At 39.7% G+C, this 68804-nt stretch overlaps 9 protein-coding genes across 10 annotated transcripts in view; 3 read left to right on the forward strand and 6 right to left on the reverse strand.

Moving 5' to 3' along the window:
* Positions 1–463: 463 nt before the first annotated feature.
* Positions 464–6236, reverse strand: scamp5a (secretory carrier membrane protein 5a). The gene is made up of 7 exons (XM_071896685.2): positions 6104–6236; positions 5124–5205; positions 4764–4883; positions 3659–3815; positions 3468–3569; positions 2253–2370; positions 464–1727 (listed from the first exon to the last, which is right to left on the reverse strand). Exons 2-7 carry the CDS (start codon positions 5128–5130, stop codon positions 1533–1535), a joined length of 699 nt encoding a protein of 232 aa, XP_071752786.1. The 5' UTR covers positions 5131–5205; positions 6104–6236; the 3' UTR covers positions 464–1532.
* A 1583-nt stretch (positions 6237–7819) lies between these two features.
* parp16 (poly (ADP-ribose) polymerase family, member 16) lies at positions 7820–12523 on the forward strand. Of its 2 annotated transcripts, none has more exons than XM_071896696.2 (7): positions 7820–7892; positions 8490–8686; positions 8936–9073; positions 9173–9379; positions 9679–9850; positions 9970–10114; positions 10855–12523. In XM_071896696.2, the coding sequence occupies exons 2-7, from the start codon at positions 8498–8500 to the stop codon at positions 10988–10990; spliced, it is 987 nt and encodes a 328-aa protein (XP_071752797.1). In that variant the 5' UTR covers positions 7820–7892; positions 8490–8497; the 3' UTR covers positions 10991–12523. The 2 variants fall into 2 exon arrangements, with proteins under 2 accessions (XP_071752797.1, XP_078139264.1); XM_078283138.1 differs by having other exon boundaries at positions 10978–12523.
* A 1882-nt stretch (positions 12524–14405) lies between these two features.
* On the reverse strand, positions 14406–16061 carry LOC139909503 (uncharacterized). The gene is made up of 4 exons (XM_071896618.1): positions 15731–16061; positions 14980–15067; positions 14696–14891; positions 14406–14465 (listed from the first exon to the last, which is right to left on the reverse strand). The coding sequence occupies exons 1-4, from the start codon at positions 16059–16061 to the stop codon at positions 14406–14408; spliced, it is 675 nt and encodes a 224-aa protein (XP_071752719.1).
* Positions 16062–16629: 568 nt separating this feature from the next.
* Positions 16630–23513, reverse strand: eif3ja (eukaryotic translation initiation factor 3, subunit Ja). The gene is made up of 8 exons (XM_071896666.2): positions 23473–23513; positions 23295–23383; positions 22205–22256; positions 21661–21752; positions 20393–20510; positions 19548–19709; positions 19280–19353; positions 16630–18948 (listed from the first exon to the last, which is right to left on the reverse strand). Exons 1-8 carry the CDS (start codon positions 23492–23494, stop codon positions 18814–18816), a joined length of 744 nt encoding a protein of 247 aa, XP_071752767.1. The 5' UTR covers positions 23495–23513; the 3' UTR covers positions 16630–18813.
* A 940-nt stretch (positions 23514–24453) lies between these two features.
* Positions 24454–36231, reverse strand: ctdspl2a (CTD (carboxy-terminal domain, RNA polymerase II, polypeptide A) small phosphatase like 2a). The gene is made up of 13 exons (XM_071896671.2): positions 36064–36231; positions 32190–32401; positions 31027–31162; positions 30456–30602; positions 29761–29988; positions 28965–29058; positions 28351–28462; positions 28174–28260; positions 28020–28082; positions 27841–27920; positions 26162–26288; positions 25958–26053; positions 24454–25669 (listed from the first exon to the last, which is right to left on the reverse strand). The coding sequence occupies exons 2-13, from the start codon at positions 32376–32378 to the stop codon at positions 25604–25606; spliced, it is 1425 nt and encodes a 474-aa protein (XP_071752772.1). The 5' UTR covers positions 32379–32401; positions 36064–36231; the 3' UTR covers positions 24454–25603.
* Positions 36232–36717: 486 nt separating this feature from the next.
* On the reverse strand, positions 36718–41721 carry sqor (sulfide quinone oxidoreductase). The gene is made up of 10 exons (XM_071896688.2): positions 41597–41721; positions 41001–41210; positions 40599–40769; positions 40337–40390; positions 40020–40214; positions 39686–39895; positions 39293–39476; positions 38541–38608; positions 38211–38389; positions 36718–38086 (listed from the first exon to the last, which is right to left on the reverse strand). Exons 2-10 carry the CDS (start codon positions 41196–41198, stop codon positions 38029–38031), a joined length of 1317 nt encoding a protein of 438 aa, XP_071752789.1. The 5' UTR covers positions 41199–41210; positions 41597–41721; the 3' UTR covers positions 36718–38028.
* A 3981-nt stretch (positions 41722–45702) lies between these two features.
* Positions 45703–57692, forward strand: atp8b4 (ATPase phospholipid transporting 8B4). The gene is made up of 27 exons (XM_071896610.2): positions 45703–45733; positions 47555–47613; positions 47712–47825; positions 47946–48044; positions 48150–48211; positions 48370–48442; positions 48729–48799; positions 49091–49170; positions 49598–49756; positions 49930–50018; positions 50269–50465; positions 50919–51127; positions 51723–51766; positions 51860–52025; positions 52189–52377; positions 52794–52909; positions 53341–53505; positions 53587–53698; positions 53812–53917; positions 54278–54419; positions 54880–55063; positions 55643–55866; positions 55972–56055; positions 56536–56781; positions 56905–57043; positions 57138–57268; positions 57366–57692. Exons 1-27 carry the CDS (start codon positions 45703–45705, stop codon positions 57690–57692), a joined length of 3618 nt encoding a protein of 1205 aa, XP_071752711.2.
* Positions 57693–59862: 2170 nt separating this feature from the next.
* galk2 (galactokinase 2) lies at positions 59863–63874 on the reverse strand. The gene is made up of 10 exons (XM_071896687.2): positions 63650–63874; positions 63438–63526; positions 63045–63168; positions 62801–62894; positions 62484–62630; positions 62287–62385; positions 61924–62076; positions 61573–61783; positions 61201–61402; positions 59863–60303 (listed from the first exon to the last, which is right to left on the reverse strand). The coding sequence occupies exons 1-10, from the start codon at positions 63697–63699 to the stop codon at positions 60096–60098; spliced, it is 1377 nt and encodes a 458-aa protein (XP_071752788.2). The 5' UTR covers positions 63700–63874; the 3' UTR covers positions 59863–60095.
* A 1616-nt stretch (positions 63875–65490) lies between these two features.
* The window catches only part of cep152 (centrosomal protein 152), a 15453-nt gene continuing 12139 nt past the window's right edge, over positions 65491–68804 (forward strand). Inside the window, 6 exon segments of the mRNA XM_078283082.1 lie at positions 65491–65621; positions 65788–65905; positions 67669–67778; positions 67923–67989; positions 68085–68414; positions 68800–68804. The exon segment at positions 68800–68804 is cut by the window's right edge and continues 158 nt beyond it. Coding sequence (XP_078139208.1) covers positions 65819–65905; positions 67669–67778; positions 67923–67989; positions 68085–68414; positions 68800–68804 — 599 coding nt within the window. The 5' untranslated portion in view covers positions 65491–65621; positions 65788–65818.

Consider the following 68804-nt stretch of genomic DNA (forward strand, 5'->3'; position numbering starts at 1 on the left):
TTCATACAATGCTATGACCACCTACAACATTGAATATTATTAGTATTAGTATTATTATTCATGTCCTACTGCCTCTCTGACAGAAGTATTTTGGTATTCTTTACCTTTTAGCCTGTACAACATCGACTTGGAATGTTTTATCCAATGAACTGCGATCCTCAATACTGTATGTGCTTCACTTTAAGATGTAATAGTTCTTCAGCTGATGGCAGCAGCGTAACATGGCCGCTCTGAACACATAACCAGTGCATAATGACAAACCAAACGCCCCTAATGGTTGATGACGGTGGTAATAGGAGACAAAGCCCACAGTGTTTTTATTTCAGGGCTTTACAGGTGGGATCCAACACAAACTCTCCCACCTTTCCTGAGAATGTAAGAAATGCTAAATAAAATTGAAAGGCTTGCTGACAGGGCAACTTCTCGTCGATACAAAAATCATGTATCCAGAATATCAACTGTAATAGTTTTGAAAGCATCATGCTTTCTATGTTTAGGATTTAAAAGTTTTAACTCTAGAAATTCAACTGTGCTCAATAGTCCAAGTACCTGCCTGATAATATAAAGCGAGATACTGCTTTGAACAAATGGTGTTATTTGATATATTTTTTACACATCTTCACTACACATCCATTTTTTCCTTTTTTATATTTTCAAATGCTGATTAAAATTTTTTGATTTTTGACCAATTTACACCTTTTTACCAAGAAAAATAGGAACAAAGTTTACATACAAAGTAAGAAAACTTAAAAGTTCAACTTCTTGGCCAACATTAAAGGGATAACGAACTCCAAAACACATACTTGTGATTTTGACTTTACCCTAGCCTTCGTGGGAAATCATTTCTCTTTCAAATTTTCTTGCAATTTTGTATTAAAGACTTTTCCCACTGTGAATTGTGGCCGACTTTTACAAAAGGGACCTCTGACAAAACTGTAAAATCGTCACGTTTATAAGCATCCATGTACAGTACGATCGATTGTATTTTTAGGGGCATTGTGCCTTCAAGGCTAAATGAAAGTAAACATTCTGTGACACTACAGCAATTACTTTAAAAAAAGAACAAAGGTAAGTAAAAGCTTTTTTTAAAGTGTGACACATAGAGGCCGAGAATTCAATTTTACGCACTGTGTTGACCCAGATCAATCTAGCTGAATGAACTGATGAACCACAGGGGATTGGTTTTATCTATATTATGTGTCTTTGTCGGAAAGCAACACACACTTACATTGACCAGGTAACTGTTAACAGCGTGAGTGGTAAAAAAAACTAATGTGCATCCTTTTGGTGGCTTCAACAGCTTTTTAATAACCAGCTGTTCATGTACATGTTAACTTACTTAAATTCTACACTCCTACGTATGTCAAAATTCGGTAAAAGTACCTTTCCACCAAAACAATACATTGCTCTACATTTGTCTTTTAGAATTCAGCTTGTACAGTGTTACGATGAAGGGCACCTAATTCTGAATTGTGTTCTTAATTGATCCCTTTTTGTGTCTCCCACTTCCCTGCCTCGCCCCCTCCTCCGCCCTACATGGGGTCGTCGTAGTTGTAGGTGGGAGCTGCTGAGTACTGGTTCTGCTGCTGCTGCATGGCTCCCTGGGCGGCTCCCATGGCCGCCTGCTGCGCCGCCTGCTGGACGTGGGGGTTCTTCCAGGCCCCGGTGGTCCACTCCTCCTGGGCCTTCCCCAGGCTGCCGCCGCTGCCACGGTAGAAGTTATGAACCTGTACAAGTAAAAAAGACGGCGTATGAAAGTCACAAGCCATTTAAACCATCAGTATTGTGTTGTAGAGTTTGTTATAGAGTCTTTGGTCACACTTTAGTCCAATATTTAGCTCTTATCACACTCCCCAACCTACAATAGTGGGTAACAATAGCGTGAAAAGCAGTCTATAGATATCTATCTATGTCTATGTCTGGGTTAGGGTTAATAAGGCCGGGGTTAAGGTTAGAAATAATAATAATACCTTTTATTTGTATAGCAAAACAGGATCAGGGCTAGAGTTACCATAGTCTATAGAGATGAAGCAAATAGGGTAAGTGACACTTTGTTGAACACCTACTTTTTGTCACCTGATAGTAGAGTATCAACATTGGACTATGCAAATAAAGTGTTACCAAGCCATAAAGTCTTTTTAACAAACAAACCAACAAAATGCCCTCTGTTGCTTCTGTGCAAGCTAGACAACTGGTTGGGTATGTTTCAGTTAACAGACTTTACTATGAAGAAGTATTAATTTTCACAGCACCTTTGTGAGGGCGATGAAGGAGAGCACGGCTACAGCAGTAAACATGATGGTGGGAATCAGCATGACCACAGCTGAGCCGATGTTGGTGCTGAAGAAGGTGATGGTAGCCAGCCAGCCGCTGATGGGAAGAAACAAAGAGATTAGAATTAGGTTAGATTAGGATTCACTGCAGATTTACCGTTACAATTCAGGATTAGACACTTAATTCTTAGTTATATTCCTGACTGTCCAACTTCCCTGTGTAATTTTATTCTCTACCCACTCCACACTCACGCATATTGAAGGGCATTTCACTCACAATTCATCTGAACTCTATTTTGTCCACCCATTTGAAATTGATTCTATCAGAAACTGTTTTGCTTTAATTCATTAAATACTATTCATCTTGTTTGATATGAATTCTATAAAAGCCTTATTCACTCTATTAAAACAACTTATGAAATTGAAAACTATATATTCCCAACAAGATCTACATGTGAGGCTTTTGGTCATGCTATTTTTCCATCTGTGTATTTTCAATGAATTTTAACACAGCTAGAGTTGCATGTCCAATGACATCACTCTGAGGACTTTTTTCCCACACTTCCCACACTCACTTGAACATCAAATTCAAGGATTTTTCAATGACTCACAAGGTCCTGTTTGGTGAAATTCAAGGACTCGACATTGGGATGTTTTGGGGTAAGAATTAGACATCATACAGATTCATTTTTTACTGCTGATCTTGTCAAGTCAAGAAATGCTGATGAAATACTGATGAATTTGGATGCAATGTTTGATTTAAAAAATCAAGTGCTTTCAAGCTCCTCCATTCATTTTCAAAAACATTTTTTATAAATGTACATTTTTTAACATGTTTTATTTTTCTCAAATCCACAAACTTTCAAGGATTTCCGAGGCCCGTGTGAACACTGTGCCCATACTTGGCCTTCTGTGAGTACAGCACAGGATCACCTCCCTTCAGATTTTGATTGGACACTGTTCTGTAAATCACTTGCAGATTGATGGCATCACTACTGGCACCCTTTGAAAGTGGACCAGTACTAACTTTGGTTAGGGGAACATAGAGGAAATCCTGCTGTACAGTGGACTGTACTGGGGATGACATGGTACACCAAGGTGGTGGACAAAACATATTAGGTATTTGTATTTCATATTACACATAGCCTAGTGGATATTTGTGCTTCATAATAACAATCTGCTCTGAGCTCTTACCACACTCCCCAACCTGGGATGCCAACTGTCTGGATAATACTGATCACAACCTGGGCCATGAAGACGAAGAAGAAAGCCATAAAGTTGAAAGAGCTGTCGGTCCTGCAAGAGAGGAAAGCCCACTCAGTATCAGACATGATCTGATTCAGCAGAAACAAATGCAGTGTAGCCGCAGAGCGTAACCGACTCACTTGAAGGCCTTGTAGATGGGCCTGAACCAGCACACATAGGAGCAGGGGGTGAAGAGGATGAGCCACAGGATGGCCATGCCAAAGTTGGTGGCTCCGCCCCCGCCACACATCCAGGCCAGACAGCCAATTAGATTAACCGCCAATGTGGCACTATTCACTGTCAACATCACAGAGAGGGAGCAGGGATGACAAACATGAGTAGAGCAAAACCAGAAGACTGAACACATAAACTTCTACGGCTAAATCTGTGCAGACAAACAGCATTTTCCATAATTTAATATAAACTAATCACTATTAATCTCAATAGCTAATCAAGATCTAAATTAAATTCTAGACTAAAGCTACAATAATTAATTGTAGATTAGAGCTACAATCTATTTAGCACACGCAACATACATTGTCTACTCTACAAAAACCAAACATGAGTAAACTAATCAATTATTTCTACTGTGTTTTGTTTTTTTTAGACAAGACTTACATTTAAGTTTTCAAATGGCAGAACCTATGTGATGATGAAAAAGATATCATACTCATAAATATTACAGTAACACTTCTGTCATCTACTGTTATCACATAGTTCAGGAAAAGAACATTATTATGGTCATTAATATGGTAAAAATTCAAATAACAGGTTACACAAAATTGCCCACACCCTAAAATGTATTCTATTATAAAAGTAGCCTTTCACTCTGAACTCTGAGTTTGTGTTACCTTAAGTAACATTTCGGTGCTCAAAACAAAGAGCAAATAGCAACTGTGTTAGACAAAGTTAGACACGATATTGCAAAATACACACAAGAATACATCAGAATGGAAAAAACATATTTGTCTGGCTTGGTGCCAGGACTTGAGACAGTAAACCTTGCCATACCGGACTGTCTTTTGTGTTTGGCAAGCATAATATTTTGGGTAAAACAAAGTGACACCACATGACACAACAGAAGCAGAGGAGGGGGTTAACAGTTTATGTCACGATGCAAGCAATTTAAATGCTGAAACTGAAGTTGTTGTTAGCAATATTAAGAACTGACTGTATTGCAAGCCAACAGCCAACACCTACAGCCTGTGCTGCAGACGCTGCCTCGTCCCTAAACATCACACTCACATATCCATAAGTAATAGAGCCTCTTGCACATGGTGCGACGCTGGTCTGGGATCTCATTGAAGTCCTGGTAGAAACACGGCTTCAGAGGGATGAATCGAGGCAGGGGAGGGAAGTTGTTTTCTAGGATACAAACACACAGTTCCACATGCCTCAGATGAAACTACTAACAAACCTAATTCATAAAAAAATCTGATCTGAAAGACAGATGAATAAAGGTGCAGACTTTGATGACTAAGCTTTATAGTGGCCTTGATTTTGCATAAATAGCCAATTTCGCCCATATTCTTCACAATCAAATGCACCTTGTGGTTGAATGGAAACAGGACCAGGCCTATATTTTTGGCTATAGATGTAGCTTACCTGCCATGGTGACCACTCAGTTTGTTCCTCCACTTGCAAATAGACGCACAGACTTCAATCTCAACTTGCCTTGAAGATGAAACTGCAAAGAGTAGAGCTTGTATCAGTATCTCAGTCAGTAATGTGCACAATCACCCCAGTCATTCCTTTACATGATCTCCTTGTAGCCAGCTCGCCATAATCGTCCACAGGCCTTCCTATCGATCAGCAGCGCATACACACAATATACTGTCCTTAATTGCAATAACAGAGCTTTTATCCCCATAGGCTTTGACTGGAGGCGGCACCCAGCCCTTACAGAAGGCTACATCCACCCAAATTTAGCAGCCCTTAACATAGAAAAGCAGCATTCATTACAGTGACGGGGAAAAAATGTTTTGTCACATCATTTTTGACCATGCATCCAAGCTGTGTAGGAAATACTGTGGCCTTGCCGCGACCAAGAGCAGATTCCTCAAATATTTTCAAAACCAAAAACAGGCGTAGCATAATGAATATACAGACTGGCGCTATATAGGCCTGTATCTTCAGTTCATTAGCCTGCCATACCATCCTCAACACATTTAGCTGTTTGTAAACCACACATTAATGCATGATGGCAGAGGTGGAGAGCAGCTATGAAGGGCATCTTTTTTGCCAGTAAAATGAAGCAATCAAGAGATCTCCATAAGCGCGACAGACGGATCGCGGTTGTTTTTATTCATTATGACCCAAATGCTGCTTTATGTGTGTTTTGTTCCCGCGGATGGCCGTGATGCTGCAAGAGGATCCAGCACATCGTGATCGCTGTCAATGGAGAAGCGTCCTTCAGCCTACGACACGGTGATGCTGCTTCATCTGGACGCTCGGCAGGTCAAGCCCTTGCTTATTTTCAACGAGGTAACCTGCTTCGAACCCAATCCAATCTATTTTTTGCAATTAATCGCCTCGTTCAGCTGAATAGGAATGAATGGAAAATTGCAATGATTTAAACGCCTTACCTCCCCTTAATCCGAGAATGCTCCTAGATTTCCTCTGTTCGTTTTAATTGCATTCTATGAACTAATCTGTGTTAAATATATCTGTGAAAACAACCACATCTATCTGACATCGGATAAATCTGTATTCCTGCACCGAGGGTTTGGGAGTAAAGACAGTCACGTGACGTCAGGTCCTTCTTTACGCACATACCCCTCCGCTGGTTTACCCGCCCGTGTAGGACCGGGTGGAGGAAACTGGATTTGTTGCTGGCCTCCTTGGCCTAAACCGACCAACGAGAAAACAGACACATTTTCACTAAACTCCGCCCTTTCCTGCCCGTCTGATGCTCTCCACAGTGCTGAAAAGTCACGGCTGCTTCTATTAAACCTCCTTGGAGCCAGTAAGTTGAAGGCATTACACAATCCTCAGCATTTGATTTGATTGGTTGCGTGTTACTATTAATGATACTATATAAACGTCACAGCAAAACTATGATATATGTGATATCCTATAGGAATAGATACCATAGGAGACACAGAAATACCATAAAGTAGAATAAAATCACTAAAAATCACTATTGAGTGCCACAGACACACTATAAACCCCTGTAGGATTATTATGGGAACATTATAGGGATATAAAAGGAGATAATAAATATAATTTAAGTAAAATAAGAACGTTATCAAGTATTACAGTATGATAAAATCTCTTACAGTATGATATAAACTCACAATTGAATACTATAGACATACAGTATGATAGCCCCTATAGGAATATTATAGGGACATTATAGTGATTATTCATTAGGGAGGATCAGGGTGATTAAATAGATTTGTTGCTGGCCTAAACCAACCAAAAAGAAAATAGCTAGCCTACATTTTTCTGAACTCCATCCGTGTCTGCCTCACTGATGCTGTCCGCGGTGCTGAAAAGACAGGGCTTCCTCTTTCACTGCAAAAAATATCCAGAACAAGTCAGTTCAATGTATCAAATCAGGGTGGGGCAAGATGCCCACTTTAATAGTGTCCATTTTCTGTTAAAAATAAATATAATTTGAATATCAATATCATATGTACACAAGAAGCATACTTAAGTAAACACATTTAGAGGACAATTAAATCAGAACAGTCTACAACTTTGTTACTGTGATACAAAACATACAATTTTGTAAAGGGTAGTGGGGGAAGATGATGTTATTCAAAGATGAACAGGACTGTTACCTTCTAGAAATGATACAAAATTGCATTTGGCTTCATCTAGTGGTCATGAGTTGAATTACAGAGGGATGCTTCTCACCTCGGGTTACCCTAAGAGTGATCTGCCTTATTCTGTCTTGTTTCAATATTCTGTCCTGTTTCAAGATATTGATACTTGTTTCCAGAGATTGAGATTGATGATTGAGTTTGGAGATTGATGGCAGGTAAGGGAAGTAGCCTACGTTGTCTACTAGTGACGAATGCTGCCTTCAAGTGCTGCTCGTAACATGTGTCATTTTGGGCCTAACTCTTGGTTCATTACTTTGGCCGGAAAGAATAACAATACGGACCCTGTAAAAAGGTTATTGATACTTTAATTATTTTGTATTTATTTATAATTATTTTTATTTTTTTTACACAGCGTCCATGCTCCCCAGCCCCTGAACGTCTCATCTCGGCAGCTCAGGTGGTAACTTTCCCAGTCGTATTTACCCATTTTGTTCATGTGCGGCCAAGCATAGTTCCAGTATTTGCGACAGCACTTGAAGGCAGCGCAGTATCCGGAGCTAACCTAGCTCTTCCTTGAATGCTATGACTCGAGCAAAGACATAAGGTAACGCCAAATATGAAACATGTAATTGTAAAATAGGTTTAAAGGGCTGTACTGCCAAGTATTTCAGGCTCCCACTGCAGACAGCGCTGCCTTTGTCATCGGCAGTCGTCGATAACTTAATGTTAGCAGCCGGCTAACTTCACTTGTTGTAGCTCAGCTAGCTAACGTGAACGTTACCCCAGGCTCGGTAAACATAAGAGTTACCTTAAAAATACAAGGATTTCGCAATAGCTTCCACAAAATTGTCAGCCGTTTCCACGCAGGCAAATTACTGTATTGGCTTTTCGTCGGGGCAGTGTCACTTTTGTTTTGGCGTTGAACATGCGTGTTGTGTGCTTATTAGTATAACTTAGTAAGGAGGATGTAACTGTTAGCTAAATGGACACATGAGCTAAGCTAACTTTAACTGTTGGGTCCCCTTTACTACAGAACTGCTAATGTTGTTGCATGTTTGTGACAGACGTCTCTGAGTCACACGTGAACCCATTCAGTTGTAGCCCTCGTACATTGTCATGTGGTATTTGGCGTTCTGTAAACAACTCATTTTTTGTCTGTGCACTGTTCACCAGTGTGTTATCTTATCACATTTGTTTGCAGTGTTGGGAATGCAGCCACCTCTTCCACCTGACGCGGTCAGAGAGCTGGTGTGCTCCTGTCTCCACAGGGATCCAGTAGCTGCTGACCTGCGCTGCAGCCTGTTTGTGGCAGCTGCACAGAGCTACAAGAGGGACTCTTTGCTGAGACCCTTCCCACCTAGATACATAAGTGGTGAAAATAAGGATTTTGAGGAGCTGGTGAGATATTTTTTTTAAATTACGACTTTGCATCTTAGTTTCTGTGGGCATGGCCCACAGAAACATCTTAAAACTTACATCTCCAAGCGCAAGACAGGAATTTGTCATGGTGACTTTAGTGGAGAAACATGAAATTACTTGCGTATAAGAACAACAGGGCCAAAGGGACAGGGTAAGACATACTGCGGACATGTGTGCGCCCTGTTGCTTTGGCATTGTGATGAAAAATGACAGTGTTTTGTCCTCCAGTTGACAGATGTGAGCTCCTTGCCTGGTGTGAGAGAGTTGGTGAGGCTGAGACCTGGGGAGGGAGAGCATCATCTGGCTCTCGCACATTGGGTTCTTTCTTCAAAAAGCTTTGCTGTGAAGACGCTGCAGAAAGAGGAGGTAGATTACTGCACCTGTAATTAAACAGACCGCAGATTACACCCAGTCTCTTTTACCGTTTAATGTTTTGTTTACACTTGTTTCTCTGCTCTCTTACAGTATGCCAAACTCTGTGACCTGACAGAAAATGAAGGGATTTCTACACCTGTCCCAGACTTCCTGTTTGAGCTGGAGTACTGTGACCAGATGAATGCCAGGTTTGAGAAGATGCGGGCGGGCAGAGACCTCTTCTACGCTTTCCATGGGAGCCGCCTGGAGAACTTTCACTCTATCATTCACAATGGGCTACACTGTCACCTCAACAAGGTTGGTGCAGTTGTCCCAGGTTCACCTGCCCTGTAACAATAATAGGCCTTTTCATCCATTGTGAAAATATTGAAGTACTCACTCATAGACCTGTATTATTTAATGTTCTCCCTGAAATCTCATACAGATGTTTACTGTTGAGACTGTCCAGGAAATAGCCTAATCCAATTATTTCTGTGATGATTCAGGACTGTATGATAAGGACCTGAGTGGAAAAAAAAGAAATATGCAATTGTTTTTGACTGACATGGAAAATGACTTCTAGTCAATCTGACTTGTCTTTTGTGTGGCGCTTGCAGACTTCGGTGTTTGGAGAGGGGACCTACCTCACCAGCGACCTCAGCATGGCTGTCCTGTACAGCCCCCACAGCAGCGGCTGGCGGGAAAGTCTCCTGGGTCCGCTGCTAAGCTGTGTTGCCTTGTGCGAAGTCATTGATCACCCAGATGTTAAGTGTCAGGTGAAGAAGAAAGGTATGTTCGCTATATATATATATATATATATATATAGTGAAAAAATGTGAATCCCATAACACTGATGTAATTGGCTGTACCTTTTGAAACCACCCACTAATTTCCTGAACTTATTTCAGACTCTGAAATCATCGATCGTAAGCGCTCAAGGGCAAAGAACAGTGAAGGAGGGGAAGTACCGCAGAAGTACTTTATCGTCACCAACAATCAGCTGGTGCGAGTCAAGTACCTGCTTGTGTACTCTCAGAGAAGGCACCTGTCCAGGTAAGGAATACCTGGGAGGGGTGTTGTTGCACAAATCACCGGGGGCAAGATGTATAAAAGATGCATACACACAAAATGTATGCATACGCCATTTTCCACATGAATATTGGACTTCATAAAAAAGGATGTGCCGAGAGAATGTGTGTGTCTTCACGCTTCACAGCATTCGCAGACAGACTTTTATGAGTCAGTTGAGCTGAGTGTGATGTGGAGAAGTGGTGAGAAGTGGGACAGCTTTAATCTTTTCACGACACCTTGTTAAAACTGCTTTGATTTCTGACATGTTACATGTGGCTTGTAACACTGGATTTTAATATTTAAGTAATTCTCCAATACCGATATCCTATTTTAGCCTGGAATTAGCCTGATATTCAACGTACCAGTGCATCCCCAGTTTTTCCTATAGTAACCTTTTGGTGTTTGACATTTCATATTTGAGGGCAATGTCTTTATAATGTTATCACTGGACATGGTGTGCTGCCTCAAAATGACAAAGCAATGTAAACAACTTGATTATAGTAGAAATATTTTACTTTTTAACATGCATAGGCCTATATCTTATGACTCCCAACATAAGGAATCCATAGTCGCCACCTCTGTTTGCTTATTTGAAACTGTAACTCAGTGGCTAAAACATCTTTTTTAAGTAAAGAATTGTTTTGCTAGAAAGAGTGCCATAAGTGAGCTTTGGCTGGCCTTCTTTTTGTAACAAGGCTGTTTTTTGTCTTGTGTTGCTTCAGACATTCCCGCGGCACCTCCTGGCTTGTCAGACACCACTTTGCTCTCATGATGAGCCTCTACCTTCTGCTGCTCATATTCATCGGTGCCTTTAACTCCACCACCTTCTTATCCTTTTGGAACAGACTATTCCGGTGACAGGACAGATGGCTGGGATGTTTATCCACAGTGCCTTCCTGATCAGAGACGGACTGAAAACTTTGGCAAAGATGATATTTTATGCACCTTAATACAGTTTTCTCTCGACTATCATTTTTCTTTTATTTGTACAGATAGTTATCATTACCACTTTTCCAAGGTAACATATCTTTCCAAATTGGTATGGGGATCCTATTGTGTGTTCATGTTTTTTTTTTAATGTGTTATCAGTCCGTTCTGGGCCAAAAGCATTTTCAAAATGTTATGCAACGGTTCAGCTGTAATTTGTATGGTTTGGTAAACATCCTGTTTTGTCCCGTTTAAGCTCTTTTTTCCCCTGTTTGTTCTTTCCAACCCAAGGGGAAAAGATGCTGGGCATTTAAAAAAACATTTTGTTTGAATAATTGGACAGCTAGACTACTTGAGACAAGCCTTAAAGGGTAACTTAGGTATTTTTCAACCTGGACCCTATTTCCCCATCTTTTTGTGTCTAAGTGACTAAAGGGGACAACAATTTTTGAAATTGGTCCAGTATTGAGCGAGATCGCATCAGCCGGCAGCCGCGAAACGAGTTGCAATGTAATCTGACGGGGCAAATCGCACCGTCAATGTTCGTCCACTAAAAGTGTTTGTTTTTGCCACTGACAGGCTCAGGTTGTTATTATAAGTGTCTGACAACGTTATGGAAAGGACCTTACAGACCGGATCAAGCGAAAGGTAAAGAAAAACGTTTCATTTCTCTGTAAGGTCCTTTCCATAATGTTGTCAGACACTTATAATAAAAATCGGAGCCCGTCAGTGGCAAAAACAAACACTTTTAGTGGACGTACATTGACGGTGCGATTTGCCCCGTCGGATTACATTGCAGCTCGTTTCGCGGCTGCCGGCTGACGCGATCTCGCTCAATACTGGACCAATTTCAAAAATTGTTGTCCCCATTAGTTACTTAGACACAAAAAGTTGGGAAAATACCGAAGTTACCCTTTAAGACATCTGTTTTTTGGTAAAAATTTATGTTAGATACTCTAAGGATTGCTGAGGTCATCAAGACTGAGGATTTTACTACATTAACATACTGTACTGACACACTGCTGTCTGATTGCCTGGGTCTGATGCACAGTCTGCTCATCAGGCAGTGATGAGAAGGTTCCTCTTTCCATGGTTAAATTTGTTTTGTTTTTTTAATGGTTTGACTTTTTATTACTCTATTGTTTTCATGTCATTGACTAAGTGAGGAATTTTTATAAATCAGATATGATTTAGGAGTAACTTTATGGTATTGGGCGTAATGGTTAGGTGTCTTTGATGAATGGGAATTATATGAGGTGGGTGTTGTTTGTGCTTACATTAATGGGAAACTGAATAGATCTTAGGAAGGCCAGTGACAACCTCGTTCATAATAATACTTCAAATGTGCTGTTGTATCTTTATTACAGTACAGGGCTAAAGCTGTACATCCTCATGAATGCAACAGGAACTTTAAGATTTGTTACAAATTGTTGACATACTAATAAAACAATACTTTTGATTTGAGTTTGATTTAAATGGTTTCAAGGGTTTGAATGAAAAATGTAAAATCCTTCTGAAGGTGACTTAAAAGTTCCCAGATGGGTTGTAATGCGAGAGTCTCTGTAAGAGTTACCAGAATGCAAGATGCTTGTACAGTTTACTTTTAAATCATTATTAAGATTGTAGATTATCTCCATAACATCATGCACTGTGCTCAGTTTGTGCAGAAATGCTGAGAATAAACATTTAGAAACGACTGGAGCAAAGTGACTGGAACGCTGCCGAAGCTGCTTCCCATTGCTACATCAAAATCGATCGTCACTCCTTCACCGTAATCTCATGTACTTTTCTATTGTTCCTGGGTTTTGTTTACCTTGTTAACTTTAACATGAGGTGCATCAGACCGGGGCACATTTATTACAGCTGGCACCCTGACAGTCCTTTGTTATCCATTGTTTTTATCAGTAAAAAAGTCAGACAGATATATGGGATTGATAACAGAGGCGGTCTGCTTTGGTGGCAGATCCTGTCGCCCTGATAGATACCTGATATGAAGTGTGTCTGCAGTGGGAAACACAAGAAATGTAAAAACGGAATTTGGATAAACTTTGCAAGCCAAACAGCACTGTCAGACTTAGAAGACAAATTAATATATATATAGCACTGGGTTTGGAAGCTGTGATACAAATGTCACAAACAGGAAAGCTGTTAAATAAGCTGTAAAATAAAATATCCTCTTAAATGAGGATATTTACTGGTGCATATTGTAGCAAGCTTTGAGTATTAATTAGTATTAATTACAAGTAATAATTAGTTAACTATGTATTCAGCAATACAGGTGAATACTTTCATTTATTCAGCCATAATTGTAATATACTGACAGCACAGATACTATTATTTCTCCTTATTGATCTGTTTGTTTTCCTCAGTCTGGCAGTTTGTACCTATTCCTTTAGCAACGACTTGAATGAGGAGCTGCACGTGTTTCTCTGTTTTCTGATTAAACCCCAGATATTATTTAGATATCACAGCACTTAAGATGGCAGTGATGCTGCTGCTGGCAGGTTAGACGAACGTTTACGTAAGCCTTTGTTTTAGTGTAAAAACTGTCATTCAGTCTTGCGAAACACAACAGAGGTGTTTTTCCCTGATAAACTATTTCTTTTCCAGAAACGACTCACATTTGAAGGACAGAGAACAAACTGCCCATTGTTGGTCGACTCTTTATTCCTGCTGTCTACCTGCCTCATTATTGCTGCCTCATAAACCGTCTGTTATTCAATAACCATCAACTGTCAGGGGGACCGTGCTGTGGAGGGGACACAGACACTTCACAAGACTCTCCCAGGATGTGAAACATTCAAACAGAACAGACACCAAATACTGTTAGATTCATTTGACCGTTTAATTTATGATATTGTTATACCTGTATTATTATTATTGTATCCATTATTCTACCACATTGCCCTACCTCCAGGTTATTTTTCTTTTTTACATCATTCTACATTTTTCTACTTGCTCCAATACAGGTTTACTACAAATAGTGCATGACTACTTCAATTCTCTGAGTGTTTTTACAGTTCGCCCGCAGGTTAACCTGTTATGATGATGGGAATTACTAGTTATATTCATGTAAATAAAGGTTTGAAGCAGATGGATTTAGTCCACTATATATAGTGGTCATATGAATTTTATGAAAGACACAATGCAGTTTATGAAATGAAATTTTAATTCTCATGATTCAAAATACATTTAATTTGAACATTTTATATTCAAGTACACATTACAGAAAATGTAATTGATGGATAAATTATTTTCAAGTTTTACAGAAAGTTTGGAGATAGCTGCCGTTTTCCATTTTGCTACATTTGCTAGTAAAAATTCACAAAATTCTCCCAGCGACGGATCACTTCAGTGCATTTGGACAAGCTGGGACCAAACACACGAAATACCCCTCAGGAGTACTCTGTAGAGGAAAGAATGAGACATGATTATTGTCATTTGAATTTGTTGGCTTTTGTATTTCATGCCAATAAAGCATATTGAATTGAAAAACTGAATTTAATGAGACAATTCAAAACCTCAGATTGGAGCCTCACGTATCTCAGGCAGTACAGTATGTGCAAGAAATACAGGTTCTGCATTGGTTGTTGATGTAGCTCACTGGTGCTTTGTGTTCTTTAAGATCCCACCTACCTGCAGGTTCTGGTGGCAGACAGGATGCTGAGGCAGGGACAGGTGATTGTGCACACACCTCCCAAAACGGTGCAGACAGGAGGGATCAGAGGGAGCGCAGGTCTGAGGGCACGATGGAGGTTTCAGCAGCAGACAGCTCTGACAGGAGGTATGCTGGCAGGAGCCTTGGCACTCCTGCTTCTCCAATGACACAGACCTGCAGAGAGAAATGAGGGTTTCTGTTAAAAATGACGCAGTATAAAAGAGATAATAGGAAAAGGAAAGGAGCGGGTGAGTTGTTTCACCTGGCAGAGCAGATTTCAGATGGGTTGGCCTGGCAGTATTCCCTGGTACAGTCAGGCCGACAGTTCTCCACATCCAGGGATTCAAGCACTGCACAAAAAAGTTTAAATCAAACACCCAATGAGAACCCGGAGGGAACGGGACTTGCAAATACATGGGCCTCTCTGGGCATTTCAGATTTGACATTTCTACCTTATCGAGAGCCGTAAAGAAACAATGAAAATCTCTTAATTTAATCCCAAACTACTACTGATAACTGTATCAATGAGAATGACAACTCTTCTCACCCGGGGCAGATAAGAGGTGTAATTAGGCTTAACTGTTAGGGAGAAACCTTTGAATCAAAGGAAGCCTTGACCACGCTATCGCTCTTCACAGCTCATAAACAAGATTTACCACATTGGCGCCATTCCCTTGACACTGTCTCATATCAGGGCTCACAAAATGAATTTTGGGCCTCGTATTACTGACTTTTTGTGATGCAGAATGCAACATTTACTCGTTGCTGACTTTTCTATCAGTGATGTATCAGTGCACTAGTGAGGAAAAGAATAAAAGAGATCTTGTGGATACTTTCAAACAGCATTAAATGTAAAGTGAGAGATGAAAGAACACTATCTAGCACTATTGTACTATTCAGTGATAAAAGGTCAACCCGGGGATTCAATGCACATCATAGGATACCTGCTTGATAACAATGAAATTCTCCTTCTCATATTCACTATAATACAGGTAAATAAAACATGATCTTGCCTGCTTTACAGATCCCTCTGCTCTCCGCATCTGGTCTGTCAGTGGAGGAGTCCTGGTACTCACACACCAGCCCCTCATCACACTTCCCCAGGTAGTCCCACGTCCCTCCGCAGGTCTCCCCGGCGACCCTGGCACACGCCGGGCAGCAGCCGCAGACGCCTGTGGTGATGCCTCCTTCACACTGGAGCCTGAGCGCCTGGCGGGAGGTGCAGTGGATCCGCTCGCAGGGCGGGCAGTGCAGGGCCTGCAGCAGGTGCTGAGCCGACCCGGACGCCGCGTCTTCTGACCCCACCGCCCCCACGACCGCGCTCACCACTAACAACATCCACATCCTCGTGTTTTTATCAGTCTGATGGTTTCCTGGAGGTGAGAGGAGACCTGACACCACCTTTTATATGTGTCAGTCCTTGGGATAACACCGGCAGCAAGACCTCAGAGTTTACGAGCCACAACCTCCACCCCCACTGACAGCCAATAGTTGAGGGCAGGGGGGATTTCACTGGGTGGCTTTAGTGGAAATACACTGTTAATTATCCCCACGGTCTTATCTTTACAATATCAACGCTGTTTTTCTTTTTTTTTGTTTTCAAATAATTCCTCCTTCTGAACAGATAAGTTTGATGGAGGTGGAAAGACTGGCCCCCTTTGTATTTGGAGTCACATGACCACTCAGAGGGGCAATTCAGTGCACGACTACAATCAGGTAATGACCTATTTCTTGAAAGAACAAAAGGACAGGATTAGGACATCAGCAGGTTATCTGAACAACAGTCAGGACATCTCATGCGCCCGCAAGCTCTGAATAAAAACTCAAAAAAATGATATGACAATCTATTAAGTTGCACTTTACAGGTCCATTCAGACAAATTAACATAACAGACATAACAGGAATACCATGATTTCTTTTTCTTTTTATTGGATGTGGAGGCTTAGGGCAGAAAACAGCAGAACAGTACAATAGGTGTAACACAATATGTCAAATGCAAACTCAGGTATTTCTGGTACATGTGATTGTAAGATGGCAGCATTATTACCTCGCTCTTCAAGATTACAAAACTGTAAATTTAATTATTTTTCTAGTCATTCCTACAGCGACTAAAACAAATTATCAAAGTTACATGCATTCCACCTTGAGACCGAACCAATGCATTGCAGACACCATTTCAGTATTGATTTTTATTCAATTGGGGCTATACTAATAAAAACACACCAGTTATTTGTACAACCAGTTCAGGAAATGTCCTGTTTAAAAACAGAGTGTAAGAGTAAAATGAAAACATAGAACAGCTCCTCCTGATAAATACATTTGGTCCATTCTCAATACAAGCCATATGCAAATTAACACCAGAAAAAAAACACATAAAACTGCACATTCAGCTTCCTCACACATTTGTTATGGGTTTTGACCAACAGAGTGGAAACTGCGCTGTATCGTCATGTTAAGATTATATTCAGATGGAAACATTCATGTTTTATCAATAGAAGTTACTGTTTAAAGCCCCAACCTGACTGCAGAATGGCATATTCTGTTGAAACATGCTGTCACCCCACATCTTGCTTTGTTTATGTTGAAATTCCTTGAAGATTTTTTTTTCAGTCCAACATTTAATGATTAATTAACATAGTAATATAGGCTACACCTGTGGTTTGAGGTTCAATGGGATAAGAACATTCCAGAAAACTTATTTCCCTAATACAAGTAAAAAAAAAATGTGGTCAAAGAAATAACTGATTTGAGCTTTAAATGGGCAACTCATGATTATAAGAATCACATCAGTCCTCAGTTTTAACACCTTTCTGGCAATACTTTGATGTACTGTGCCATAGCTTGAAAAAAAAAAAAATTACAAGTAATCATATTTAAAAATGTATCTAAAAGATCATTTAGTCATCTTAGCGGTACTGAAATATTCAGCATATTGTTAAAGGTCATGTAATAATGTGAATATATTCTTAAAGGGAAAGTTGGAATTTTTACATCCTGCAAATGCAGAGACGTGCTGTGTGTTTGTCTCATCTGTGTGTTTCCATGTGTCCGTTCACTAACGCATCACCTGTAACTGTTCAAGATGATGATTGAGACAAAAGCTCGAATGCTCAGTAGGGCTGTGGGACAAAAATTCATCTAGGATTTTGACATTAGTACAGCGTAGGTATGGACCATCAAGAGGGATGTTGAAGTCCTCTGTCATCATCAACATGTCAACATTATTTTAAACTCGAGTCACTCTGCTGCTGCAGTGTGGAAGGATTGTGGTGCGCATTTTGGCAGGAAGAAAATATATTTCTACAACTGAATGTACAGTACAAGGCAATGGGTTTCTGGAACTTTGACATGAAAAACCTGAATCAAACAGAAGATAATGCAGTTATGTCTTCACTCTTTTCTGTAGAAGCCATTGATGGCATTTTTGGAACAACTTCTACATTCCCTATTTTAACACATTACAGTAGCATTGTTTGGCCAGCAGCAATGAAGCCACACCAGAGCCTGTTGCTGCTGACCCAATAATACCACAGATACCATAGGCACCACATTACCCAACCTTTCCTTTAACTGAACTTAATGCTTTAATTGCAAATAAACTTCAGGCCTACACATCATATTTTGGAATTTACACCTGAAAATAAAATGTATTCCCCAGTAAGATGTGTAACTAATTGACTTGTTTAGGCCTACATGTTGCAATTTCATTTTAGGAATGTCCAACAACACTAACAGATGAAAACATGACAAATTCTTACACTTAATTTGCATAGAATGTCAAATGTAGTTCCTCTTACAGAAGTCAGATTATTTTTTTCTTTGACCAAGACCGAGATAAAATTTGGTAAACTTTCAGAGATGCAGAAACTGTCTTCCATCATTTTAATACGTGCTGTAGGCAAAATGGATGTCAACTAATTTGAGAGGATGTTTAAATAGTGTGGCCAATCCAAGAACAGATGAATACTGATTATTTCCAACAAGAAATAACCATACTAGGATGTTGTTTGTAACATTATTCGACACATTTTTGACATAAGGGATGGATGAGGGATGGCTGTGAGCAGCAGGAGAGCGGACGGTTTGATACGAGGGATTACATGAAGTCCTCATAGTCCTGTGCGTAACCTCCATCGAACTCCCCATAGTCTGCAAGGTCGTCCTTCATCTTGGCCTTTAGCCCGCCTCCAGGAGTCACTCCCTTCTTCTTCTTCTTTCCTTTATTTTGTTGCTGTAAAAAAGGAAAGATCTGGATTTACTTTCATTTACAATGGTACAACTCTTGGTACAACCCTTCATGATTTAAATCAACATTGCCGTTACAATGTTATTACTTTGATGAGTACCTAAGTAATTTAACACAGCAGTTTTTCAAACTGGGTAGAACTCCAAGTTCTTTGTTAAAGTAATGCACACTATTTAAAGAATTATGTTTCTGCAAAATTGTATCCATCATTAGGAAACTGGGGGTAAATCATCCTTATTTAGCATTAAATTAATTGGGAAATGTGCTGTTGTTGCCCCTATGACTCCGACTCATTATGAATGCATGAAACACGAACCTTCTCTTGTTTCTGTTTCTCGCTGAGTAAAACTGTGATTGAAGTGTTGATTTTCTTCAAGTCTTCCACCTCCACTGTAAAGTGAGATATAAAAAACAACTCTTATCATACAGCAGTGACAAATTATTCCTCAATTGTTTTCAAGGATATGTTACATTGCATTACAAACAACACAAACTGTTGTCAACACTGTCACCATTAAAGATGTATTGCAGTTATGTGAGTGGGCTACATTTCTATTCTTTACAAATTAAGCGTCAATACTCACAGGAGAGACAGAGATCTCGAAACAAAGACTCTAGGAAGCCGGAATAATGTATGGACTTTTCAAGAGGAGATATCTTGTCTTTCAACAGTTTCTCAAACTCTGTGAAGTCGTCTTTCGAGGAAGGGCTTATGGCATCAATTCCCGCTACGTTGTTTGAGACACCTACAACAAAGAAAACCTAATTAGAGCATTGACAAATATTCAACACAGATGGGGTTTATTTCAAAGATATGAAAATATCCTCAACTGTTAAACAAAAATGGCTGTTTTAGCAGAACAAAAAGAAATGGGCTAACTCCAATTTCATATGAGTGCTACTCTAGTGCCAAAGGACATTCAACTAAACCAACAAGGTGTAACTTCTGATTTATAACGGCAGCAGAATTGTCGATGGCAGAGACGATCACTTAATGCCAACAGATACCAAAAAATGTGAATGGAGATTAGTCCAGTTTTGATAAATCCATGCCAAGAAAATAATTTCACACCTTTCAAGTTTTAATACAAGATCATGATTTGTATTTTTTGTGCTTGGCTGGTTTTGCTCATTTCAATCCCACAGACAAAGCTTCTTACACCTGAGCCTAACTTGTTATAATCAAATAAGTCCTAAATCCTAAATTAACCAATCCAAATTTGAGGCACATTAATGAAAGCCACTTAAATGTTCTGCAGACTCAAACACTTGCTCCAATAAGGCCCAGTTTTCCTAACTCGATCTATACGTCTGTGAAACCAGCCCAATATGTTTCACGTTACAAAAAAAGTTAAAAATCACAGTAGCAATATACTATTTCTTTGAGAGGGAAATATATATCAACGGCGAGCTTTGGCCCTGTTCATACCATGAGCTTCATCCGCTGGCTCCGGGTCAGCCTCCTCCTCCTGCAGTGTCTTCACTCCAAGCTCCTCAGATAACTCCTCCTCTGGTGTGAGGTCTGTGCTTTCCTGGGATTCCTCTAACTAGGAAGACATCAATAATGAAAATGATTTTTGACTAATTTGGATTTCTGATCAAAAAATGAACACAAGGCAAAAGCACAAAGTATCAGCATACTTACTTCAATGTAAAAACAAGTTGAGAGATCATAAAGCAGTTAACTGTGATCTGTTTATCAATTTGAGTTTTAAGTACTGGAACAAATTAATTTAACATTTACAAAGTAATGCAAGTTAAATATTTGGTCTCAAACCCCCTTATAAAATGAAAACCGGTCCGAGTTATGACCCTCAACTTCACCAGACTCTTGACATCTTCCTTTGAGCTAAGTAAGGCCTAAATGCAGCAGAGTGTGATTGCAGCTGCAGATTACAGCAATTTGCCTCAATGTGCAACACACAGATAATTTATGAAATGATTCAATATACACTTCCTGATTCAAGTTAAAGCACTATTTTTATGTGTACTAATTATAGTCATACATCCATACATATACTTTGTTGGGGGATTCAATTTGCTAATAGGGAATCTGTGCAACATTTAGATCTCACCATAACTCAAGAAGCAGTTCCATTTCACAAAACAACATAAACATGAGACAATTACAGGTTCAAAATATGCTAAAGCTCATGGCTGCCACATATTGATGTTATTTTCAAGAGCTAGGTCAACAAATAAAGCGTGAATGACGTCTTCAATCATTGGAATAAACCTAAAGCCAACAGCAGGGTGTCGTAGGTGTCACTATGCACTGACTCGAGGTGGGCTCAGGACAGAAGCTTATACTTCTTATCACCAACTAATGAGAGGAGACTTTTTGTTCCATAGAAATTGCCAGTTGCCTCTTCTTGCTATTTGTTACCAGTGTTGGTGAGTCAATGGGAGAGAAAAAGTAATTTCTTTCAAAATTGACTGCAAATCCTGCCAAAAACTAATGACTAACTAACAACAGTATGGACCTAAATGGCCGCGCACATTTCAACACATGCCAAGAGGAGGCTGCTGCCAGTTTCTGTTCAGCAATTCCATCCTGCAGGGAGTTTTTCATAATGATCTATAAGATGAGCTTCTCTTAAATTCCTGGACTTTAAAGAAGGATGCAACATTTTTGATTTGAAGGTGAAAGAAGGAATCTTTACATCTGAGTGAACTATTCTGGAGAGGAGTACTCACCCTTTTTCTCAATTCCTCCTGTTTTTTTCTTTGTAGATTTTGTTTTTCTTTTATTTTGTCACTTAGTTTCTTCTTCTCTGATGGTTTTGTCTCTGTAAAAAGCAGCGGACAGTACAGTGTTATGGAAACAAATGTGACTGTGTCCTGTATAACTCCATGTCCGTTAACACTTCAGTTCCCACTGGGGCCGCCCATGCTAAAAATGGATACACTCCTGGTACTGTAAGGCGCTTTCACTAAAAGCATCCATATATTAAGGTTAACTGGAGGTAAAATTTCCATTTCTCACTTTCATTCAGGGAACACTGCAGAACTGACACCAGGTCAGCATTTCTGAACAATTTTAATAATAAAGTAGCAACAGTTGGGAGTCCTGAAAGGATAAAGCTTTTAACTATACAAAGTGACTTTTTTATGACACCTACCATTGTATTTTGGGGGAAAGCTATGTATGAACTATCAGAAAATTGATCTGTGACTAGGACTTTTTGCAATGATACAGTGTCATCTCAAGATTGAATGGCTGCAATGTTTATCTACTGACCTGTTTTCTTATCATCATCTTTCCGCTCTTCTTCCTCGTCATCCCAATTATCCTGTAAAGGGGAAGAGAAAGATCTGTGAAAACTGGAGAAATGCAAAGGGGAGGATATCAACCCAATATTCAAATATCTGTATATTATATATATATCTGTATAATATTTGTATCAAAGTTTGAGAGACAGAAACCCGATGATATTTTGAATGAATGAATAAAGTCATGCGAATTACTTAATGTATGCATCAATATACAGTATTACAACAAAATGTATTTTTCACATTAAGTACTGCCTCCTGCCACAGAGCTGCAAAGGTTTTCAAATTACTATTATATAGCTTTCTTCTCATTCATCAGAATATAATGCTTTTCCAAGCTCAAATAGCAATGGCACTATTGCTATTGTAATTTAATGGTTCAATAAAATTTTTGCTTGTATCACTAATGCAAATCAAGAAGATCATTACTATGCAACCATGCAGTTAAATAAACAGGATGTGCACACAGCAGTTGGGGTTTCAAAGAGACCAGGCACAAAAACATTTGCATATTTAAATGTATTAAAAGAAATCACCCAACTTTCTCACATTGTCAAATATGACTTGTGTGCAACAGCTTCATTCCAAATTTATTGTAGATACATTCAGTCAGGCAGGCAGCCTAATGTGTGTGTGTGTGTGTGTGTGTGTGTGTGTGTGTAGAGACCTGAAATCAAGTTCTGTGGTAGGAACCTTTGACTGTCATGACATTATCATCAGTACAATGCATTAAAACACGGAAAACTGTTGAGTTACCATGGTGACGGCTGAACATTTCAACTTCTGAGTGTTTAATGATGCTCATTTCCATGACAACATGACCAAAAATGTAATGGAAACCCTCTTAGGGGTTGAACAGAAGGGGATTATCGTGATACAATATGAATGATCAGTTCTGAAAAGCGCGGACTTATTTGCTAAACACTCCAGCTAACGTGTGTTTTTTGTTAGGCATTGACGGTGATGTCATACACGTTACGTTATCTCTGTTTGACGGTAGACGTCAGACTAAAATGGATATTAAGTTACCTCACTACTAGCTAGCTAACGTTAACTACCTTGACGTCTTCCTCGTCGTCTTCACCTTCCCACTTATCCAACACAACCGGCTTCGCTGCTGGCTCGTCCGGCTCGAAAGATTCAGCGTCTGTTGAACCGTGAGAAGGAAATGTGATTTCCAAAAAGCTTCAGTTTAAAAGTACATTTCTTCAGAGATATCAGAAGTTGGACACTCACCCCAAGAGTCTCCCTCCGCCATTTTTGCAGGGGTCCGGACTGTAAAATGTTCCGTGAGTGAACAAGTGGGCAGACAGCTACATAGTTCCTACTCTTCTGTGACAGACTTTCCAAATTCAATGTTTTCATTATGCTAAAGCGAAAATGCTTATGCTAAGTTTTATTTTTTAATTTTATTGCTAAGATGACCAAGACTGTGACCATTTCTTTCACTTTCCATTGTTTATATTTTCAAATGCACAAATTAAAACAGCATTAGACTGACTGGAATAACCTAAATGTTGGTGATCTGTTTAATATGCTAATATATTGTGAGAAATTTTGCCCAGATAACCTTTAATTTTATGACTCATACATTTTCTTCTCAAGCGTGACATCATTTTTCGGCCCAAGTAATGGATTCCGGAGTGCAAAATGATTGCCTTCGACATTCACACTAATGTTGACTATTTTCGCTTTCGATGGTTCCTCTATTATGCATTTCTTCATTTGTTGAGGTGGATTGTGATCGTTTTGAAACTGCAATGAAAAAAAAAAATTGCAAGCAAGTTACATGAGGATAATGCTAAAATTAAAGGTTACCTGGGCAAAATTGCTCACAATATATTAACATATTCCGCACCATGGTTGTCAGCAAAATATATCAATTTTTTTTTAATTCTGTAATGTGTTGAAATGTTTTGAATTGACTTGTCATTTCTTCTTTCTTGTCACTTCTCATTTTACAGAACAGAAATATTCAGGAAAAATACAGGATCCAAAACTTATTTTTGCCACATAGCAAAGTCTACTTTAACTCTCAATTCAATGGGAGATGGTAGTGTACTGAGTTGTGCCAAGTTGGGGTCAAGTTAAAAACGATTACCAATATTTTCATCCTAAAAGAAAACCAATGCGTTAAGAGACATACTTAAGATTCAAGTATCGGTCCTTTAATGAATTTTGTGATAAAACAAGTATTAAAAAGTAGGAAGCTTAAAGTCGTATAAAAATGTATTTATTTTCAAGGAAACCATTGAGTAACACTGAATACAACAGGAGTGATCATTCAATAGTCAATAAAACTTGTGACTCCTACATAATAAAGATCCCACATACAAGACGTCTTGGAAAACAAGATTTGAGAGCAAACATGTTGGCAATTTGCTGGTGCTACAATTTCTTTTTTTTTTCTCCCTCACATAACAAATTGAGGTGATACACCTGTGTAGAAAAGTGACAAGATTTTACATTAACTTACAAAGGGCTGGATGTCAAAGTGCAGGATGCCTGAACCCCTCCCTCCCTTAAACCTCATCAGAGAGGACGATCAAGGTGTCTACTTCTGAAGCGACTCTCAAATACAAATCTCCAAAAATTATTATTCGGCCATTATGGCTTTTGTATTCAGTTGAGACCCTATTCTAGCTTACATTACATAGCTTTAAAATATCATAATTTCAGAAACATTTCCTCCCAAAGATACATTTTTAAAACTGCACCTTATTACAGACAACTGCATTTAATGGAGTAAAGCATCACAGGAATAACGCAGGCATACAACAGAAATGCAGCTGTGTAGCATCAACTTCAAACAAAACACACTACCATTTTGTCGGTTTATAAAAGCAACCAAATAAAAGGAATACATACTAAAATTCGAAATGAAAATAAAAGGACTTAAAAACCTTGAAGAAAAAAAAATTATATACAGATATTTACAAGTAATAGAGTGAATATTATACAGGTTTGACTGGCCATTCAAGACTGGGCTAGAGCCAACAAGGTCCTTCTGTTCCAACACTGCATGACATTCAGTTTTGTCAATCCGAAATGAAAGTTAAAGACGAAATATCTTCCAGGATGTCATCTTCTAGGTCACTAGAAAGACGGCAGCAAAGTGTAAAGGACTGCTGTGGTGAACAGTTCTGTTGTGTTTAGAGTCTAGTTTGAGTATGTATGTATAGAAACATACGGCGCTTTTGACTCAAACGTAGCTTGAAATTTTTTGCACAATTAAAAAAAAATTATAATAATAATGGCAATGTCGCGTTTGCAAAGAGAAATCCATTGAATATCCTTCTTTGAGTCAGTATATTTCCAATGTTGATACCATTTTGTACTGTAAGACAACTGTCCTTAGTGAAAGTCCTCAGTCTGGGGGAAGAAGGTCATGCAAACGAAACCTGTCTCGGATGTGCGGTCTGACATCTTCATTCTGTGAAGGAGAGAATAGATGTAATAATTAGAGATGGGACGATATTCTTATCTCACAATCGTGAAACTGATATTGTGTATTGAATCGTTCAATTCAATACACAATATCACGATTGCTGATAATTGTTCTGCCACTGTTGTCACAGTTTTGTATTGTGATATATTGAATTTCAATATATCGTCCCATCCCTAGCAATAATTCAAAATTTATTAGACAACAGACCTTTCATGATGAAAAGCAGCAGTACAGACGATGTTTATGACCAAATGTTTAAGGTAAAATACATACCAGCTGCACAAGCTTCTCCAGGAAGGGAACAAGCTTTAGAAGCTCATTGTCATTTCTATCCACAAACCAGCTCTCGATTGGGATTCCATTGGAAAGCTGAAAAGGAAAACAAACAGCTGTGTTGGGAGTTGAAATAAATCAACCAGTGCATCTGTGAAACATTAATATTAATAAAAAATGTTAAAAATGCATCGACGGTTTTACCTGATAGGCAAAGGCTTGGGGTGAATTGTCAATTATTATCGTCTTTGAAAGATCCCGTCCAAGAATGTTTAGGTCTTTGATGTAATTTCCTTGTACACACACACAGTGCTCACGAAATAGCCTATGTCTGAAAAAAACACAACGAAAGAGTTGTCAGTCATTAGTATTCCTTGGTTAATACAAGCAATGAAAAGCATTTTAAAGTCAAACAAACATCTTTTGGCTATATGTTTGGGGGAAAAAGAATGCTACAGGGAACAGAGTCCCATAAAAGGACAAGTCACATTTTTTGTGCTTTTTCTTTCCAACTTGTTCACTGAATAGGAGAAACAACGTAGTCAAGATGGAAATTATTTCTCACCAGTAATTTTATTCACCAAACTATTCACAAACTTCAGTAATTTTCTATCCTAGACACTTGGAGGTTTGCGGTGTCAGGCTGCGAGACAGTTTGAAAAGTTGGAAGGGAGCGCTGAGAGCAGCTACACCCGTCTTTGCCCCTCGGACTAGCTGTATGTGTGTGTGTGTCTCCATTTACGTCCTCAGGTCGTCAGTGTAAATAAGGACGTTAGTCAACTTACAAATACTGGATTTAAAAAAAGTTTTATTGATATGACCAGAATCCTAACAATTTCTCAGAGAAAGTGAAATCCAACCAGATACTTTATTCATCAACATAATATTGTAGGACAAATTCAACTTCATCATAGAGATGCAACATAATTATTATAATTTGTTTTTCTTCCACATTCTGGTGAACCTTGACTTTCAGGTTGAAGACGGTGAGTCACTATCAAAAACAATTTTTTCTAAACTTGCACTTAATTCTACTCAGTTTACTCAGTATGTGCCTGACAGTGGAATATGATTTCTTAATTGCTGAGCAGGCCTGAAGATGTCAGCCAGCCTTCTTCATGTTTACTGATCAATTTATGGATTTTTTTTTTTTATTGTAATCTGTTTCATGCCATGTTGTTTTTCAACTGCTGAAGGAGGATGATCTGAGGCCGATATGACATGCTTGCTGATACTGTAATATCTGAACTTGAAATAATTGAGTTTTGCATCATTTCATTACAGCCACACAGGGGACCATCACACGTTGGCGGCTCCAGATGGCAGCTAGTGGTAAGAGTTTGAAAAGTGAACTTCAATACCCAACAATTATATAAGATGACATCAGTAAACTGTACACAGCACACTAATGTTTACCAACCCGGCTTGTCTGTTATCGTTTAATACCGGAGGGACAAGAGAGGCAAACGATCCAGTGCTAGCGAGTCCAGTTTTCTCTGGACAGAGCGCTCATTCCTTGTCGTTTAGGAGACAGTTTGCATGTTGTTCTTAAATTTCGATTTGTCACTTTCTGTGGGCGGAGAAGTATCCATGTCCGACACTAGAATTTCATTTTGGCAAATAGGGCAAATCTCTTCTCTACTGCAGCTCTACTTTGTGATTCAGGCCTCATTAGATGGGTGTATTATTATTATTTTTTTAATCTTGCCTAGTGCAGCTTTAATGCAGCTCTTATTGTTGTACATCCTATTATTTCTATACTGACTCTTGAATTCCAACCTAATCAGTGCAGCAAACTCAATGCACATTTATAAAGCAGCCACTGTGTGCATCAAAATAATTTATTTATAAAAGCTACTGCAGAATCTCATGCTTTCACTGACCTGACCAACTGCTTCTTCGGATCCAGGATGTTGAGCAACTTATCAGCGTACACTTTCTTTGAAGCCGTAAAGAGAATAATCTGTGAAATTGAAAATGACAGAAACAAGTATTAAACTGAGAACAGATCAAAATGAACAAAAACCGTCTGGAGTAATTTAGAAATGATGAGAAATCTCACCTCATACATTTGAGACATGCGCTCAAGAAACTCACGAAAAAAGGGCCTCAACCGCACATACACCTTCAGATTAAAAAAGAAAAACGGAACAATTGAATCATGGAGACAAAACAGGGAAACCTTCCAATTATAAAATGACATATAACGGCAGTACCTGGTATATTACATCTTGAAAGAGCACAGGGAATGTCAGGGCAGCGTCTTCTAGCTCATTCAAACTACAGTGCACCAGCGTTTCATCCTAACAACAGGAAGACAGAGAGGAAAACCCCATTAAAGTCAATTCATACTGAACATTGTTAGGCAGCGGAACAGCCTGTTATTTGCGTACCAGGTCTAAGACGAGAGAAAACTCCGGCGTGCTGCGTGTTTTCAGGGGCAGTGCTGGTTTGCGTGTCATCTGCTCTTCTGTCAACGGAGGCACATGCTTGATGAAGAAGTACCTTGAAGCAGAGAAAACAGACAAAACTCAGGAAGATCTTTGCAACAAAGGGCAATACGTCCCAGTTTGAGTGTGAATTAACAGGACGTATAGTATCAGCCTTTCCACCATTTATAGACCAGAAAATGTCTAATCCAAGTAGAATCTTACAAGGGTTGACAAAGATCCAAAGAACTGAAATATTGTCTGATGCTGTCAGTATCAAAATGAGTGAATTGAAGAAAAAAATATATAATCCGTTAAAATGCAGTAGTGGGGTGAACATGGCCTCACAAGTCGTTTAGATATTCACTTCCATAGAGATAGACAACGTACAACGGTGCAAGTACAATTGAGATGAGACAATTGAACAATTCATTAAAAACAAGAGAGATGTATGCAGCTTATTTCAATATTTTATTTTATCAATAAATGGTTATGATTGTTAGAGATTGCTAAACTAAAGAACTCAAAAGCAGTAAATTAAAACTAAAAAGTAAATTTAAAAACCACAATCTACATACGGATCGAAAACCTCCCAGTCCTCGTCGTATGAGGCCTCTGCAGGGGCGGAGGGCGGCGCATGTGGGTAACCGCTGTCTGGCGTACAGCCAGGAGCTGAGCAGGACAGAGAGAGAAGAGAGGAACCCAAAAGAGATGAAGCATGTTCTTAAGGAATTATAAATCAAGGCAGAGGCTCAAGCCAAGACTCTGCTGACAGTTTAATGATCAAAGACAGACTGTGAAAAGTGACACGACATACAGTCGGTTTCCAGAGAGCAGGGCGATGCTCACAGATGTGCCTGGCCAAATACTATTTGTAAACATTTGATTTCTGAATTATCCTGATACCGTAAACCCCACCCGCCTGGTTGTCAGAGCAGGTTAAAACAAATACCAAGAATTGTTTGCAATTACCATTTGATCCAGGTCAGCACCACTGGCATTTGAAAAAAGGCAGATAATTAACTTCTGAGGGAATATTACGACAATGCCCATGTGCTGCTGTGTAAAAAATGCTTCCTACTGTAACAGTACTAACAGTCACTTATGACCATCATGGATTTCATCCTATGTCCACCATTCTTTTATTTTTCTGTGGTGAAAAATAAAAGAATGCTTACATTAAAGATTGGACATTTTAAATTTTCTATAAATTGTGAAGAAACTGTATATCTAGGCCTAACACTGATCTCTAAAATTCATGCAATCCAATGTCATGATTAAAAGAATTTGTTAAGTTTACAAGGAGCTGTTGTCGTCGAGTTCAAATTATCCAAGAGTTCAAAGAATGAAACATGAGGCTTAATCTGATCCTACCTGTTAGTGGGGGCATATCAATTTCAGTGACAATTTCCCCTTCTTCTATGGTTGTATCTGGGGTTATCTGAGGCCTCTGTGGTAACACCGGGGCAGCGTGGCACAGGGTGATGCCTTCTGTGGACGTCAGAGTGCTGCTGGGAATCTCTTCTGCCTGCTCTATATCCAGCTGCTTCATAATCTCCTCTGCCTCCATAGCTTGGCCAGGAGAGTCCGAACCAGGAGTGGCTACAAAGAGGCGTTACAAATGGCAAGAGCAGTCAATGCATTTTGATTACTGGAAATCTTTCAGACTCATATCACTAAGAACCTGTGAGGTCATGATGCTGTTCCAGTTTGAGAAACTCTAGTTGGGATCACCCATTTTTAGATACCAATTTTCCAACACAACACCTTCAACCAAAGATCAAGCACCTCATCAATAATTATCACCATCAAATGCATTTGTTTTTCGCTCGTGAAATAGAATGCAATGCAGCACACTGCTGGGTGGCAAACACAATATGCAAATGGATCAGAAAAACAGATTCAACTATCAGTGTAGGCAGATCACAAATCTAATTTTCCTCCAATATCAGTCTAATTACTGCATCATCAATTACAGCACCCCTAAATGAAGTACTGCTTGCTTATGAAACCCAGCTCCATACTTAAGAACAGTAGAGTTTAGTCCTGGAGAAAATGTTTTTATTTACCAGTCTTAGTTGCTGGTGAGAAGAAGTTGAAAACTGGAGAGAAGATGGTTCCAAGCAGGGTGGTGCGGGGCGGGCTGCTCGCTGCCTCAACGGGGGCCTCTAATTTACCGTTTGGTTTGATGGGCTTACTGTTGCAAGTCATAGTGTCTGAGGATAGACAACAACTCTTTAGTAACAACACTAAAAAGACTATTCAAATGTCTGTATGCAAGACAGAACACATGCACAAATAAACACACTCATGCAGGCACATAAACACACGTTCTCCCAAGCTTTTAGAAAAGCTTAGGTGATAATGTCAACAATTTGGGTTTTTTTAGGGATTAGCAATTTAACTCATTCAGACACTGTTAAAATGGAAAAGGCATTTCTGAAATTAATTCTGCAGCCTATCACCAGCAAAAGATACTTGATCTTTCAATATTTTTCCATATGTTGATCTTAAAATTGACAACAACAAAATACAGTAGTAGTAATAAGTAGCAAAAACCTTGCAGATGATGACATCATGTTGTAGTCAAAATGAAACATTTAATTTACAACAAATCATCTTATCTTGATTCAGTAGTACCTTTATTTGGGGTTTTCCGGCAAACTCTGGAGATTGATTTGCTGGAAAGGCCTCCAGTCTGTGGTGTTGAACTTATCAGGTCACTATCTGAATTACACTCAATACGACTCCTCTTAGCGGGGATGTCCGGCTCCACCTGAGAAAAAGCAGGGATAGAGCAAATGGCAAATTGTTATTTTATTTCACAAATCATCTTGAGGTGTCAAATGACATCACACATAACGTTTTTTTAATCAAATCGCCAGCAAGCGTTATAATCCGCGAGTTGCCACGCACACAATGTAGAGAAACCAACAGTCAATCATGGAGTTATTTCACACAGTCCCACGACACTATAAATGCAAATTATGTGGTATTGTTTTAAAATACATGGGTGGAACAAGTAGTATAGGTTACCACCTAAAAGCAAAGCATCCTACTGTTGCTAGCACAGAGCCGTCATCTCAGCCATCGGTGCTCTCATTCAGACTAAACCACCACAAAAAGGGTAATAGAATACAATTCGGTTAGAGAAGACGAGTACTCGGTTACTAAGTTACTCATTATTTACATCCCGTATTTCACACTATTCCGCTGTTTTCAAACAACGAGCGCCTTATTTACTATGTTAAAGTCAATTGGCAGTGGCGACAAGGCTGATGGAAAGCGGCTGCTTTGGAACAGCACTGCGCCTGGCGTCGTTTTAGGCAGAGCAGAGCGCTTTCTAAAGTTGGGAAAAGTTCAAGTTCAAGTTCAGTTTTTTAGAGCAGCATTCATGACATGGACTGTATTTTGTGAGCCCCTAAAACAACAAAAAAAAGAGGTGGGGTTCAAGATACGTAAGTAGCTGACAGTGTACGACAACAGCCGCCAGAATGAAAATGGAGAAAGAAGTAGCAGTAGAAAAGTTGGCAGTAAGCGCAAATTCCCAGAAGCTCATTAAGAGTCCGTAAGAAAGCACATTAACTGGGTTGGGGGAGTTTCTGTTCAGTGTCTGACTTATTGTACCTAACCATTGTTAGCCGATATTTCAAATTATCCACACAAAATGCAGTTGAGGCAGTGCTTTTTCTACAAAAAAGTTAAAGTGTGTGCACACCCTTAGTACAGTGTTGTTATCTTAAAGTCAAACTCAAATATTAAATGTGAAACAAGTGCAGCTGTGAATCTTAATCTAAACCCACCTTGACAGCATTCCCACGGATGAATTTTTTTATAGTGGAGAACAGGCCTGTTTCATTCTTCTGCATTTTGCCTCGGCCTCTGGCTGGAGAGGGCTCCACTTCACAGTGTTTCCGTTTGGCCTGGGACAGGTGGGTTCGACGGCCTGGAGGTGGCTGCTGAGGAGCTTTACGCACTCTCAGCCTCATCATGCTCCACCGTCACATAGAAAAAACTGTCAGGAGAAAAAAGAAGAGGGGGGAAAAACAGTGTGAGGATGAAACTAAAGGAGAGAGAAGACCACACTACAGGCCGCATTAACTGAGCAAATCAAGACACAAACGTTGCTTGAAAAATTATTACGTTTATAAAACCATTATAGCATTTATCTTTGTTCATCAATCTGGGATTTGTTTTGTAAATTTTGTGATATCTCAAGACTATGCAAATTTCTGCTGATCTTCTCAAAGCATAAAGCTTGAGATTAGGATATTAAATGTATTTCACTAAATGGATAATGTTACTTGAGTGTAAGTACATCACACATTAAATTTAGATCATAGTGGCTCATTCATAATGCAAACCTTTACATGCAATTCACATTGCTATCAAGGACAAGAAAAATGTTTTCAAGGAACACCACCACGATTAATTATTGGTAACTCAACAAGAATGTTATAAGAGTGAATTATGTAAATGAGCCCTAAATTAGGGCTAGGCAAATAAGTATCTGTTCACACTAATTATTCACCCTAATATTGCCATTTTATGTTTAAAAATTCTGAAAAGACTCTGAATCCTAATCTGGATATTACTTTACATTTATATAACAAGGGCAAATGACAAATTTCCACCTAGAGATTCCTCTCCTACAGTTGACTAAGTGATCATTTCACATCTGCCTCCACAGTGGTAGTGACGTCCACCGTATCTGCTCAGTGCCCAACAAGTGGCAGACAACATCAAGCCAATTAAAGTCTAATTCAAAAACAGAATAAGGTGAGAAGAACTCAATATGAGGTACTTTCTCATCAAGGTTTGTCATTTTCAGGTATACAGAGAAAATCACTTTGAAATCTGGTGGTGTGAGGGAGTCTGCGGCTGTGTGAGGACAACTGAGGAATTACAAGACTGAAACTGATTTTTCATCAAGTGGCTGTTTTTGTTTTGTTTTTTTAAGTAAATTCTAAAGCATTTTAAAATATCAAAATAGTGACAATCCTACAGGAAACTGTCACGTTGCTGGTTTGTTACCCAGCACTGCCACATGATGCATTCCTACTTAGCATGAGGCACATTTGGACCAAGACTAATCAATCTGCACAGCAAAGTGCTTATTGATTGTACTGGATTAGAAGCTGCTTTCTGTGACTACCTGAAAATAATTAACTCTCCAGCAGATGAAAGATGTCAATTAAGCGATTATGGCAGTGATTGAATATCTCTGAGCTCAGGTAATCAAGGATAAAAGATCCCAAACTGGTACCATGATATCAAGTCATTATCAATGCTTGTAATTGTAATTGCTTGTAATTAATATTTTCAATTCCTGTCTCTACCACTCATGACAATGCCATATCAGTCAAATTGGTACATCAAACCATTTAAGAATTGTAGCCTAAATTTTGTCAACTGTTGTAAATTAAGAAAGAAGAATTATTTGCTCAGTCTTTCTGGAGTTCTGAAATATGTCCTCCTTTACTGTGACTCAGCACTTCTGTCAATGTGCAACTGCTATCAACAAGTTTGTTAGCTAGCCAAGACTGGATGTCTGAGCAAGTACAGCTGTGGACAGGATAACTTCAGCAAATCTAACTGCCTACTGGAATGACTTGAATTTATTTTTCTTGATCTCTGACATTTACATGATCTCCTATATTGTTGTTGTGATATCGGTCTGCTAACTCTGGTAAACTCTCTAAAACAAAAATCTACAATCTCAGGCTGCAACCTGTGTCAAACCTTCCATTTACACCGCTTTATCTATGCTGCCTCTGAAGGTTACATGGGCCTCTAGACATCATATCTAAATCAATCTAAATCAACCTGTTTACACCAAAGTGGATGAGAGGTTTTTTTTGTGCAAACAGGACTTAAGAAAATAAGTTTTGGTTGCAGAACATTTAAGCAGATACTAGTTTCATGGAGGGACTGAGCCTGCCAGTAATTGCAGCTGGTAGCAGGTATTGTATCTATGATGCAGAACAAAATCCCCAAAGTACATTTGAGCAAGGAACTTAAATCTGCCGCTCTAGAGCAGACCCTGCACTGACCGAGTGACACTTGTGATGAAATGCCTGTCTGTGAGTGTATATCAGGAGAAGAAGAAACTAAATTCCCATGATTGTGTAACATAGACAAAGGGGAACTACATGAATTCCAGTATTCCCATTGTTACATCCTTGGACAATTCAGTTTGTACTTTGTGAAAATCCACTCCCATGTCTGTAATTTACACAAACAACAAAAAAAATTATCCTGCCTCATAATCCATGACCATTTACTGATGCACAGCTACATAGAAAATGAATGGAAAAAGATGGCGATCACGGACATTGCCCCGAGTGATTTTCCAGGTATAGCCTAAGACGCTCCGCTCCATGTTCTAGATGGACAATGATAGCACAGCTATACAAAACAGTTTAGTTGGATGTAAATACAAACATTCCTTTAATCCAAAACATTACCCTCACATTCATTTTCTATAACTTCAGTTATCTTTTCTCTTTGGCTTGGATAGTGTTGTTCATCCTCAAGAAATACTCATTAGTTTGTCTTTGTCCATGGGAATAGCTTGATTTTTGCATTGTGTGCAATACCCCTTTAAAGTTTCTACACGTGTACGATGCCAAAACGACATGAATGAACTGGACAGACCATGTTGTGTTGATGTCAGTGGTCACAGTATGCCTACGTGAGATCTAACGTTACATTGCTGCGTGTGAAGCAGTTCAGTAAGAGTATATCCTGAATCTCAGGAGCAGCGAATCAACTTTAATAATAGCTCATGTTACGCCTTTGCTTGTCGCATAGTAATTTAACAAGATGATAAACAAACAAGATAAAACGACTAAAGTTTGATAGCCGAACTACAGCGCTAGATGTATTGTCAGGCAGAACAGTCAGTTGAGTGGGCGGTGTCTTTTCGCACGATAAAAAGAATTGATGATCGGCTCAAGGAAGCCTTTGTTTGTTAACATTAAGCGAACGTATGTTTGGTCAAAGCTGTTGCAGCTGCATTAACTCATAGTTGCTAAGTCAACATTATGCTAGCACCGCTTACTGACGTTACATAACATCGGACAGATTGTATTAACACCAACGACGTCAGCTATCGCTAACGTTAGCCAGCTGCTGATATCTAATGAAAAGCCCAGCATTCACCGTCTAGATAGACGCTAGCGTCCCGCATATGGTGCAACAGCGTTGATAGTTTGGGTTGCCATCACTGACGTTCACTACTAGGTTAGTTCTGCTATCTAGCAATATGTTGATTAAACCAGATGTTGACGATCTACGGTTCCGTGGGCTGTTAGCTAACGTTAATGGCTATTGCTAGCTTTCTGGCTAACAAAATGTCAATGGCAGCAAAAGCAAGGCCATGGTATGATTCACTTCTGTTCCGACAGACGGGCTCACATTTGTTCCAGTTGACACATCTGTATTTGATATGCTAACTAGCTGGTTATTCGTCAGTACAATGGGGCTACAATGGGGCTATTACTACTAGCTAGCTAACCTGTCATTTTGTTCACTTCCAAACTATTTCAGCCATTAGACTACGCCCCCTTCGTTAGCTAGCTAACGTTAGCCGCTAAATGGTAACATTGTAGCTAGCAGACGGGCTATCACGGGACAGCCCTTTTTGTTTACATATTGACGTTGTTCATTACTTACCGACGACCAAGGAAACTCTTAAAACTTGTTGCAGCGCTGACAGCTTTCGGTCGCGACCGGGCGGCCACCGATGGAGGTCGGGCCGTTGTTGTCGCTGCCAGCTGTGTTGGTCGCTCGCTCGCTAGCCAGTCACAAATCAACCATATCTGTAGACGCCATTTCCCGCCTCATCACAAACATAACGTTAGTTCGCGCAGGAGAATGCGACACTCACGTAGAGGAACGTGGCGGAGAGCGGACTCAACAGGAAAATGGCTTTAAGTACATCCAAACTGAAGCTCACTACAAGGTTTCCCACATTACTTAAGGACATGCTGAAAGAATGTGCAAACAGCCACACGTATTGATTAGAGCTCTGATTGGCTGATTCTTTTAATGACAGCAATTTAAATTCTAGGCACATTCTGCAGTTTATCATTACATTTTAACTTGTCAAGAGAATCTCTTCAGTGATAATTACCTGTCCCTATAAAAATTAACTACAATAATCCTATGATACATTTTCATAAGGATAATACACACACATCACAGCAAAACTAAACCATATCTCATATTCTATAGAAATATAAGAATATTATAATGATATCATAGGACATAAAAAAAAAGGTTTGATATGGTCACTATAAACTTACAGACACACACTATACGTATAGGAATATTTTAGTGATTTATTTCATTAGGGATTTCAGTTTCGATTTCAATAGCATATTTACAGCAGGTGTATAGGTCTATACAATCAGTTTATTTTAAAACTAATACTATTAATCAACTTTTCAAGTGCAATGGTAACAAAACTTAGTAATGAATGAATAACTACTAAGATGTTTTGGCTATAGAATATATTAACTCAGTTTAGTACTGAGAGAACATTTATTCATGTAATCATTATATACAAAAATCAGCTCTATTCCTTACATTGACTAATGTTTAAATTATAGTAGTCATCATGGTAGTCTGCATGTTTATGGAAAACAGAGTTCCATATATGCAGAAAGGGAGGAAAAAGTATTTACTATATGTGCAGAACAAAATGTGAAGTGTCATTCTAAAATGATTGGTAGCGCAAAGGGCAGTTAACTTAAGAATGAGAATATATTAAGGTTTTTACAGATCTGGATCCTCCATCTTTTAGGGATACAGAGCGATGCATTTAATGTGATGATTTTCCCCCCTAAAAGTTTAGGGAATATACTGTAACTTAATGTGAAAACTGACTAAGGGCCGTCCAGCTCTGCTGCCAGTCCATCTATTGTGGGGTTTGATCAAAATGTGAGCCCGCAGCTCATCGAAATGTCTGACTGTAAATGGTACTGTACACAGCCACTGTAGATTGCCGTTTACTCTTTGTCTTATCTTCATGTAAAAAAAAAAAAATATTTTCCTGTGTTCATAGTTGTAACTTGCAAAATTTCATAATTCTGTCTGAAAAACTTAATTTTTAAAATAATATTTAATTCTGCCCTTATGGAAACCATTGTAGTCAATGGAAAAGAGAGCATCTTTAAACATAAGTTTTTTGCTTATGGAGCGGTCAATCTTTGTAAAAAAAATAATAAAAAATAAAAAATTAGACATTTCCATGTTGTCTAGATAAGTATGCAAATTCTCAGAATTTTATCTTGAAAACTGAATTTTAGACACTATTTTGAAATCTGCCTTTATATGGACTGACAGTCATTGTCATGCACCCTGGTGGTTGCCTTAGTCATAATGTGATCCTCTGGTCAAAACACTTCACAAATAACTCAATAAGTTCATGACTTGCCGTTGGTGTCAACAGTTGTGAGTTGGAGTCCTACGTGATGCAGAATAAAAATGCTTATGCCCAATCAGGCATTTTGTTGTGTGATCTAGAGACATATGGCTTCATCTTATTACTTCTTTCTCCAAATGCTTCTTTTTCTTTTTCCTCTTACATCTGGCTGGCCCTGTTCATAACTGCTTGCAGTTACTAGTTGTACGTTTTTATTTCATTCCAAGATGAAGGAGTTTCCTGTAGGGTTCTGGTCCACCCCACAGGCCCCTGATGTAAAAAAAGAAGAGAGAAACAGAGAAGTGAATCAGATCTAGTGAAGTGTGGAGAGCTGCATTACTGCTAACTATCAGAGGGACTATATCAACATGTCTTGGATTGATGTTATACATACTTGAGAAGCCCATGCCAATAGATGTGAGGCATCAGGTCAGCTTTCATGTGGTACATGATTCTTCTCTCCTTGCCTTGGTCGATGGGGAACGTCTCCAGTGGTTGTGCATTGTAATCAAACTCTGCCAGAATAACTGTATTGTAGCTTGTAACCAAAGGACAAGACGTGTAGCCATCATACTGTGAACAGTGAGAATCCTGATTATGCATTTGCAATAATATTTTCGCAGTATTAGCTGAATTGAATTTCCAACAGAGATGTGGTAACATTCTTCATAATCACACAGTTAATCAAACTGATGAATTATTGTTATGTTTATGTGCCACTCACCTTCTTATCTGGCTTGTCATTTTTCAGCACTTTGGTAATAGTTCTGTGTAAGACAGCAGACTGTGCAGCTGAAAACGATAAACAATGTCACATTCTTTCCTTTCAATTCCTTTTTTTTTCTCTTTAGGGAATTAAAAGACAGAGCCACGTAAAGAGTGCCAACATCCTCCATACTGAACAAAAAGCATCAACAATCACTACCAAGACATTTAGCATGACATACCTGGCATGCATGAACAGAATGAAAATGGGCAGTGATAAGGCTGCATTTTTACTGCAATCAGATTGTGATGCAATTGTGCCTGAAGTGATAAGTACTGGTTTATGACCGGATGTGGGCATGAGTGATGCCAAGTTGCCAGGCAACTCCCATAATTCTCCCCACAGTTAACAGACAGGAAGTGAAGCCAATTCAGGTAATTTCACTTAGCCAGGCATCTAGGGTTAAAGGCTTTGACAATGTCTTTGTGTTGGGCACAAAACATCTTTCTTTGTGAGAGATAACAATACAGGCTATCAAATGCTACTGGAAGGAGTGCCAACATTACAGGCTTCATAGGGTGGGGTGTATTTTTTTTATAGTGCCTTGTGTAAATAAGTTATTGTGCAATACTGTGGCTGAGGACAGTATTCCTTCACAATCAAAAGTACCAGACAAACTACAAAAGGAACAAGAGTTGAACAAGAGCTGAAATTCTGTGATTGCACTCCTTTGTTGCAACATTGAAACAGATGATACAATTATCACTCACCCACAGCAGCAGCCGTTTTAGCCGTGGGCAGGTTGGTGCAGTCTCCAATCCCAAACACATTTGGATACCTCTTATGTTGGAGGGTCTCTTTGTTGACATCCAACCAGCCAGCCTCGTCAGCCAATGGGCTTCCTTTAATCACCAAATTGGGGCCCATTGGTGGTGTGACATGGAGCATGTCATACTAATGAAGAATCATATCAAGTTTTAAATGTTATTCATTGGAATCTCTTCTCCTAATTTGTCAGTTAGTTTAGACAGGAGCACAAGGATAAAAAAAAAGATGAATGTTATAAAAGTATTATTATTACATACATGCCAAAGTTGTACAAAGCTGTCCTGATCAATATAAGGTTATTGTTGAAGAGCAGAAACACAGCTTATGGGAAATACCTCAAACACTTTGGTTTCGCCTGGATTGTCAAGATTTTCAAACACCGCTTCTTGCTTATCTGCCCGGACTTCAATGAGGTTGTGCCTGAGGTTGACTTGTAGGTCACGGCTCTTAACTATTTCCCACAATGAATCAGCATATTTCTTGATCCCAAAGAGCACAGGTAGAGACGTGTTGTATATTATATTGGCCTTTGTCCTTCTTCCTGTCTTATATAGGAACAGGTAAAAAAAAAAAGATCTTTGTTAAATTTACAAATTATACCTCACCATTTCAAAATTTACTTGTTCATTACCAGTGTAAAAATCCTTCAATATGAATAGAATCAGGTACCTTTCTGAGAAAAGCATCTGTTAGGTACATTATCTTCTGTGGAGCTCCAGCACATTTCACAGGAGTGTTTGGGAAAGAAAACACAGCATTCCCCTCTCTGAAGTTCTGCAGTGCATTCCACGTTTTCTCCACAGTTTGGACTGAGTAATTAGATCCAATCTTTGGATGTTCAAACCCCTCTGGTAGTCCTTTGATCTATATATTGGAAAAAATTTAAGTTTTCTAAGATGTAATTAATGTAACTGAATTTGTGTACAATAGTATAATTGACTACCAAGGAGGAAGGGCAGAGTTGTACTAATAAAATGTTACATCACCTTCTCATAATGGAGTTGTAAACCCAGAGCCACAATCAAATACTCATAGGAGATCTGTTCAGGTGAAAGAGAGTTTAGTAGGGCTCGATGCGTATCGATTATCATATCATTAAAGAATAATCTGTTTGATTTACAAATGATCGCTCGGTGCCATGCCAATCTACGACAGTGACTGCCCGTTCAGCATTAGACCAAGCCCTAAAACAACTTTATAACTTCAATATACACACAATCATGTAACAGTTAACTAAAGTAGACATACTTCAATCCCATTGTCTGTGCGGACAGTATTTGTGTCTGGGTTTATTTCCTGAACACTAGATTTCACCCACTTCACTCCAGACGGCACAACACTCGCAGTAGTTCGACCAGAGGAGGCCACACTTTTTGCACCAGCACCGACCAGCGTCCATATTGGCTGATAGTAATGCATCTGGAAAAAAGTCATTAAGCACCAGCGTTAAATGAAAAGTGGAATGTGGATATGTGCTGTATGTTTCTGTGATACTGATAATTCTTAAAATATCATTAAATATGTCACCACTAGTCACAAAGTGCAATTTCTGTTGTCATCTAGGACAAATAAGTGCTTAATCAATCTAAAAACACAGAACTATTTAATTCTATAACTGATAATAATAAACTATAAAGACTGGATCCTTGCCTCACTAGGCTCCACAACAGCCACATTCTCAGCTCCCATCTTCCTCTTCATTCGTGCGCTCATTGCTATCCCCCCACTTCCTCCTCCAAGCACAAGCATTTTGTAATGCTCCCTGGCAGAGGCACGGCTGCTTGTGTGAAGGCGAGCGATACCAATGCCTGTGGAGTGGCATTGCTTCAAGCGTTGCAACGCAGCCATTCTGTCAAGACACTAAACACAAACCAGTTTGTTAATAGCAATTCAGTCATAAGGGCTAACCGTACAAAATATGGATTGGATTGCACTTTCCCCCTGTGTTGTTATGCACCACTGGTTAAACCAGAGTGAATGGACATGTACAAGCAGGCTGAAAGTAACTAGCTGTAAATTCAGAGTAAAATCACTTATCTGAGCTTTTAAAAGTCTGTAACCTGCTTTTCCTCCCACTTTAACTAGAGTAAAAGTGTTCTAGTGATCTACTAAACTAATGTAGCAGCTTCACGCAGACTGCGTAACTCGCTCGTAACACTGTAACTTGAAGTACTAACTGAAAACAGCATGTTCAGATTTCGTACTTCTCTACTAGTATACCGTGAGAAAAGACCTGTATTACTTACCTCAACTGTCACTACAGTTAACAGCCTGGTGAAACCCCAAATGACCCAACCGACTTGGCTCAGATATGATTTGCTCGATTACCGAACTTCTATCTCCACCTTCCACTGCCAGCCGTTGGTCCAGAACATGGTCTTGTGCTGCAGTCTGGAACGTTCGTCCCGCCCCTCTGCGTTCAGCCAATCATATGTCACCAGCCTCTTTCCCACAGCCTAGCAACTGCGTTAGCCAGGTTAGCATGCTAGCTTTAGACATAGGATAAGAGTTTAGGCTAACTTAGTAAAGCCAATTAGCGTTTTGTTGCCACCACCTTTAAACCGGTATGGTCTGGAGTCAGAGGTCTGAGGTTACATCCAAAAACACAACAACCACATAGAAAAATAATGCTTTATTAGACATTCATAATTTACAGCAAGTAGACCAAGTGGCATAGATAACTATAGGAGGTGACACCTGCCCCCAAACTACACCATATTAGTGCAAAGCTGAGCCTGACAGGCTAGAATAAGTCCAGTGGCGTCCACAAAGCACGCACTCCCTAGAGCTCCCTCCTGGGCGCCCGGCTCTGTCCTTTGTCAGTTTCCCCAGCGCCCACAATCAGATGCAGGTGAGCTCAAATAGTCTGTCAGTCAATTTCAACAGGGTAACTACGTCCACATACCCCGCATACTCAGTATGTACAGTCGCCAATCCTAAACACATTTGGATACTTCTTAGGCCAAAAGGTGTCATCCAACCAGACAGCTGCCATTAATGAAAACTTTTGTGAATTGTGAATACGAGTGATATATATATTTTGTAATTTTGGTGCAATATATATTGCAAGACATTGATTCTCAGACCTTGCCTCCCTCTTGTGTGTCTGAAATTTAATGAGGTTGTGCATGAGGCTTGCGACTGTAGGTCACGACTCTTTATTATTTCCCACAATGAATCAGCGAATTTCTGGACTCCAAGCAGCAGTGTGGAGCAGCAGCTCCACACTGCTAGTGCTGTCTTGTTGGCCTTTGTCCTTCTTCCTGTCTTAGATAGGGGACACACCAACAGATTGCCTGGGATCAACTTATATTTGCATGCGTTTTACTGTACTTAATTGTTCCTTAAACACAATTTATCTAATACATTGCATTATAGAAGTGTACATTTCTGAGTAAATAATCTGTTTAATGCATTATCTTCTGTGATGCTCTTGGGCATTTTATCAGAGCTTATGAATAGAGAAGTTCATGTGTCCTCCCCTGTTTGCACAGAATAGTTTTAGCCAGTTTTTATGTGTTTAAAGCCCTCTGGTAGACTCTGGTTGCCCTTTGATCGATACAGGCTCATCAAAATATCCAGGCATATTATCTTCTCATTATGGAACTGTAGACCAAGAGCCATCATCAAATACGCATATCTGCACAGGGAAAGATACGTCTGTCTGTTTACTATTGATTAATCTTGTTAACAAAGTCTGTCCACCATGTTATTTATAGAATATCTGTTTTAGAACTAGATATGTGGAGCCGTTAGGGATTTACAATATATCCACCAATGATAAATATTGTATTACAGCAGGTAAGCCTGGCAGCAATCATGCTGTTCATGCTTTATAAAGGGGCAGCTAATTGATTGATGAGTGTCTGTCCTGCATCTGTACTTTTGTTGCATCATGTGTGCACTTTTAATTGATGTTTCTACTGTGTCAGAGGTGAGACTGAAGATTTCCAGCCTAGGTTGGACAAAAAGGTTCTATTCTATTCAATTCTATTCTATTCTAAATTGATGCGATCAGTCAAAAATAATTATCATTAATTTACCTATAGGTTCATAAGTCATCACGTGATCTACAAAGCTGTGTGACTGGTGTAGTTTATACAGAAAACAAGCAAAGGACCAATGTGCAAGATAGAAAGAAAGAAAGAACCTATACCTTTTAAATACAACAAATAAAACAATTTATTTGTTTGTCTCACGTCTCTTCAACAGTACGCATTTATAGATTTCATTAAGTTTTACCCTCAATCTACAAAGAGTGGCTATGTAAATGTAATGAAGAGCTTTAAATCATCTGGTAAGTAAACAAAAGTGAACATATACAGTAACTCCATCCCTTGGTCTATGCATCATATTGATAAAGAAGGCAAAACATGACTCATTGCTCTGCCAAACTGTGACAGTGACTGCCTAATGAGCTTTAGACCAAGCCCTAATAGAAATTTATAACGCTGGTGTACGCACAGTAAGAAAACAGGTAATAAAAGGACTAAACACTTTCATCCCATCCCATTATTTCTGTCTGGGTTTATTTCTCCCACTTCTCTCCAGATGGTAGGCTACAACACAGTAGGACAAACAGATGGGCCCACTCTTTTTGCACTAACACCAACTGTAGTGTCCATATTGGCTGACAGAGGTGCATCTGACAACCAATAATTAATTGCTCTTCTTCTCACTGTGTTCTGGCGTTTAAAAAATACACTGACTGGCCTGATGGGGGCGCTGTAATAAAAGGTCAAAACTCAACTCTGAAAAGCCCTAAACCACACTGGTCCAATCCTGCTGCAACTTGCAGGGATGAGGCGTCTTCTTACTGATTGGCCCAAGGGCCGCCTGCATCATTCATGGGACATTTCTCGTTTTATTGAGGCTTTGTTTGTTTTTACTGCAGTTAGTTTCATAACTATGGTTAGCAGTTTTAATTTACTGTATTTGTAGTTTTCAGAAAAGTTCATTATTTAAATATCACTTATCAGTTTTTTTTTTAAGTTTACCAGGTTTATGTTATGTACGTTTTTAGTCCTAGTTACACTATAAACGCATTGATGGCTACTTTATTGAATCTAATCTGCCCAGTTAGGCTGCGTTGTGAAGCTCAATGTGAATAAATAAACAGAAAAAATACAAATAAATGTATAACAATCCCATTTAGTTATGCTCATATTAATTTGCCATTTTTAATTTTTATTTTCAAGTTTATTTAACAGAGATTATGCACGTGCAATAAAAAACACAAACTTTCAAGAAGTCTGATATATACGTAGCTAGACAGCCAATTTCCATCTCCAGTCCCTGGGCAGGTGAACAAAAATACAATACAATATGGCAAATTCGATTTTATTGAATGGGGAGAGAGAGAGAGAGAGAGAGAGAGAGAGAGAGAGAGAGAGAGAGAGAGAGAGAGAGAGAGAGAGAGAGAGAGAGAGAGAGAGAGCTCAGTGCAGAACACACACATCTTCATTTCTCCGGAAACCCCGCTGCATGGATGATGCTGTCGGTGAGTGATGATCAGTCTGTTGATATTTGTTCTAGCCTACAGTTTCACCACAGATTGATTATATGTGATTGTTTGATTAACCTACAGGCACCATTTTCGCAGCGTAGCCTACAGCATCAAGTCTGCAGTGAATTTTATTTACTAATGCTTAAAGCTTTGCCTTTCGTTCAGGTGCGCTAAGCTATGTGTAATGATTTGCGTATGATATTTTTTTTTTAGGAAGAAGATAACATTCACTGTAGAGACATCTATGCAATACAAATGAACTATTTTCTCATATTCTCTACTATGTGAGTGAATTCATGGAGACAACACAAGCCTGCACCTGGTTCAAAGTTGTGCAAGGTAAGGACAGAAATGTGGAGAAACTTGAGAAACCCATTTGTGTTCTACCTCAGTATAACCACTGCTAGAGAAAATAAGACACATTTCGCAGTGAGATCTATAGCATACATGAATATGAAGGAAACTGTAAGATTTCTTTTGGAAATGATGGAAAAGTATCATCCAGTCTTGGGGTTAAACTGCCAGTTTTCCCACCTGGGACGTTTTCTAAGGAGACATGGTTCACCAGGGAACTGCTTGGTGTTTACGCCATACCAGTTTAATTGAATGTGCTTCTATACAGAACAGCTTTGAGGAAAATAAATGAGACACCACTTTGTATTGCCTCTAAAATTTAAGATCAAGGTAAATGTATTGTACACTTTGTCTAATCCCTCCCATTTTCTGCACTGCAATACTGTCCCACTGCAAACTGCTCAGGTCTATTCACTGTATAGATATTCAATGGTGATTACTTCTGTGTCTTTTAGGGAAACCCTTGTGCAGCACTGGAGGCTCCCTGAGAAGATGGCATTTTGGAGGAGAAATACTTACATTGGTAAGAAACATTTTTCCTGGAGTCTGTTTGTATCTAAACCCATAGAGGAAAATGACAATATACTGGTTTGGTTTGTAGGATAACCGCCTTGTTTTTGAAACTTAGAGCTGTTTGCATTGAGGAAAACAGCTAAAATTCAGAGACAGACTTTATTTAAGCATCTTCCTTTCTCCTTGTCTTGTCCTGGTGCAGTGCACTGGTTGAGGGAGATAACATGAAACAGTATAGCCTCCCTCTCTCTCTCTCTCTCTCTCTCTCTCTCTCTCTCTCTCTCTCTCTCTCTGTGATGTGTGTATGTGGTCTGTGTTTCTGGTGTGTTGGCGTGTGTGTGGTGCATCTGCCTCAGACAAACTGAGTCTACTTTGTGCCTCTTGTATCTTTGAGATTCTAACTGACTGACATCTGAACCAGAATAGCCTTTTTTCATTTTTCGTGGATTCTGCAAGTGGGTTTGAACTGCTCAACAATTTTCTTGAACTTTCCTCTTGAGGACTAACTGAGGGAATGAAGGTTGAACCTGCAGGTACTACACTTATTGTGTTCTCATCCTTTTGGGAAGTTAGATGACTTGTACTGAAACCGATCATCTAAATGTGTATCAGCTGTACTGATATTAGACTTAGGAATATAGCGGCTTTGTCCTGAAACATTTGTAAATCATCCCACTGTAATGAAGCTGTTCGGATACATACTCAAGAGTCTGCTGAAGTTATGATGATGAGGAGTTAGTCTATGGAAAATGAGAATAACATTGTGTTGTTTTGCAAAAACAGCATTGCATTTAAGATCCACATCTTCTAATTAAATGGGTAAAACAGACCAAAGCCTTTGAAGAGCAAAAGGCCTTGTCAATAATTAATTTTCACAGCAACTGATAGCATGAGGAGGTCAGTCTGTTGTGTGAGGAGGTCTATCCTGTTGCAGCTCTGAGTGCCGTCCCTCTCTGGGCGAACATGCATAATTCAACAATGATTTACCTCCTTTGAAAACAATATATCTAGCTGTGTGTTCCTTGAGTTTTCGCTCTGTGTTGAAAGTCATCATGGTTTGATGAAGTTGACTGGTATTCATTATGTTAGTTTGTGTTTGGAGTGTTAAAAAGGATTGAGCATGATAATGAACCTTAATTTATAACCTTGCTGTATGGGCTGTGAGGCAAAAAATCCAAAGTTGTCATTACACATGAAGGCTTCATTTCTATTTCAAGAGAGCAAGTGCAGACAGCTGCCACATGCCACACACACTCCTACAGCTGTAGATTTCCAAAGATGTCATTTGGAGCTTTCACTTCCCTTCAGAACAGGGGGGTTAAACCGGAGTACATCAACAATATTGATATGGCATGGTGGGTTCATTCTTATCTTTGCAAAGACCAAAAACTAAAGCTCACCCACCATACCATATCCATGCTATGATGTTTGATATGATATAATGCTGCTGTAAGAAAGAAAAGAACGGGAACAGCAGAGAAATGGCTGTGGATGTTAGCTAGAAAAAAAGTAAAAAAGAGAAATAGATTTTAATGTTGCTTCTATGAAGCAGCTGGACCATGCTGGTTAAATTGTGAGACAGCAAGATGGAGCTGGCTGGTAGTGACATAAAAATCTGCGGTGTAGATGTGATGTATTAATGATTGCCAAGTGATAAATGCTTTAAAAGTTTTAATGTTATGTATTTCCATTGAAGATAAGCAAATCATCTATGGAATCACTAAAGTCTGGATGAATATGTTTTTTTGATTTGATAAATTTGAGCTATATAACGTTGTTTATTGCATGTCATCTTGTCCTTTGATTATGTCCGTGTGTCCACTGCATGCAGAGGAGGAACGCCATGTGAAAGCCAACGCTCAGGACTACAATGACAAGTTCTCATATGCTGTAAGTAGACCTCGATATTACATCAGGTTTACACTGGCTACAATGTTAGGCTGTACTTGTTTCTTTATGGTGTTAATGCTATTAATGCCACTCCCCAGGACAATCACATCAAAACCTCAAAGTACAACATCTTCACCTTTCTGCCCATCAATCTGTTTGAGCAGTTCCAGAGAGTTGCGAATGCTTACTTCTTAGTGCTGTTGATACTGCAGGTAGGGGCAGCTGCGGCTGAGGGGGCAAATCTGCTTTCACACACAGTTTTCATGATTGTGGTTTTCAGGCAGATCAGATGAAATCGAGTCTGTTAACTTGGACTGTTTCTTTTTACACAGTTAATTCCAGCAATCTCCTCTCTGTCCTGGTTCACGACCATTGTGCCTTTGGTGTTGGTGCTGGTGATCACTGCTGTCAAAGACGCCACAGATGACTATGTGAGTTGATCTATTCAGTTTTAACAACTCTTTTGAATGCTTTCATTTAATGTACTTTCACACCTCCCATGGTAAAACTGTTATTCATGTCCTTTGTAATTTCAGTTCCGTCATAAGAGTGACCAGCAAGTCAACAATCGCCAGTCTCAGGTTCTCATCAAGGGAAGGTAAGTCATTTTTTATGATCACTTTCCTCATTCTTTCACATTGAGACACTTCATAGAATCGATGAAAACCAATGCACATACAAATGGTTACCTCTATATTGTGTTCAAGTGTCATTATTTGGATTAATTATGAGATTTTGCTGTGTTTTTTCCCCAAGTTTGCAGAATGAGAAATGGATGAATGTGCGTGTGGGGGATATCATCAAACTGGAGAACAATCAGTTTGTCGCTGTGAGTAAACTGTGTTATATTGTATTCACCAGACATCTGTACATCATTGATGCTTTGCTGCTGTTAAAATGTTAAAGGGAATGCCTCTATGTCTCTTCTATGCCCAGAGATTGTCTTTTGTCTCTTATAGCTAGAAATAAGAGAGAAAAAACAGTTGCAGACAGTTAAGAATTATGGGTTTGTTTGGGGAGATTCAGAGGCGTTTGAGTTCTCCTGCAGGATCAGTGGTGCAGAGATTGATTTATTGCCTTTACTCACCACTAAGTCTTCCATGTTGGTCCCACAGGCAGACATCCTTCTTCTCTCCAGCAGTGAGCCCTATGGACTGTGCTATATTGAGACTGCAGAGCTGGATGGGTAAGACTCCTTCACTGCTGCATTGGTTATGTTAAGTAAAAACTGTGAGGAAATCCAAACTGCAGTAGACTGTAAGGGACAGTATCATTTGTATAAGGGAATAAACTGTAACATTACAAACTGTAAGAACGATGAGACAAATTCTTATAGCCAATCATTTTCGCAGTAATGTGAAGTGAATGTGAGTTTTCTCGACAAAAACTGGAGACCACATTTCTATTTTTATATTTTTATCTCATCACAGAGGCCAAAGCCATATAATGGTGTGTTTCCTGTTTTTTCCCCACACAGAGAGACAAATCTGAAGGTTCGTCAGGCCTTGACAGTGACCTCAGATTTGGGAGATATTACAAAACTGACTGACTTTGACGGTGAGGTGATGTTTGATGTATTTTGTGTATTAACCTTTTGTTTAACAAATCATGTATTGACTCTGCTGTATGTGGGGTATGTTGGCCTGATACCTGATTTGACAGATGTTGATTGAAAGTGAATTCTTATAGTATACAGTCAGTAGAACCAAAGTGTCTTTTGTGTTTTTTTTTTAACTTTTTTTAACAAATGTATCTGGATATTAACATGGAAAGGGTCTCCATGGTTAATGCTGCCTAACATTTGAATTATTCTTAAAGCTATGATCTTGCCAAAACATTTGTCAGAATAGTTATTTGTGGAAATAAAGTGTATGCTGATGTTGTGTGTTTGCAAAATGTCTCTGTCTGAATTCTCTTTTTCTTGCGATGCCCTCCTGCTGTAACGACTGATCCTGTGTGACTCTGTGCCCACTCTGTTCCTCAGGAGAAGTCATTTGTGAGCCACCAAACAACAAGCTGGATAAATTTACAGGAACTCTATACTGGAGAGACAATAAGTTCCCTCTGGATAATGACAAAATGCTGCTGCGAGGCTGTGTGCTCAGAAACACAGAGTGGTGCTTTGGAATGGTCGTCTTCGCTGGTATGATTTAGCATTTTACTGTTTTATTTGTAGCAGAGGTTACAACATTTACTTTGTCTACAACCACAAGCCAAAGTGGTACAATCTTTTTTCTCTGACCAGCTCATGTGCAAACGTTTCCCAGTGTTAACTTCCTCCTAACACACTGATAGTTGTTTTCGCACTTCACTAAGGGTTGCAAACCAAACTGATGCAGAATTGCGGAAGGACTACCTTTAAAAGGACCAGTATTGACAAACTCATGAACACTTTGGTTTTGTGGGTAAGATGTTTGTCATTTTTACATGGAAATTTGCACACTGTACGTAATTTATTAGGAAATGCTTTACATCCCGGCATGCCAGCAGAAACGTTAGTTTCTAAACCTAAACATTATACAGTTATAAAGTGTTGGAAAGATGGAAGAAAACATAACATTCCTCTTATTCCAACAAAGATAAACTGATATAACACTGTGCTGTATGTGACACATCTTTCAAAATGAACTTTAAAATGCAGATTTTGTCTTGCAGATCTTCGCCTTTCTTATTTGCATGGGAGTTGTTCTGGCCATTGGAAACGTCATCTGGGAGAGCTGGATTGGCAGAAACTTCCAGGTGTATTTGCCTTGGGATGAGTTTCTGAGCAGCGCTGTGTTCTCCGGCTTCCTCACCTTCTGGTCCTACATCATCATCCTCAACACCGTCGTGCCCATCTCTCTTTATGTCAGGTGAGGACAAAATCATTACATCAACTGAAGAGTTACTTCCAAAATTCTATGTATGGAAAAAAATGTAATCAGCTGGAGTTCAACATGCAATAGCTCTAAAATGTAGAGGATCCAGTCTGCAAAGTGCTGTCATTTTGTCTGCCAAGGACTAAAATTGCCTGCTATCATGTAAAAAGTACCATAATGTAAAATGACCTTGAGTCTGAGAAAGGTGCTCTTAAATCAAATTTATTATTATTATTATTATTATTGTTATTTGCAATTAATTTTGGAAAGAAACCCTTCAGTTTTACAAATGATTCCTTTTCTAGAGGACATATCTATCTATCTATCTATCTATCTATCTATCTATCTATCTATCTATCTATCTATCTATCTATCCTGGTTCTGCATCTGTGGATTTGGTCTCCGTTAGATAGTGTTGACAAATTTAGAGGTGAATGTTCCCCCCAGTGTGGAGGTCCTGCGTCTGGGCCACAGTTACTTCATTAACTGGGACAGGAAGATGTACTTCAGTCAGAAGGACACGCCGGCCGAGGCTCGCACCACCACCCTCAACGAGGAGCTGGGACAGGTGGAGTTCATCTTCTCCGACAAGACCGGCACCCTCACCCAGAACATCATGGTCTTCAACAAGTGCTCCATTAACGGCAAGACTTACGGTATGGAGGAGTGGGTTTTTAATTTTTAAAAGTCATCTCTGAGAAGTGGTGATATATTGGGTTAGACCGAAATATTGTAGGGCCGATATTGACCTGTATAGAGGTTCCTCCCTGATCACAGCTACTTAAAAATAGTCTGTAAAATCTGCAATGAAATTTCCACACACATGTTATTTATTTGTTTAATTATTCATAATGTTTTTGTGAATTATTTCTACATTTAAAGGCAGTAATGTATCCCAGGGTTTTCACCTTACCTTAAAGAGCTGCCGACCCACCTAAAGCAATTTGTACTGTATTCGTTTCCGTGGAAAGTTTTAGTGTCCTGTGATATAAATGCTGTTTCAGAAGTATTTCCATCCTGTCATAAATAAAATTCTCGGGGAAACACTAAATCCTTGTCATTTTTTGGCATGAAGCTGGTCAAATTCAAGGTATTAGGATATCAGTACAAAAGATCAGTATGAGTATTGGCCTTGAAAAACCCATAATAGTCCAGTATTTTAATAATGAAGCACAGCGAGGAAGCCAAGTCTCTGTAATCTACTGAGAGAAGAAATATAACACATTGCTTATTTACTCTTTCTTCTCTTAGGCGATGTTTACGATGAATTTGACCAGAAAGTGGAAATTACAGAGGTACGACGAACGGAAAAGCCAACATAAGTTTGATATATGTGTTACACTCTTATACAAAAATAGTAATAATGCAATAACCATGTGTCCCCCCAGAGAACAGCCTGCGTGGATTTTTCCTTCAACCCACTGTGTGACAGGAGGTTTAAGTTTTATGATGGCAGCCTGGTGGAAGCCATTAAACTGGAGGATCCTTCTGTTCAGGAGTTCTTCAGACTGCTGGCCTTGTGCCACACCGTCATGCCGGAGGAGAAGAGTGAAGGTAAACTACGTTAGATAATGCATCGCTGTTTGAGTGACATACCTAAACAGCAGTAGGGTGACGTATCCAACATCAGTAACATAAAATAAATAAAAAAATAAATAATATGTACTGTGACTAGTGACTAAAGAGATTCTGACTCATGTTTCTGTTCACTCTGAAGGAGATCTGGTGTACCAGGCCCAGTCGCCCGACGAGGGAGCGCTGGTCACCGCGGCGCGCAACTTTGGGTTTGTCTTCCGGGCCCGGACCCCAGAGACCATCACGCTGTGTGAGATGGGACAGGCGGTCACCTACCAGCTCCTGGCCATACTGGACTTCAACAACGTGCGCAAGAGAATGAGTGTCATTGGTTAGATCTTCACTTGTAAAAGCAACGCTCCCATTAGTTCACAAGTAGCTTCACACCATGTTCCATGCACTTTATAATTAAGAAAATGACAATTAACAGCAATTCTGTGGCACTAATATAATCATTGTTAATCTGATTTCCTATGTAAAGGTATTAAGAATACTTGTAATAATTAGTAATAGCTCTCTTTTTATTTTGAAAGTAACATAATGTGAAGAGTCACCATGTACATTATGCTGCTGTTTGCCATCTGTAATATCTGTATTTGTTGTACTGCACCAGCACCAGTTGTATGCTAACAGGATTCACCTTTGATCAATAGCGGTCAACCCAGTCACTGTGACCAGAAAGCCTAATGCCTTTTTAAAGTCTATTAAAAGTAATGTTGTGTTGCTTTACTGTGTTTTGTTCCACAGTGAGAAACCCACAGGGCCAGATTAAACTGTACTCCAAAGGAGCTGACACCATTATTTTTGACCGCCTGGACCCATCCAGCGAAGACCTGATGTACACTACCTCAGAGCATCTCAATGTAAGGCTTTTTTATTAGAAAACAGTACACAATGACATTAAATTACTGTGTTTTGTGTGTTGTTTAGCTGCATTTTTACTCGTATCAAAATTACTAGATAAAATGACTGAGCACATCAATGTGTTTACATTTCATTGGTGATTTTTGCAGCAATTTGTGCTGAGTGGATCAGTTGTGACTGGTATTGTGTTGATGATTCTGTCAAAATGTTAGAAATCACTTGATTGAGATTGTGTTGGTGTGGAAAAAATACAATTGAAGCAGTGAATGTCCTGCACTCTGCCACACTAGAAAATGTCTAGTATTATTATTCAAAGTGCTAGATGGTTTCAGTGGTTGGATCATCACACTTGTCACAAAAATCATAATGCCTCGCTTTGCTATACACCATAAATACAATAATAGATGTTTCTCAATAATTTTTCCTGCAGGAATTTGCTGGAGAAGGTCTTCGAACATTAGCTCTGGCCTACAAAGATCTCGATGCAGATTATTTTGATGTATGGATGAAGAAGCTTCTGTTCGCCAGCACTGTAATTGAGAACCGCGAGGACCAGCTGGCTGCTCTCTATGAGGAGATAGAGCAGGGATTGACGGTAAGATCGACTGCATGTTTACGACTCTGAAGGGATCAAACTTATTTAGCCTCTGTTGACTGACTGCTGTCCTGGTTGAAGCTTCTAGGTGCCACAGCAATAGAGGACAAACTCCAGGAAGGAGTTCCTGAGACTATCGCCTGTCTAAGTCTAGCTGACATCAAGATCTGGGTCCTCACAGGAGACAAACTAGGTAACTATGATCCACCTGAATCATCCTCCTGAACAGACCAAGTGACATTTCAGTAATCACTTCTACCTCTCGTTGAAAAGCTACTGAGTTGTGAACTGTGGATTTAATTGCAGAGACAGCCATGAACATCGGCTACTCCTGTAACATGCTGCGAGACGACATGAACGAGGTGTTTGTTATCTCTGGACAGACTCTGCTGGAGGTGCAGCAGCAGCTCAGGTGAGACACTATGTATTCCTAATCTAATTCTGTCTTTCCCTTTCCCCTCTCCTCACACAAGAGACTGATATTCTCCCAACAACTAACAACAGTCCCAGAGGAAATCTACCATGTCACCATGTTAACTGGCCCCTCTGGTGATTCATGGAAATTCATGTTGTCGCAACTCACAACAATACAGTGACAATAAATAGTATTTTATCTTCTGAGGGAGGGAATTCTGCCATTCAGTACATGTGAGCAGTAGCGTCTCTACTGAAAAAATACTATTTAAGCAGTGAATGTCATGTAATTAAATACATTTGAGCAGAATGATGTTTACCTCTACAGTGTGTTTACTGGTGTTACCTCTCTCCTCAGGAGTGCCAAGGAGCAGATCCTCGGCCTGAGTCGAGTTAGCAGTGCAGGAGACGTTGAGAAGACAGATATGTCTGCAGATGACTCTGTGTTTGAAGAAACCATTATTGCAGAGTATGCCTTAATCATCAATGGACACAGTTTGGTAAGGTGCTCCGCTGTGTGTTACATTACATAAATATATCTTTTGTTGAATAGTGATTTGAACCTCTGTGTTGCTTGTTTTTATGCCATGCTTGTTTTTATTCCAGCACTGCTGCCTGCGGGTTTTACTGCGTTTGTTAAATGGTGGTTTTGCCGCTGTGTGCAGGCTACAATATGCCGAGTCTGGCATCTCTGTACCTGCTGCTGACTCTGCTGAGCCTGTAATGAGCAGAGAGCTGCTGTGCTGCTGGGAGCCCCCAGCTCTATTAGAGACTTTCATTAACATCCACTTCCTCACAGGAGAGCTGCTCCCTCTCTGCACCTACAGCAGACGGTGTGATGCATGCAGCTTGGCAGAAATGTTACAGTGAGCTCTGCTAGATGTTTTCTCTGCAGGGAGGCTGACACTATAGGATGGTAATGATAAGTTAACAGGTGTGATGTATGCATCCCCCCCGCAGGCTCACGCTCTGGAGCCGCAGCTGGAGCGCGTCCTGCTGGACTTGGCCTGCTTGTGTAAAACGGTCATCTGCTGCCGGGTCACCCCGCTGCAGAAGGCCCAGGTGGTGGAGCTGGTGAAGAGGCACAAGAGAGCCGTCACCCTGGCTATAGGAGATGGAGCCAACGATGTCAGCATGATCAAGAGTGAGTCACAGGATTGATCTGTATTACTCACAGACCTCACAGTATGACTCATTCCTGTGGGGGAAGAGCAGAGTGGTGTGTAGTGAGTAGGGTGACTCCACTTTAACTGGGCGACCCGCGTTCAAGCCCCTGTGTCGGCAAGCGGACACCCTGCTGATGTGTCCTTGAGCAAGACACTGAATCCGTGACGACGAAAGCCTTGTCCTGAAATGTTGCTGGTCAATAAACGTCACAGAGTTGAGAGGAGAGTGTGTGCGACTATCTTTGTCTTTCTGAAATTAATATTCTGTCATAGTCAGCACCTTGGAAGAGCTGTGCGTTGTTTTTTTATTTTGCTGAATCCCTGCCAGCTCCAGGGCCGCTCTTCTGTAGCTGAGCTGGATAAGCAATAAGACAATTTCCCCTGGGGAGATTAATAGAGTATCAAATTATTATGGTAAATCATTCAACACCAACAGCTTCCAATTTGGAGATTAAATCCACTGTAAGCGACGTAATATTTTCAAACAATTTAAAGTATTCCACAGTCAGGGCTGTTAATTACCGAGACCTGTGATCCATAGTGTATTTCTTCCTCAGGTGCGCACATCGGTGTGGGCATCAGCGGGCAGGAGGGGATGCAGGCGGTGCTGGCATCAGACTACTCCTTTGCTCAGTTTCGCTACCTGCAGCGGCTCTTGCTGGTTCACGGACGCTGGTCTTACTTCCGCATGTGTAATTTCCTGTGCTACTTCTTCTACAAGAACTTTGCCTTCACCTTGGTACACTTTTGGTTTGGTTTCTTCTGTGGTTTCTCAGCTCAGGTGAGAAAACAGTAATATATTTAGTAATAACAAAGAGACCTGTATGTGTTTGAGGGTTTCTCCTCTTTGTGGTAAACTAACACTGATACTGTCTTCTTTCCCCAGACTGTGTATGACCAGTGGTTCATTACGCTCTTCAACATAGTCTATACATCTTTGCCAGTCCTGGCGATGGGTCTTTTTGATCAGGTAAGCCTGATACTGATTAATATGTGACGATAATAAAATACTGACTTATATAGTCGATATCAATATCGATAGTAAATGATTTAAATCATTTCAAGATAGTTTTCATTTTTACATTGGACTAAAGTCCATTTATTTTTTCAGCAGTCTCCAATGGCAACCTCCCGAGCCATCTTATACTTTCCTATTTGTTTTTCTTTTCAAGATACTGTCAAGTCATACAGGTGAATATCTTATTACTGTAGATCTCCTTTGCTGTGTCATCAGGTACCTAAACTTCTAAGTCTAGGTACTACACTGAATTTACCTATATTCATGTGTGACTAGATCCCTAACCTAATGGATCCATATCAGTATACAACAATATTGTACATTGTTGCTGTACCATACTACCATCCAGCACTCCCCTTGCTAAACCTCAATACTTTACCCTGTCCCTACTATTAAATAGCAAATTTCTTCATACATCTCTCTTTTCTACAGGACGTCAACGACCAGAACAGCCTGCGCTACCCCAGCCTGTACAAACCTGGCCAGCAAAACCTTCTCTTCAACAAGCGTCAGTTTTTCCTGTGTGCCCTGCAGGGGATGGGCACCTCGTTCCTGCTCTTCTTTATTCCCTATGGAGCCTTCTCCCTCATTGTGAAAGAAGATGGCTCACACTTTTCCGACCAGCAAGCATTCGCTGTCACCGTAGCAACATCCTTGGTCATTGTTGTAAGCCTTCAGGTAAGAGTATCAACAGAAAATAGACTAAAAAGACTCCAGTTAACTAAACACTGGGATTTTGTGCATATAGTTCATTCATACTATCAATATGTTTGTGTTTGTGATTCATGTATTCCTCCATAGATTGGACTTGACACACATTACTGGACAGCTGTCAATCACTTCTTCATATGGGGGAGCCTGGCAATGTACTTTACCATATTATTTGCAATGCAAAGTGATGGCATATTTGGCATCTTTCCGAGTAATTTCCCATTCATTGGTAAGTTTGGCTCAATGTGATACATATGAGGAAATGGATGTGAGAAAATTGAGTACAAATAGATTTTAAAATAATTTTCACTGTGTTTCCTCAGGCACCGCCCGTAACTGTCTAACAGAGAAGAGTGTGTGGTTGGTCATTCTGCTCACCACGGTGGTGTGTGTCATGCCTGGGCTGGCAGTCTGCTTTCTGAGAGCAGACCTCTTCCCAACTCTGACAGACAAGGTACAACAGCACTGATGCATACTGTATATATACAGCGTAGATGTAAGAGTTGAACGCTTCATGAACATTCCTCCCGTGGCTGTATTTATTTCCACAGGTTCGCCATCTACAGCAGGACAGGAAGAGGCAAGGCCCTCAGGAGCAGAACCTGAGGCGAGTACGGAGGACCAGCTCCCGCCGCTCTGCCTACGCCTTCTCCCACCAGCAGGGCTACGGAGAGCTGATCACCTCCGGCAAAAACATGAGGATCACCACGGTCTCCTCTGCTCCCTCCTCTGGAAGGGTCCCACACAGCTCCACCTGGATAGACAATATGTTGAAGAGGAAGAGCGAAGTTGCCTGCATCTCTAACCAAAGCACCGGAGCCGCAGAGAGCAGCAGCAGCAGAACGATACAGACTCCAAAGAAAAAGCACACAGACTGAGGCGAGCTTGGCCTCAATCTGCAGAGTATACAGGGTGCCATACCCACGGATCCCAAAGACCAAGCACAGAAATCTACATGAGTGTCCTTACTTTGGGCCGGTTTTCGCTCAAACTCAACACAGGAATACCTCATTTTTTCTTAGCTTTACAGTCTATGGCTTAAAGCGGCAGGACAGATTTTTACCAGTGTGAATCATGTGGATTCTGGGCAATTTCAAAAAAACACTGCAGGCTTTTATCTGAGGTTTTGGCCCTGATTCATGAAGCTGATGTGCATTGTTGGAGGCCATTCAGAACATGGTCAGTTGGAGGAGCCATTTCCAAAAAGGCAGCCTCCTGAAAACAGATAATGGACAGCCTTTACTGTTTATAATGCAAATATAATCAAACATTATGTAGATTTTCACCATAGAATCTGTTTTTAATAAATTCAGTATTATTTTGCTCTCATTAGGACTATTTCAACTCTGGTGTGGAAGTTTGAAAATTGGATAAAAAGTAGTCACAAAAATATAATATATTTATAAATATAAAATGCAATGCAAGACCAAGACCTAAATATATATTATATAGTATATTTCTAATAGCTGGGCTATAGGAGGAGCAACATTCAATTTAGAATAGTAGAATTTGCGGACTACAGGCTTGACAACAGCAGGCCTACTTGACGAAAATATTATGCATGAGTTGTGTAAGTTTAAATAAAATAAATTGTCATCCCTCTGCATCAATCATTTAAGTTTGATCCCTAAATGATTGGTGCATTTACTTGATATTACTTAAATGGCATGTCCTTTTCTGATTATTGAAGAATGGTTGGGCCAGTCCAGTACCTTGGGCAGATCCTTTAAACTGTCACAGTCAAACATGTTACTGTGTCACTCTTAAATAACAATGCAACATCAAGGAAGCCCTAAGTGCCACTACAAAGAGTTACATTGTTATTAGACCTCATTCCGTAAAGTTTATGCACTGAAACTCGTGTAATCCTGCATCCAAAGTGCTAAAATATTTATGTAAATACTGTAGTTACTTGAAGTAAAGCTGCTCAATGTGAAGATAAGCACAACTTAATTATTGGCTGCAAACTTTTATATATATATATATATATTGTATTGATTGTACATTTTGCCAGTATATATATGACATTAATCAAAATGGAACCTTTAATGTGAGGTTTGTAATGCGTAGAATAATTCCTGTGCATTCTTGTACATAAATTCTCTGTTGAGATTTGTTTTCCTTATGCTGTGCCTTGTATGGTTCCTGTTAAAGATAATTCCTCTTTTTTTAATATTAGATGGGTGAAACGGGAGTGTATGGTTTGGTTCTCTGATAACTAACACAAGTTTACCTAATATTAATGCTAAATGATTTTTGAGCCATGGGTAAAATCCTTTTATATAAATATAATCACATAGCACTTTGTGCTAAATGAGAATGATTTTCCTCTAATTTTAAACATTTTACAGTTATAGCTCCATTTATTTAGCATGAGCTGTGAATACATTTCGCAGATGTTTGGATGATTATTAACTGAGACCCAAACCATGCCTTCCACTTTAATCTTTCTCCACAATGAAGACCCATTTTAATATCATACAGAAAAGAACAGAAGGAATTATCTTTAAAAGCTAAAGTATTTAGACCATAAAAATTTCACAGGAGTCACGGCTGGTTAGAGGATGGAATTTTGCTTCATTTACATGTGCAGCTAGCACGGGGAGAAACTTCTGCCGCTCACACCGTCTCTAATGAGGTGAGAATTGATCCTGTGCAGAAGCTCAAGGCCGACATGGGTTCCTATAGTCAGGAGAGTCACTGATTTCCCAGCGGCTCGCACACCTTTAATAAAGCACAAGCCTGACAGAGTCTAACAAAGCTCTGTTTTGTTTTCTCTATAAAAACAACAACTTTGAAGTGATGCTGTTCAAACGATGACCACTTTTGTCATGTACATTTGTAAACACTGAAAATATTTTAGCATATGTTAGTGTTAAACTCCATGATTTTTTTGTTTGCCCTCGTTAACTACATAAATGTTGATACATAAAACTGGCAATAAGGAATGGATTTTTATACTGCTCAAATTAAACATGTGATTGTTGTTATTGTATTTGTCATCATTTTTTAACCAAGAAAATAAGTCAAGGTGAACAGTGAGATGAGTAAGCTATACAAAATCAGTTTATTACAGAAAACCCCAACATTCAGGATAAGAAAACAAAAATCTGTGTGAAAGTTTTTTTTTTTTACACAAAAAGCAAATTCCCTTTGTAAGAAATAATGCACTACTGTTGTCATTATTTGGCCCTTATACTCCAGTATAATCTTTACTATAAGCTCCAACTAAGGATCTGAAATTTAATGATAGTCGTATCAAAAGACAGTGATAACACATTTTACTCCTCAAGGAATATTGCGGCTCCTCCACCTGGCTTTGACACAAACAAACTTTGTTTTTCCATCGCCGCTCTGCGTGGATCAGGTTTGTAGTAAGCCTCCCTCACTGCCTGTAAGAAAGACTCGACCTTCTCACTGGGAACCATGGAGACAGCGCAGCCGCCCCAGCCTGCTCCCGTCAGCCGAGAGCCCACAGCCCCCGACCTCCTGCAGCCCAGGGAAACAGCAAATAGTGGTCTAGTCTAGTCTAGCTGTTGTTTTACTGCATAATGTGTCAGTACTCCTTGAAAAACCTCAGTGCACTTGTAGGGGAGAAGAGGGTAAGTTGAGCCTGTGCATGTGATGAGCCACCCCTTGTTTCTAGGCAACCATACACAAAATGAATCATGTGGTCTTAGATTTAGGACAAATAATTCCCCTGAATCAGTGATGGATATGAGCATGTGGAGAAAGTAGTAAGAGAGCCAGGTCAAAAAAATATGATGATATAAATATATGATCTTTGCCCTGTCAGGTGATTATTTCATGGTAAAAACGTCATGGTTCTTGTATCTAAATGGAAGTAGATGCATTTGAAGGTTTATATATTAGTTTATGGCTGTATGTGGTACAATTTGAGGTCATAAACGTATAACTGTGGGCCTGAGTTGCTGTTTGAAGCAGTTTTGTCAAAATGGTGGTTGTGGGGTAAAATGTGCCACTAGCCCTGGGGCAATTTGAGCCAGTGGCCCAGCTTGCCCCAATCTAATTACATGTACCTTTTATTTAAGTGTAACAGATATGTGCTCAAGTGATATTTTCTAAGATATCAGTATACCATGAGACTTACAACTTATCCCAACTATCCTGGGGTAGGTTGTTCCAAAAGAACCAACATGTTATAATGGGTCGCACTTCTAAAACTGTACTAGCTACAGAAAATGTTTTAATTTCCATGCATTCACAACAACCTTAAGTACATAGAGCAATTACTGTTTGAAATACATTCACATGTATTTTTAGTGGCACATGTAAAAAGTGGCAGATTTTACCCCAGTCTCCCCTACAGTATATGTGATTCTCTAAACTGTAATCATAAGTGAAGTGAGACTTTGCTGTACTCACAGACAAATGTCCACCAGTTGGTCCAGTTCAGGGCAGCTGCACTCATACAGGTCTCTGCAGCTTGCATGGCTCTGGTTCATCAAGTCTCCCAGTAGCTGTACGGACTCAGCCGGTTGAGAGTCACACACACTCTTAAACTGCAGCACCCGCGCAGCTTCACCGTAGACATGCTTGGCACGCTGGTGCAGCTTAAACTGCGTCACTGACAAAGAGAGGAGGTGCATGTGTTATATGTCAAATCTGTCTTTTATTCATTTGTATGGAGACACTGGTCCTGCCAGGCATTTGGCTTGGTACACAGCGCTGATGATAATTATATACTTCAGTTTTGAGATTAAAAATACACAAATGTTGCTAATTGCTGTTCCTTACCATGCTGAGTGTTGGCGCTCAGCAGATCGGTGCTGAACTGCTCTGAAGTGATGCCCAGCGCCTCGCAGATCTCATCTCGGCTGTACGGCTCAGGATGAAACACCTCGTCCACCAGAGCCCCCATCTCCTCCAGGGAGGCCTTCAGCTCCGTCTGGACCTGGACCAGCTTCAGCAACCTGCTCCACTCCAGACCCCGCGCCTTGGCCAGCATCTGAGCTCACACAGCCATGACATTGCTGACACACCTCCTGTACATTTTTACTATTTATATCTATTTATATCTATATTTAATCTCTATCTATTTAATCAGGATCATTGTCTATTATTAGGATTACTATTAGATGACCGTACCTTTGTGGCTATTCGACACTCCACCACTCGGATGTTGTAGTGAGAAGTGGCAGCTTTGTTCATCTCCACGCAGCAGTTTGAGATCACAAACACGGCCCCGTCCGGCAGCTTGACATCAGTCGCCCGCAGAGGCTGGAACTCTATCAGCTTTGCCTGACACAAGGTAGACAAATCAAAAAGGTCAGCATCAACGTGTAGCCAACAAACCACTATTCAAGTCACTATAAAGCAAGGACTTTGCAACAATCTAGACTTATATTGAAAGCTGTTTTCTTCTTCTCTTTGGATTCAGAAATCAACATAGTCAACATGTAAGGCTGGTTTGACTTGGTGTGATGAAAGAGATGCTATTCCAGTACATACAGTTCCTTTCTCTGCCAGAAACGAGATGGACTGATCCATGCCTCCCCCCTCTGTGCCGATGTAGCGCTCACATTTGGCACAGATCTCAGCCAGCGCCACCTGGAGGAATAAAGAGCATTATGGAAAGAGGACCAAAGAGCACAAGATAAAGCAAACTGCATTAATTTCAGGGTAGTCACAGTTATAGAGCATATTACCTTGGAGAGGGACTTGTGATTTGCCTCCATAGTTACGAGCCCGGCACAACAAACTAAGGCGCTTGAGCTAGACAGGCCGGAGCTTGGGGGAATGGTCCCATCAACAACACACGACATCCCAGACAAACGCGTGATCCCAAAGCTCTCCTGGTTATAAAAGTAATGTGGGACGAACAAAGGTTAATTCTGTGACCATAACAGCGAATTATTTGGACAAAGTATCATTTTACTGCTTTCTACACAGTATTGAAAACTAGATACTTTGTACATATTCTACTCTCGTGACACATCAATGAATCAGTTCAGCAAAAACTCACCTGAATGCCTTTAACCCCACAGAGAAAATAATAATGCCACTGTGGATTGGCTCGGTCGATGCCGATGTCCTCCGTACAAGACACGGTGAAATCCCTGCAAAGTGACAAACACAAATCACAGCTCAATACAGCATTCAGAAAAAAAAAGAATAACTAATGACATTACCATGCATTATAGGTCTGGGAATGAATGGCACAAGCAAATGTGAAAGCTCAACAATCATCATAAGTGTTCCAGTCTCACTTGTATTGAGGATGTGTGTTGGCCAGCTGGATCGTCCCTGAATCACTGACTGAGACAGCCGCGAGAATATTCTGTTCGATAGCCATTGGGAGCACAGAATAGCCACAGTAATCAATATGCTCTCCTGTCAATGAGATAATAAGAAGAGATACATGATAAAGGGAAAGTGCCAAGCCTAGATGTAACTGAAGTAATTTCCTCAAAAGTAGAGTTCAACCAATATGGGTTTTTGAAGGCCAGTACCAGAACTGATATTCCTGGACTGAAGCTGTCAATAATTTATGGCAATATTCAATTTCCTTAAATTTGAATATATCAATGCCAAAAAAATACAAGGATTCAGTATATCAGTCCAGCCCTACTCAAATCAGTATACAATATAAATGAAATTACCTATCAGATTCACCCTTCCAGGTGCACATGCATAGAAGAGAGGAGCTTCTCCATACTTTGTTTCAAATGTATTTTTCAAGTTTTGCAGCCTGTGGAAGAGTAAACACAATGACAGAATAAGTAATGACGTAAAGTGAGTTTCAATCAGAGAATATCTGCTGTTTTCTCCACCCCTCCGTATTCCTGACAATCAACACGTCATTGCTACTCACCTTTCTTTAGCACTAAGTGCGGTCTTTAACTTGGGTGGGTTTGTTGCCATTTCTACTTGTTTAAAATGACAATGAATGGCTTCTCGTAGTCAGATCCTGGACACGATCAGCTGACTGTCACAAGAGGATCCCGGATACTACAGTGCTGAACTAGGATCAGTTCTACAGCATGAGTCCAGATCAGTTTACTCTCCGCAGTAACAAAGAATCTGTCTCTGAAACAGCTGAGGCTACAGTGTCACAAATGCGGAAGAACCTGAACGAGTTCAGCAGAATCAACGTGCGCAGCGGAGCGCAGGGTGGAGATGACGTCAGACGTCCGTCTCGACAAAAACGTAATTTTAGAAAAAAAACAAAAAAACCTTGGCTTATTGCTTTTATAAAACGGTGGCAATGCATCATTGTAATAATAAAGAAGGTAAATCTTAAAGAGTCTTGTGTTTTAAAATCAATAACAATTACATATTGAAAACTAAAAATGCGATAGAAAAGATTAAACTCAACAACTATCCATTTTTACTTTTGGATTTAACATTTTAGATTAATTTTTCTTTTTCAAACATTTTTTGCGTTTTTGAATTTCAATTTTGGTGTTTTGGTTCTCCATAAAAGTGCTCTCTCTCTCTCTCTCTCTCTCTCTCTCTCTCTCTCTCTGTGTGTGTGTGTGTGTGTGTGTGTGTGCATCAGTAACTGGGGATCTTCTAATACACCTTCCCGCTTTCAGCAAGCAAACAAATAGTAAAGATCTTCTTTATCATTGTGTTGAAAATAATTTAGTGCAGTCTGGGTTTGTTATTGGCCAATCCAAAGTCAAGGAGCCCTTTACTCAGGATAATGCACCAATTATAGTCCAGACCACTGCATACAACTGCCATGTTACTATCTCACCACAAGGTGGAAACAAAAGATCAGACAAAAAATGCCTCTGATACCCGAGTTCTGCTCTGTTTTGACCTGAACCTACCCATGATGCCAAGAGAATATCTGACTGCATTTACTAAAAAAAAAAAATACTAAAAAACAAAGTGGACTAAGTTCAATAAAATGGCCCAGACGTTGTTGCAAGCATGCACCTATATCATTCACTTTTTCTGACATTACGCTCTGAATCTGCTTCTATGTTTGTTGACATTTGGTCAGATTAATCATTTGTTTGTTAGAAACATTTTGTTTTGACACCCTCAGAATGAATGCACCCTCAAGATGCCAAGTAATGTCGTCTATCATTCAGGAGTCATGGAGCAAAATGTGATACTATTTGCTGTGATATTTTTAAACATCACTGCCAAAAACAATCGATTTTGTGTGATCAGACGGGGACTAATGAGCTTGTTTACTTCTGCAGTATTATCCATACTGGATTTGTAAATACCCTTTCTCCTTTCAGTTTGTCTTTAATGCTTGTTAAATATACTGGCAACAAGTGTGGACGTCGATAAGCTCATATACAAATGTTTTGTTACCGTAAAGTAACATTAAATCGGTGTATGAGTGTACCAGTGATATACTGTGTGGTGCTGTATGGTGATGTGAGAAGCGCAGCAGCAGTCTGTGGCAGAAACTGCCAATAAGGACCGGAGAGCTTTGGCGCTGCTGATGCGCGCGACATTTCAAAGGGGGCGAGTCTGCTGCTCTTAAAGCGGACGTCTGAACAGCTAGCCGGCTAGCTTTTAGCTTACAAAGTTTACAGGTCGGCCAGTTAGCACGCAAGCTAACGTTAACTGGTTTGCTGGCTATTCTATATTTTTGACCAAGCTCATTTGGTGTACCGTTTCTTTGAAGCATGGCCAGGTCGTTTTTTATATGGTTGTCCGGTTTGTTATTGTTACTAAGGCGTTAGCTAGCTAGCTAACTTAGCTAGCTACTGGTTCGTAACGTAAACAGTAATCAAACTTAACAGTTAGCAAACATAACTACCGAAAACAACGAATTTTCACTCCAACAAAGGAAAGTTCTGTCTCGTTTTTGCCAGGTACGTTACGTGTCTGTTTTGGTGTTGGTTGGTATCAAAACTCTTATTAGCTAACGCTAACGCTAGCTAGTTAATCATCCAATATACGTTGAATTTAACTACTATAGTTCCTGATTGTTGTGATATGTCCCTTAAATAAAGTTTGTTTTGCACGTCTTTTTCTCAGCAGACCTCGCACCGACAAGCTCTGCATCATCATGTCTATCGATTTTGATAGTGCTGCTCTTCAAACACAACATGATGAGGAAGAATACGACCAGGAGGACTATGCAAGAGAGCAAGAGGTGCAGGAACATGCATATAGCATTGTAACGTGATTATGATATGTGTTGCGGTTGTGTTTGTCACTTGTCTGCTGCCAATGTCAGACTTTGTTATAGGTATTCGAGTTGCTTGAGGTCCATTGCTTTGTTTGATCGTACATCTATCCAAACATGCATTTATTCTGCAGAGTTGTCTATGACATGCTAAAATTGTGAATGGAGCAGTGCATCGTACCTCTTTCACTGGCTGGGTAAAAGAGTTAGGCCTCTTAACTGCAATTCAATACTGAAGGCATTATTGTCTCTACCTCAGTGTTCACAGACAGCATCTAGTGCTCACCCATTATGTATATTTTATCCCATAGTTCATGTTGGCATTTTTATATACCATTCGTATGTCCCTTTAAGCTTTCAGCTCTTAAAGTTGAACAACAATTGATAATGAAAGTAGTCAGGTACCTATATGTTGCTCTGAGTGGGTATTGCAGTTGTCTGTTAAGGGAAGCATTTAAGTGTTTGCATTTCAAAAGCACAGCCTGCTCCACTGCTATACAAGCATGCTGTGTTACTCACGCCTCAACAATCTGTTGCACCATGAACCTGAGCTATTATTGGCTCAGGGGAAAGGCCTCCTTCCAGGTGTGTCACACTGAAACTAGCTCTGTCCTGTGTTTTCTCTACTTTCTCTTATTTAGGTTACCTAATTTCTGAGCTGGGTCCCAGTTGTTCTTGAGTAGAGCTAGCATGTAGATATACTGTGATTGAAGGTATTTTCAGTGGATTGCAACATTCTGAAAAACGCGACTTTGGAAAAATATTAAGGCTGAAATGGAAAATTATTTGGTGTAGGCTATAGTATTCAAAAGTTGGTCAAGTGGAAAATGTTTGTCACCGGTAATTAGAATGTTTCTGCTCCAGTTAACCATCCTATATGTTTTGTCTAAACAATGGAGTTCTTTGGGACCAAAACACAGCGATACCACAGGGAGCCGACAACATGCCAGACACGTTTCGGATGTTTCACACAGAAGGTCTTCTGTGTATTAGATTAGGCTGGAAGGTTATCATGTGGCTTGGCAGTTGAAGCGCAGTTGCCTCTTCAATCTTTAAGTTAAATACCTAAGTGGAATATGGGTCCTTCGGTCGTGGACACAGTGGAGGATGTGAGGAATATTCAACAGTCCTTGTGGGAAGTAAGTCCAGCTGGCTCTGCTTGTTCCATCACTCACTGCTGGTTGTGAAGGCAAGCCTGTTCAGTCTGCTGCTGACAAAGAGGAGAGTTTGCCTCGTTGTTTTGTGTCATGGTTGTCTGTCAGTGTTTTGTTTCTCAGTTTTCATGTGTTTATTTGATAGTGTTAATGAAAAGGATGATCAGCATACTTTTTTATAAGTGAAGTTTTATTCCAAAATGAGATATGCATGATTTGTGAAAATGGGTGACACCAGCTCTTACAAAATAATTGCTGACATGAAAGTAAAACTTAGGGGAAAACATTTGTTTGTAGCTATTTTATGCCTTTTCTCCTACAAAATAATATAACTTTTTGAGGCTGGTATCATCTCTGTTTTTAAAATACTGAGTGATGAATTTCACGTAACAAGGTTTTCTCAAAATGGATATGTAGCTCTTTGGAATGAAACCCTACAAATTTACCGCCTGAGAGATTCTGTCTTTCATGCTATGGTTGATTGCTTCTTTGCACTGTGTTTTTTTTCTGTGTTACTATATAACTCGGTTGCGGAGCAACCTGGGTGAGTCATTTCCATGTGCTATTTTTCTGCAGCTGCACAAACTGCTCACAGACTTGCCCGATGACATGCTGGAAGATAGCATGGACTCCTCCTCCCCAGAGCTGGAGTACTCTACCTGCAGCAATAAAAACACCGGCAAGAGGTAACATACACATTTTATTGCTGAGACATTAGCAATTTCAGCTTCTCAAACTCTGGATGCAATAAAGAAAAATTCATACGTACAATAATTGTTGGATTGTAAAATCCAACAATCCATTGTAAAATGCTTTTTTTGTCTGTTCAGCCCTCAGTCCACATGGACTCAGCAATGTGAATGGTCGGATCATCCAAGACCTGCCTCCCATGAAGAGGTAGGGTGTTGGTTTCTTTTTATTGGTACATTTTTTTTCTGGGCGTTATCGAGAAAGGTATTTAATTAAATTTGCTGTCAATGTCTTTTTTGAAGAATTATGAAATTGACTATGGTCAAGGCCCTGATCATGATGAGTATGCTTATGAGGATGGAGCTGTTCAGATCAATGGCCATGCAAGTCACCCTCAGAATCGACCCCTGCCTCACACCTGGAACCAGCAGTCTCAGTTCAACCAAGGAGACTATACATACACCAGCATGGGCACAGAAAAATCTACAGAGGCCAACGATTTCTCCACAGACGAGTATGAGTCTAAACCATACCCACAAGGCGCTAATAACCCTGTGGAATATGACGGAGAGGGAGGACGAAGGGACAAGCAGACCTACGGGGAGCAGAACAACACTAGAAAGCATTTTCAAGTGAGTGGAGTTTTAGGTTTAGCCTATTTTGACATTGAAGTAATTGAATTACAAATGCACATTGTGTTACCTGACAATGTAAATGCGTCATAATTATATAGTAGCTTAAATGAGAGACTTTGAGTGGGTTTATTCTTTTTGAGTTATAAAACACAATCGTATTTCTGCAGAAAAAATGTATCCAAGGCACTCTCCCATACAAAAAGTAGAAAGCCTTTATTACTTATTGGCGAATGCATAGCATACACATGTTAAAAATGTTTAAAACCCACTGACGTATTGCGGCACGTACGTACATAGCCTTCCTCAGGGTGCCATAGTAAATCAGTACAATCGTATTTCTGTTTCAAACATTCTGTGTCTCTCGTCATGTTTTGACCTTCAGAATTT

This window comes from Centroberyx gerrardi, chromosome 4 (assembly GCF_048128805.1).
Source record: "Centroberyx gerrardi isolate f3 chromosome 4, fCenGer3.hap1.cur.20231027, whole genome shotgun sequence".
Classification (NCBI taxonomy): domain Eukaryota; kingdom Metazoa; phylum Chordata; class Actinopteri; order Beryciformes; family Berycidae; genus Centroberyx; species Centroberyx gerrardi.

Bases quoted from the DNA above. Each gene is read 5' to 3' on its own strand.
- atp8b4 (XM_071896610.2), top strand. From the start codon at position 45,703: ATGGCATTTTGGAGGAGAAATACTTACATTG. The intron at 45,734-47,554 runs GTAAGAAACATT...CACTGCATGCAG, and splicing joins GAGGAGAAATACTTACATTG to AGGAGGAACGCCATGTGAAA. The intron at 56,782-56,904 runs GTAAGAGTATCA...ATTCCTCCATAG, and splicing joins TCATTGTTGTAAGCCTTCAG to ATTGGACTTGACACACATTA.
- ctdspl2a (XM_071896671.2), bottom strand. From the start codon at position 32,378: ATGATGAGGCTGAGAGTGCGTAAAGCTCCTCAGCAGCCACCTCCAGGC. The intron at 29,989-30,455 runs GTAAATAAAAAC...GCCTCTTTGTAG, and splicing joins CTCACCAGCAACTAAGACTG to CCACTCCTGGTTCGGACTCT. The intron at 29,059-29,760 runs GTAGGATCAGAT...TGTCCTGCTCAG, and splicing joins TGATATGCCCCCACTAACAG to CTCCTGGCTGTACGCCAGAC.
- eif3ja (XM_071896666.2), bottom strand. From the start codon at position 23,494: ATGGCGGAGGGAGACTCTTGGG. The intron at 19,710-20,392 runs GTATGAACAGGG...TCTTTGTTGTAG, and splicing joins GCCAGCGGATGAAGCTCATG to GTGTCTCAAACAACGTAGCG. The intron at 19,354-19,547 runs GTGAGTATTGAC...CTCACTTTACAG, and splicing joins TCGAGATCTCTGTCTCTCCT to TGGAGGTGGAAGACTTGAAG.
- parp16 (XM_071896696.2), top strand. From the start codon at position 8,498: ATGCAGCCACCTCTTCCACCTGACGCGGTCAGAGAGCTGGTGTGCTCC. The intron at 8,687-8,935 runs GTGAGATATTTT...TTTGTCCTCCAG, and splicing joins ATAAGGATTTTGAGGAGCTG to TTGACAGATGTGAGCTCCTT. The intron at 10,115-10,854 runs GTAAGGAATACC...GTGTTGCTTCAG, and splicing joins CAGAGAAGGCACCTGTCCAG to ACATTCCCGCGGCACCTCCT.
- sqor (XM_071896688.2), bottom strand. From the start codon at position 41,198: ATGGCTGCGTTGCAACGCTTGAAGCAATGCCACTCCACAGGCATTGGT. The intron at 40,770-41,000 runs GCAAGGATCCAG...ACTTTTTTCCAG, and splicing joins CTGTTGTGGAGCCTAGTGAG to ATGCATTACTATCAGCCAAT. The intron at 38,087-38,210 runs GTATGTATAACA...TTTTTACATCAG, and splicing joins TATTGGCATGGGCTTCTCAA to GGGCCTGTGGGGTGGACCAG.
- galk2 (XM_071896687.2), bottom strand. From the start codon at position 63,699: ATGGCAACAAACCCACCCAAGTTAAAGACCGCACTTAGTGCTAAAGAA. The intron at 62,895-63,044 runs GTGAGACTGGAA...GTCACTTTGCAG, and splicing joins AACACACATCCTCAATACAA to GGATTTCACCGTGTCTTGTA. The intron at 62,077-62,286 runs GTATGTACTGGA...ACCTTGTGTCAG, and splicing joins TTCTGGCAGAGAAAGGAACT to GCAAAGCTGATAGAGTTCCA.
- scamp5a (XM_071896685.2), bottom strand. The intron at 3,816-4,763 runs GTGAGTGTGATG...TGATGTTGACAG, and splicing joins GCTCTATTACTTATGGATAT to TGAATAGTGCCACATTGGCG. The intron at 1,728-2,252 runs GTGCTGTGAAAA...TTACTTGTACAG, and splicing joins CCTTCATCGCCCTCACAAAG to GTTCATAACTTCTACCGTGG.
- LOC139909503 (XM_071896618.1), bottom strand. From the start codon at position 16,061: ATGTGGATGTTGTTAGTGGTGAGCGCGGTCGTGGGGGCGGTGGGGTCA. The intron at 14,892-14,979 runs GTGAAACAACTC...TTCTCTCTGCAG, and splicing joins TCTGAAATCTGCTCTGCCAG to GTCTGTGTCATTGGAGAAGC. The intron at 14,466-14,695 runs GTAGGTGGGATC...TTTCCTCTACAG, and splicing joins TCTGCCACCAGAACCTGCAG to AGTACTCCTGAGGGGTATTT.